The 72,089-nt window shown below is 37.1% G+C and overlaps 2 protein-coding genes across 5 annotated transcripts in view; both read right to left on the bottom strand.

Moving 5' to 3' along the window:
* Positions 1-14,679: 14,679 nt before the first annotated feature.
* NUP35 (nucleoporin 35) lies at positions 14,680-52,801 on the bottom strand. Of its 4 annotated transcripts, none has more exons than XM_059054598.2 (10): positions 52,679-52,778; positions 50,708-50,811; positions 49,431-49,601; positions 47,534-47,661; positions 44,988-45,048; positions 22,987-23,128; positions 20,297-20,366; positions 19,423-19,551; positions 17,991-18,155; positions 16,362-17,021 (listed from the first exon to the last, which is right to left on the bottom strand). In XM_059054598.2, exons 3-10 carry the CDS (start codon positions 49,588-49,590, stop codon positions 16,944-16,946), a joined length of 933 nt encoding a protein of 310 aa, XP_058910581.1. In that variant the 5' UTR covers positions 49,591-49,601; positions 50,708-50,811; positions 52,679-52,778; the 3' UTR covers positions 16,362-16,943. The 4 variants fall into 4 exon arrangements, with proteins under 4 accessions (XP_058910578.1, XP_058910581.1, XP_058910579.1 ...); XM_059054596.2 differs by lacking the exon at positions 52,679-52,778 and adding an exon at positions 52,145-52,510; XM_059054597.2 differs by lacking the exon at positions 52,679-52,778 and adding an exon at positions 52,294-52,504.
* Positions 52,802-67,927: 15,126 nt separating this feature from the next.
* Positions 67,928-72,089, bottom strand: part of DUSP19 (dual specificity phosphatase 19) — a 21,184-nt gene continuing 17,022 nt past the window's right edge. Inside the window, exon 4 of the mRNA XM_059054600.2 lies at positions 67,928-70,897. Within this exon, the coding sequence (XP_058910583.1) occupies positions 70,643-70,897 (255 nt within the window). The 3' untranslated portion in view covers positions 67,928-70,642. The remainder of the gene's footprint in view (positions 70,898-72,089) is intronic.

Below are 72,089 nucleotides of genomic sequence, written 5' to 3'. Positions count from 1 at the left end.
TCAGAGCCTTCTTATATACAGTGGCTAACAGTCTACAACATGTCCCTCTACTAGACCTCAGGGACTTTTTCTCCAACACTACTCAATCTACAGTTGTGGACTGGGGGAGATATGAGAACATTAAATAAAAGTATTTTGGGGCTTCCCTGGTGGTGCAGCGGTTGAGGGTCCGCCTGCCAGTGCTGGGGACACGGGTTCATGCCCCGGTCCAGGAAGATCCCACATGCCGCTCAGCGGCTGGGCCCGTGAGCCATGGCCGCTGAGCCTGCGCGTCCGGAGCCTGTGCTCCGCAACGGGAGAGGCCACAAAAAAAAATAATTTCATTACACTAGTAATATAGGGTGATGAAATACATCCCAATTTTTTTAAATAGAGAGGGGTTATGATACCAGTAATCTAGAAAACTACAAGAAGAATTTGGTTTGTATAAAGTGTGTTTTATTTCATTTACACAAACAGCATGCCCATAAAAAGGAGTTAGATGTAGTGTTAGGAAGTAGGTGTCTGTAGAAGAAATAATGATTTATTCTTTTTTTAAAAAAATAAATTAATATTTTGTATTCCCACCCCTAAATTTTGAGAAATAATTTTTCATCTCCTAGGGAATTCTCGGTGTACATGTCAAGTTTTTAGAGGGAAGAACAATTGCTTTAAAAGGAAATATACTGGATAACCGTAGGTAAGAGGAGATATACTCGTAATCTAAGTATAATGGAGCTTCCGTGAAGCCATGCTTATCGACCAAAAAACAAAAAATAAGTATTGCACGAGCCTTGAAAAATGATATATTTACCAGAGTTTTCCTGAAAGGGGCACTACAGGGTAAGTTTTACCTCGCACATCACACAGAATGTTGCCTAAAATTCTTCTTAACATTTCTCTCTCCTCCTAAAGTGCCACATACATGGCCATTATTAAACTTTCTTCACAGTGTCTGTATGTTTTCAAATTATGACCCTTCTTACCAGCCTCACAGGATAAGAGGTTCATTCCCCAGGATAACTCCTTTTTTAATTTTTTTTAATTTTATTTATTTATTTTTTTTAATTTATTTTTTTGGTACGCGGACCTCTCACTGCCGCGGCCTCTCCCGCTGCGGAGCACCGGCTCCGGACGCGCAGGACCAGCGGCCATGGCCCACGGGCCCAGCTGCTCCGCGGCACGTGGGATCCTCCCGGACCGGGACACAAACCCGCGTCCCCTGCATCGGCAGGCGGACTCCCAACCACTGCGCCACCAGGGACGCCCAACTCCTTTTTTTAAAAGACAAGTCCCCAAGAATTCTGCCGAACAAAATTCTTCTCAAATTTCCAATCTAATGTTTATTACTCATACATCCCAAATGGTTTATAAGGTCTCTGCTCTCCCTCTTAGGCTCTGTCTTAGGGAGCATCTCAGATGTTCTGGGCCCTTCTGTACCTCATCAGATTATAATATTTCTTGCATCCCCCAAATCTGGAGCCAGACCAGAAGTTCCTAAATCTGAGATACTCTATAGTACCTGGGCCATTATAACTGTCACTAGAGTCTACCTCATATGTTTTCCTGTGCTTGTTTTCTCCATCTTCAAGTGCTTTCTGTCTATGAACTCCAAAATCCTTCCAAGATGGACTTTCACTTCTTCAGGAACTAACCATATTAAACAGATTAGGAAGCTAGCATTCCAACATTCTCCTTTCCTATGAATTTGTCACTTGCTTTTGATTTCTTAACTGTGAGACCATTTAAATATTCATTTTTAAATTCTCTAAAGTATTATTTACCATGAAACCATTTATACAGTCTATTGAAAGATAAAAATTAAAACCTTTTTGTGACTCAACTCTAATTAAATAAATACCCTTTTTTGCCTCTGTTTCTCAGAATATGAGATTAATTATAGTTTCTATCCAGCATTGCCCAAAGGAGACTTTATATTTGGAAAACATGACTGAGTGTTGTAACTAGAAATATGTGCCCTATAGAGAAGAGTTCTATATAATCTACATTAAAGAGACCACGGGATTCCCCAACCCTTTTGCTCTGACGCAATTTTATCCCAAAGAGTAGTCAGTGGATTGGAGTTAACTGTATATTAGATAGATAGATTAGATAGATATTAATATAATATAATTTATTATATCGAGGACTTTTTGGTCCTGAAAATTCTGCTTTGCTTAGGTAGTTCAACCTCCAGATGGGTCAGCCATTTCTCAGAACTAATATAGTCTCCTCATTATTGATTTGTTGATATCAGCTTTCCTATAACATCTGATTTTGTAATCTACACAAAAAATACTGAAACAGAAAAACAAGGAAAAAGGGAGGGAAGAGATGAAAGGAAGAAACAACTTCCTATTTATGTTCTTCAGTTGATGTCCCTTTTAAATAATTTTTATCCTTTAATATTGTGTGTGTGTGTGTGTGTGTGTATTCAAATGCTTTTTTGGAAAGGACCAAAGTACAAATATAAACATATATACTTACATAACACAGTTATATTTTCTTCTGACCCTTCACATTCTAATCCCTATAAAAATATTTTTCCCCACTCTGGAATAATCTCTTGTACACAGACTGTGTTTTTTTTTTAAAAAAGAAAAATGTTAAGGCCGCATCTATTAAGCTTAATATAAATGTAAATAACTATTTTAGGAGTCTCAAATATCACTATTCTTAGCAGGATGCAAAGGGCCTTATAGTTAAATGGTAATATAATTAGCATTATGCCCAGCAAAAAACCAAAGTGAAAACTTTAAGGGTGTCTTTAAAGCTACAAGCGTTCGGTTTTTTTTGTACAGTCACAACATTGCTGACCTCAAACTTCTATGGTTCTAAAATCACTCAGGGAAGCCTGCTTTAGAACATTTAACAGAATGCATATTTGTTCTGTGAACTGATCTGTAAATGCTATTACTGTTCTACTGCCTGCTCCGCACTCTCTACCAGCAAGTAAGTCTCAGTAGCATTTTGAGTGCTGTTGATTGGAAATGGAATAAAATATTTCAAGCACATTAAGATTTATCAAACTTACTAAAAAATAATTATTTCTTGAAGACGAACCTCTTTATGAAGTAATGTTTTAAGTGCATAAACTCTGTAATTTCCCACTAATAGGAAGTCTGCACTTTATAAAACTAAGAATAGCTTGCTTAACATTTACTTACATAATACAGTTGACCCTTGAACTACTCTAGGGTTAAGGGCACCAACCTGCCACATAGTAGACCTGGGTATAACTTTTCAGTGGGCCCTCAGTATCCGCAGGTCCACATCCACGAATTTGACCAACCTCAGATGGTGTCCTGCTGTAGTATGTGTCGTATTTAGTGGAAGAAAGTCCATGTATAAGTGGACCCGCAAAGTACAAGCCCTTCTTGTTCAAGAGTCAACTGTAGTTACTACTTGCCATTCGCTATTCTAAGCACTTTATATACATTAATTCATTTTATTTGTTCAACAGCCCCATGTAGTAGACACTAGTACCATCCCGCAAGATCATATAGCTAGTGGGTGGAAGGATCTGTCTCCAGAGTGCACACTCTGAATCATTACACTAAACTGTCTTTCATTTGTCTCTGTTTGGGAAATAGGTATTATTTCTAAAAGCATTACTGAATAGGATATCTTTTTTTATGGATGCAGGTAATCAAATGTGGAATGAGGGAGAGATGTGCCTTTGGGAGGAATCGTGAACTTCTGTCACCACAAAATTTGTGATACTTTGAATATCATTACCTGAGTCCATAACTCTTGTTTTTTAATGTCTATATATGTTTCCATGTAAACATGCTGAGTAAATAAGTTTAGGCTTAGACCATGTGTCAATTATCAGTTATCACAGTAATGCTGCATTTTAATAAACTATCCCCAAACTTAGAATCATAAATAACCATTTATTGTTTCTCCTCTTTGTCGGTAAGCTAGGAAGTCCTGGTTTCAGCTAGCCTCACTCACACCTCTGTCATTAGCTGTGGGTCAGGCAGGCAGTTCTGCTGATCTGGGCCAGGCTTGGGTTGATTCAAAATACCTGGGATGACCCAACTTTGTTCTACCTACTCTCTCATCCTCCACTAGGCTAACCTAGGCTTGCTTTTACAGTGATGGCAGGGTTGTTGCAAGAGAAACAAGACTGCAAGGCTTCTTGATGCCTAGACTTGGGACTTTTACACCATCATTTCCATTGACTCCATTAACCAAAGAAAATGACTACACCATCCCAGACTCAAGGAGCAGAGAAATGGACCCCACTCTGTGATGCAAGAAACTGCAAAGTCACATTGTGGGGAGGTGGGGGGATAAGGTGAATAACTGGGCTCTTTTGTGATCTATCTACCATTGCATACGCCATTTCTTTTGTATTATTCTGAAACATTCTAATATATGGTCTTTTCCCAATTATTTCCAAGTGTATACAGAACATACAACAATATAGATCATCTTCAAGGCCATAAAACAAATAGTATCAAATTTTAAAAGCTAGAAATCATAAAATTACATTTTCAAACCATAACAGAACTAACTAGAAATCAATAACAGAAAGGAGTCTGAAAAACCCTCAAATATGTGGAAAATAAGCAATGCATTTCTAAATAAATAAGTCAAAGAGGAAGTCTCAAGGGAAATTTTTAAATATTTTGAACTGCATGAAAATTAAAATCCAACATTTTAAACTGTAGAATACAGCTAAAGCAATACTTAAAGGAAAATGTATGGTATTAAGTGCCTATATTAGAAAAGAAGAAAGATCTAAAAACAATAACTTAAGCTCTACTTTAAGAAGCCAGGAAAGAAAACCTAAAGCAAATGGAATAAAAAACTAAATATTATGGCAGAAATCAGTACAATTAAAAATACAACTGAGAAAGGCAGCTGACACTAAATAAAGGTGAAATGAGAACTTCCTTGAAATATTATAGTGCATGGTTCTCACACTTAGTCCCAGGACCCCTTTACACTCTTAGAAATTATTGAGAACACCCCTGTCCCCAAGTTTAAAACACAAGCATACACAATCACACATTCCATTAACCTTCATAGAGATATTACCGCCACATATCATGTAGCCTCTGAAAAACTCCACTGCATACTCATTTAAGAATGGAAAAGGCAAATAATGTCTTATTATTAATGAAAATGTTTTGAGTTCATGGATACTAAGCAAGGCTCTCAGCAACCCCCAGGGGTCCCCAGACAACACTTTGGAGAATCTGAAGAGGAAGATCTCCAAAGGCTTAGGTAGATTGGAATGTTAGAGTGAATTTATCATATGAGATAAATATATATCCCCTGGAGGGTCCAGAGGGCACTCCTTTCATTAAGACTGTGCAATATACATTCATGAGGGGAATCCCACCATCCTCAAAGCTCTGTGGTGGCTGTTCTTTGCAAGCCAGGCAAGACAGAGGAAACTGCTGCCACTGAACCACGGTCCTTGAATTCAATAGGGGTAGTGGCAGAGTGACAGGGACTGAGTCGCAACACTGAATTGCCAAAAACAGGTTGATGTGGTTGCCATAAAGGGTTGTAAAGTCAAAGCATTAATCAGAATAATTTGGCATAAATATGTATCTTTGGCATAGGTAATTGATCATGGTGTCCCTAGGACTGAATTAGAAGGGCAACCTACTGAAGTCTTAATTTGTAGGTTTAACTTAAATCTGACAGTTACATTGGAGTTAGGGTTTCAGTAGGAATAGGAACTCACTGCTATAAGAAATTGTATTATGCTAAAGATTCGGTGTGACCAGGCTCTATTGACCCTTAGAGAAGCAAGTGCCTTAATGTTTGGTGCAATGTACAATGCATAAGCAAATCCTAGGTAAAGCAACTTCACCTTTTTTAGTTTAGAAAGCTGTGGAGGGCTTCCCTGGTGGCACAGTGGTTAAGAATCTGCCTGCCAATGCACGGAACACAGGTTCAAGCAGCACTGGTCTGGGAAGACTCCACGTGCCGCGGAGCAACTAAGCTCGTGCGCCATAACTACTGAGCCTGCGCTCTAGAGCCCACGAGCCACAACTACCGAGCCCACATGCCACAACTACTGAAGCCCGTGCACCTAGAGCCCATGCTCCACAATGAAAAGCCCGCACACCACAACGAAGAGTGGCCCCCGCTCACGGCAGCTAGAGAAAGCCCGCCGTGCAGCAAAGAAGACCCAAAGCAGCCAAAAATAAAATAAATGATTTTTTTTTAAAAAAAAGCAAGCTGTGGAAGCAGCACATCTATTGTGCCCAGCACTTTACCACAAAAAAAAAGGATTAAATTCGTTCCTCTCCAGAGAGATGGGAGTTTCTCCCTAAGAATGCTTATGCATTATAGTTCTATCACTTAAAAATAATTTTTTAAAGCTAGTGCCCTTCTAGTGCACAGAGTTGGTCAATTTATTTTGAAACACAAAAGCACAATAGAGGATTAGCTTCCATCAATGTGTATACTATATTGAATACAGATGATTTTGAGGAAACCTCTTTTGAAGAACATTCTATTAGTTTCTGCTAAGTCCCATTTTGGGCCTTGCTGCACGTTGGCTTAGAGGTTTTCCTGTGTCATATTCTCTTAGAACTACAACTTCTTAAAAAAAAAAAAAAAAAAAAAAAAAAAAACCACTATAACTTCTTATCCATAGCTTATGGAGAAGCTCTGTGGTCCCAACCTGAAATGTGATGCCTCAAATGAAGTTAGGTTTTACTGAGCTATTATTCTATACAAATGTAGAAAACAAACAGTTATTTACTTAGGACTGACTCACAAAACTCATGCTGCTTTTGCCTGAGACAGCCAAAATGGAATGCTGTGGAAAATGTACCCAAATTTTAAGAAACATTGAGACAGGAGCTTAAGGACAACCTTAATAGCTTTTTATTCTTCTCTTAATCTTTAGTAACTTTGGTTTTATCAAAAACTTAGTTTATGGGAAGAAAAAAAATGCAAAAAACAGGGAAAAAAGGGAAGGAGAGGATTAAGACTGGCTTTAGAGACAATTCAAGCTTGGCTTTGCTACAGATAATAGGTATCATTTTTCCCTAAATGAATGAAGTAACTTTAAATTCATTTAATTGTTCCAGATCATGTTAATCTGGATTTCCTGGAAAAGAAATATATATTAATGATGAAATTCAGAAAATGTAAAAAGGTTTTTCAAAGCATCAAAATAGTGTCTGAAATCAAGGGTATAAATCACTCAACTTTCAACTATCAAAGTCAAAAGGTGATTACCCTTAGAGAGAGATTAATTGTAAAAACCACTTGTGCTGTCAAGAGAACACAGAAATTTACATAATTAGTAAAAAGGACATAAGTTCTATCATGATACTCCCCTACTAAAAAGTATCCAATTGCTGTTTCACTCAGAGTGTATTAGTTTTCTGTTACTGCCAAACCAAATTTTCACAAACTCAGTGGCTTAAAACAGCGGAAATTTATTACCTTACAGTTCCGATAGGTCAGAAATCCAGTGAGCTCAGATGATCCTCAGTCTTACAACGCCAAAAATCAAGGGATGTGCTCCTTTTGGAAGGTTCTAGGAGAGAATCTGTTTCCTTGCTCATTCATGTTGTTGCCAGAAGTTAGTAGTTGTAGGACTGATGTCTCCATTCCTTTATGGCTGTCAGCTGAGGTTTCCTCTCAGATTCCAGAGGCTCTATCTGGGACTTAGGAGCAGGAGGGGATCCTCTGAGCTTAAAGGCTAATTGATTAGATTGGGCCCACCTGAACCATCAGTTATATTCTTCCCATCTCAAGGTCCACACCCTTTTGTTTGGTTGGTTTCTTTTTTTTTAAATTGAGGTATGATTGACAAATAACATTGTATTAGTTTCAGGTGTATGACATAATGTATTTGTGAAAGATTCACACTAATAAGCCTAGGTGACATCCATCACCACACACAGTTAAACAAAATTATTTTTCTTGTGATAACTTTTAAGATCTACTCTTTCAGCAACTTTCAAATATGCAATACAGTATTAACTGTAGTCTCCATGTCGTACGTTACATCCCCATGACTTATTTATTTTATAACTGGAATTTTGTACCTTTTGACCCTCTTCACCCATTTTGCCCTCCCACATGCAACCTCTGGCAACCACCAATCTGTTCTCTGAATCTATGAGCTTGGTTCTGGTTTTTTATTGTTTTGTTTGTTTGTTTTTACATTCCACATATAAGTGAGATCATACAGTATTTGTCTTCCCCATCTGACTTATTTCACTTAGCATAATGCCCTCAAATTCCATCCATGTTGCCACAAATGGCAAGATTTCATTCTTTTTATGGCTGAATAATATTCCATTATATATATATATATCCCCAGTCATCTGTCAATGGACACTTAGGTTGTTTCCACATCATGGATATTGTAAATAATGCTGCAGGGCTTCCCTGGTGGTGCACTGGTTGAGAGTCCGCCTGCCAATGCAGGGGACATGGGTTCGTGCCCCATTCCGGGAAGATCCCACATGCCGCGGAGCGGCTGGGCCCGTGAGCCATGGCTGCTGAGCCTGCGCATCCGGAGCCTGTGCTCCGCAACGGGAGAGGCCACAACAGTGAGAGGCCCGCGTACCAAAAAAATAATAATAATAATAATAATAATAATGCTGCAATATAGGAGTGCATATATCTCAAGTTAGTGTTTTTGTTTTCTTCAGATAAATACCTGTAAGTGGAATTGCTGGATCATATGGTAGTTCTATTTTTAGTTTTGGACACTACATTTTAGTTTATGGACACTACGTCCATACTGTTTTCCGTAGTGGCTGCACACATTTCCATTTCCATTCCCACCAATGATGCACACGGATTTTGTTTTCTCCACATCCTCACCAACACTTGTAATTTTTTGTCTTTTTGATAATAGCGACTGTAACAGGTGTGAGGTGATATCTCACTGTGGTTTTGATTTGCATTTCCCTGGTGATTAGTGATGTTGAGCATCTTTTCATGTTTACCTGTTGTCAAGGTCCATACCCTTATCACATCTGCATAGTTCCCCTTGCCATGAAATGTAACATAGTCATAGGCTCTGGGGATTAGGACACTGACGTCTTTGGGGACCATTACTGTGTCTACCACAAAGAGGAAAAGGGAAAGTCCTAAAAGGTCTAGAAGATCCTATGTGATCTGAGCCTCTACTACCTCTGATCTCTTTTCCTCCTACACTTCCCTTGCTCACGCAGCCCTGGCTTCCTCCATGCTGTTCCCTGAACACACCAGGCAAATTCCTGCCTTTGTCCTCGTTGTTTCCTCTGCCAGAGGCTCTTCCCCAGATTCCACTCTAAAAATTTCAACCCCATCAAGTCTTTGCTCAGATCTCATCTTCTTAATGAGGCCTACCATCAGTGCCTTGTTTGATACTCCAGTATTTGTTTTTTCCCCATAGCACCTATTACCCTTTAAGTTACACTACAACTTATTTACTATGATTATTTCCTGCTGTATCTTTCTGCTGGAATATTAGGTCCACAAGAGTGTCTTTATTCCTCTGATGTATCCCAAGGCTGTAGTACACATTAGGAGCTCAATAAATATTGCTTGAATTGGTTTTTGAACTAAGTTTTTCAAATATTGACTGATGGATGAGGTTACACATATATGTTCTATGTTTTTTGTAGGTCACGTAAACTGCCATTGAGTGCCTGAAATACTGAATTATCTCCTTGATCCTTACTAATTTCTCCTTTTTAAATCAATGACATTACTCAGTGTTTCCATATTTTAATTCATCAAGATCAATATTCCTTTTATTCTGGCTCAAAAGAAAACTTTGAAAAGAAATGACTTATTTATACCTGTCCATTCCCTCTAAAAAATATTTTTGATCCTTTGTGATAAAAGCAAAGATGTACAGTTGTAAGACTAACACCAAACCTCAAAAAAAGGCAAGAAGAAACAAAGATGTAAAATAGTAGTTGTCTTTATTTCCAAAAGCTTAAATACAGCAATGGCTTTCTATCTCAGATTTTCCAGGTTCTGTTTTTAAAGTTTACTCTAAAACCTTTTCATTTTGGACACTTCTGACAGTCACCACAAGATGGAGGTAGTTTAAGTTAAATATGTTTCTGAAGTATTAGGAACACAAACGATGTTTTCAACAATAAAAAATCTACTTAGGGCTTCCCTGGTGGCGCAGTGGTTGAGAGTTCGCCTGCCGATGCAGGGGTCACGGGTTCGTGCCCTGGTCCGGGAAGATCCCACATGCCGCGGAGCAACTAAGCCCGTGAGCCATGGCCGCTGAGCCTGCGCGTCCGGAGCCTGTGCTCCGCGACGGGAGAGGCCACAGCAGTGAGAGGCCCGCATACAGCAAAAAAAAAAAAAAAAAAAAAAAAAAAAATCTACTTAAATTCCACTTTGAAATTACGCTTCAAAAACTACCTCTGCGGGCTTCCCTGGTGGCGCAGTGGTTGAGAGTCCGCCTGCTGATGCAGGGGACACGGGTTCGTGCCCCGGTCCGGGAAGATCCCACATGCCGCTGAGCGGCTGGGCGCATGAGCCATGACCGCTGGGCCTGCACGTCCGGAGCCTGTGCTCTGCAACGGGAGAGGCCACAGCAGTGAGAGGCCCGTGTACCGCAAAAAACAAACAAAAAAAAACTACCTCTGCAAGACTTATAGCAACTTATAAGAAACAGCCAGGAAGAGACAGATCCCTTAAATTTATAAAATATCTCTACTGCTTAATCAAGAAATAACCTGATAATTTAAGATACGACCCACAGGCTCCAAAGACACCTGTTTCACTGACCCACCTCAGAAAAAAGTTCTAAGTCCCTTCCCAGTGTCAATATCTCTACTCCAGCACACACTGCCCTGTTTCTCACAGATTGCAGAGACTTGGAACTAAAGCATGCATATTGTCCTGGGCCAGAGATGCCTTTTTGTCCCAAGAATTTCCCTACGACTAAACCTAGATTAAGTGCTGGCACAAACAAAATAACTATTTATACGAGGAATTCATCAAACTTTAATTATGTTTAAATATTCACAATTAACAAACATGTGCAGTGATTTATGTTGAGATGATCCTTTGTATATTATAAATTTTTAAGAAACTTTATATGACCAAAAATAACTCATTTGCTTTATGTTGTTTTTAATATTTTCTTTTCAAATATTCTTACACTGTAGATACTTCTAGAGCTGCATTTAGAACGCAGGAGATTCATTTAAAACACTTCTCAACTCCAGTGCATCTTAATTAAATGATTTAAACATCAAATAACCTAAGTTTTAAAGAAAATACACTATAATTCCACAACACTGCACTCTAGAGAATCTGGGTTTCTGTCCAGTTGCTATCAGTATATTTCTATGTGATTTTAGGCAAGACGTGTTCTGTGTTCTTACCTTCTGTTCCAACTGCTCCATAACCTACCTCCCTAAAACTTAGTATTTTGAAACAACCATCATTTATTTTTATATCTCACAATCTTGTGAATCAGGAATTCATACAAGTTTTGGCTGGGTAATTCTGTTCCACGTGTTATGAATGGACTCCCAGTGATATTGAGCTGGCAGCTGGGCTCTGTGGAAGGGTCTGTGACAGCCTCACTCACATACTTGGTGCCTTGGTCAACTAGGCGGCTTAGTTTAGCTAAGTCCTTTTCCCATTCCATGTAGTCTCAGGCCCTTTCCATATTTCTCCCACAGGGTGATGGGTCTGCTTACCTGGCAGATCAGGACTTCAAGAGACCAAGGTGGAAGTTGCTGGTCCTCTTACAGGCTAGTTCTGGAACTGGCATAGCATCACTTCCCCTATACTATATTGGTTAAACACACACACACACAAACAAACACACACCACACACACAAGAAGAAATAGATCCTGCATCTCAATGGGGAGGAATGTCAAAAGTTTGCACCCATCTTTAATCCATGGCATACTCATTTTTTAAATAAGGGTAATTAGCAAACATATTAACTACATGTTTAATGGATGCTTAGTGCATGCCAGACACTATTCTTAGTGATTTATATGTATTCATTCCTTTAATCCTAACAATCCTATAAAGAATATACTATCATTATCACCATTTTATAGATGATGAGGCTGAGACACAAAAAGGTTAAGTAACTTGTCCAAGGTTACACAGTTATCAGACAGACAGGACTTAAAAAGTCTCAGTACAAAATCTATACTTTTAATCTTTATAAAAAGAAAATTCTAAGATTCCAGTAACTTTAACCACTACCTTTTCTTTTAATATATATTTTTTTTAATTTTATTTTTGGCTGCATTGGGTCTTCATTGCTGTGTGTGGGCCTTCTGTAGTTGCGGCGAGCGGGGGCTACCCTTCATTGCAGTGCATGGGCTTCCCATTGCGGTGGCTTCTCCTGTTGCAGAGCAGAGGCTCTAGCTACGCAGGCTTCAGTGGTTGTGGCTCGTGGACTTTAGAGCACAGGCTCAGTGGTTGTGGCGCACAGGCTTAGTTGCACCGTGGCATGTGGAATCTTCCCGGACCAGGGCTCGAACCCACGTCCCCTGCATTGGCAGGCAGATTCTTAACCATTGAGCCATCAGGAAAGCCCCTAACCACTATCTTTTAATCAACCAGTTAGTAGTACAGTAATCTGAACTGCATAGGATATCAGAATGCTTACTGAAATTAATGTAAGGACACTGAGTCAAGAAAATAAGTATCAGATAGATATCCACTTTGGAAATTGATGATGTAATCATCAATTACATCAGAGCGTATGAAATACGTGACCAGAGCTGTCCCTCATAAGCTCGGTACTGTCAGATCCACGAAGCCCTGAGACTGGGCCAGCATAACAGTAACCTATGGCATATTCAGGTTGGGGCACAATGAGGTCCACAGGCTCCCAGTTTCATGACAAGGTGACCCAGAAACCCACGTCACTTACCTCCAAGACACTCAACACCTCTCCCTCAACTCACAATCTATGACTTGAGTTCACTACCATCAGCTGACAGAAGAAAAAAATCCAGGCTTGATTCAGACAGATCGGCTTGATACGTTGCTGTAAGCCAAAACCTGACTGCTGCCATTATTAGATTCAGAGTGGACTTGAATGACAGTGATGAGGGGAAAACCCACTCAATGAGCTGAGCTTCAAGCAAAAAACCTGGTCAGCACTTTGATCTAGTGATGTGATGTCAAAATTAATGCTCACCACAGACTTTATGTCAACATCTTCCTAGTTATTTAGCTTGTCTGAGCACATTCTCCAGTCCACTTCTCAGGAAGTGCTCAAATACGCAAGCTGAATTCTTGCATATTGATATTGCCTGAGCAATAATTTTTACTTAAAAATCAGTTTCATCAGAAACATACATGTAGATGCAGAGAACAGACTGGTGGTTACCACAGAGGAAAGGGGGGCGGGGGAAGAGGAAATGTGTAAATGGGGTCAATTGCATGAAAACTAGACTTTTGGTGGTGAGCATGCTGTAATGCATACAGAAGTCGTTACAATGTCGTACACATAAAACACAGATTATAAACCACTGCTACCTCAATTTTTTAAAAGATCAGTTTTCTTAGATATAAAATCTGCTCACATTTTTTTCCTGCAAATATCTTAAATGTATCATTTTCTCCCGGCACAGTACTGTATTTAATTAAGTCTTGCTTTTCTAAGTCACTGTTTTCATCTAGATAGCCAAACCCAGTTTATAACTGGGAAAATATTCTTAGGTAGACAAGATGTTCTTCCAGTATATAGCTCCAAATAGTCTTTCTCAGCAAAGTATTCTTCATACAGTTTTGTTCAGTATATATTTTTTAATCTCTAAAATGTCACTTTTCTATAAATCCTTTCTATACCTTTTCTTTCTGATTTCTAAAGCCATCCTTTACATTGTATTTCCATAAGGCATTATCTGTTGTTTATCTACTTTTGTGTGTATTCTCGTTTAGTCTTCATTTCTAAATTTTTTTCCTTTATTTCTAATATTTTCCCAAGTTCTTCAAATTCTGATTTTTAGTATCCTTTCATATTTTGCAGCATTTCCAAAATATCTTAGAAACTTTTTAAATAACAGGTCATAATTTTGATCGATTTTATGTGCATGCCTTTCTGGTGTGCTTTCAATGTCTATGGGAAATTTTGTTCATTATCCTCTTTATTTTTTTAAACAACTTTGCATGACTACGCTTTTTTTTTTTAGTTTTGGCTGCATTGGGTCTTTGTTGCTGCACGCGGGCTTTCTCTACTTGCGGCGAGTGGGGGCTACTCTTGGTTGCGGTGCATGGGCTTCTCGTGGCGGTGGCTCTCGTTGCGGAGCACAGGCTCTAGGCACGTGAGCTTCAGTAGTTGTGGCACGTGGTCTCAGTAGTTGTGGCTCACAGGCTCTAGAGCACAGGCTCAGTAGTTGTGGCACATGTGCTTAGTTGCTCTGCAGCATGTGGGATCCTCCCAGACCAGGGCTCAAACCCATGTCCCCTGCACTGGCAGGCAGATTCCTAACCACTGTGCTACCACAGGGAAGTCCCATGACTACAGTTTTATGTTACTTATTTTTGTGTGAAATCAGCTTTTCTGAACTTTAAAATGAGGCTTGTTTCAAGGTAACTTTTCCAGCTTCACAGATTCTACTGTCTTTGTATAGTACTGGAAAATGTGGCAGTTTCCTCAGATTTTCCTGGCTTTTAACTTTTGTTTTGTATTTTTGTTGGTTTTATTGTACTTTTTAAGTTGAGATACAACTGACATATAACATTGTATAAGTCTGAGGTATACAAAGTGTTAGTTTGATATATTTATGTATTTCCTGGATCTTTTTAAATAAAGGATGTGATGGATACAAAGACAGGTAAGATACAATATTGGGTAAAAATAACCAGCCCAAACATAGTGAACAAATATTTTTAGCCAGAAAGCAAACTTCATGCTCCACAGAGGTTTACGGAAATAAAATGCCCTCTCAAAAATAAAACCCACAAACCTTTTACAAAAATGTGTATAACTCAAATGCAAATCCAACAGTTTAATAGGAAAATTATCCAGATCTACCTTGAATAATTGAGCTCTGTGTGTAAGGAAACAGGATATAAAATATACTATTTTACAGTAGAAAAGACTTTAAAAGTTTCAGATGAAAAATACTCTATAAATGTAATGATAAATGGATTTTTATCCATGCCAGTACATTCCTTAGTTTCACTTCATCTCAGAGAACTAAGAACTAAACAAGTCTTCAATGGTAGTTTGCTGTGATTTAAAAAGGATATCAAAACCTTCTATACAATGTGTTACTTTAGTTATTCTTTATAGATATGTATTAAAGATAAAGAAAGATGCAGATTACCTAGATACATGTATTATGGTGAAATATCATGTCAATTAAAACCTCCTTTTCATACAAGTGCCAGCTTGATGAGGTTCTCACTGGCCAAGGAGGATAATTTGAATAAAAGAGTGATGACTGCAAGTGACTGAAATAGTGAAATAAAAAAAGAAAAGAAAAAAAGCCATAAGTGCATAGTGATACCAAAGGAAACAAAATTTTAACTCAGGACAGCAGTGGAGGTTGTCAGGGCACCAAAAATAACTCTGAAAACCAATAAAGGAAACAAATTAAATATTTATCCTGCTATCCTGGTGTGAATGTATTCCATGATAACCAAATAGCCCTAATGGATGGATGGAACAAGCTTCTTCAACATGAAAGAATTCCAACTAATAAATGCAACAGGAATGATAGGTTTGGAAAATCCTCATTTTGCAAATCATAATGAAATAACGGATTCAGGCAAGTATCATTAATGCATGCTTTTAAATACATTATGTAAAAAGTTTATGGGGAACTTTCCAATGATAGTGTTTGGCTTTTGCCCACAAGCCCAATGAACAACCTGAGGACCATTAAAAGTGGATAAACCAGAACTAAATGCCTCATGGTTTAACATAAAGTACACTATACTACTATCAAGTATTCTTGCTCAAAAAAATGAGACTGCTGATTTAATTAACCTTCTCTAGATATAACTTCTAGGATATGGGACAAATGACAGAACTAGTTAAACAAGAAACCTATTCTTGTTTAGATCAAATTCAGTCTGTGGTACACTCTGTAGGCAACTCACATGGTTCCTTCAACAAATCATGGTGGACTGAACAGTGGGGAAGACCAGGGGAACTCTAATTTAAACTTCAAGACACCCCAAAGACAAAACCAAATACACTGTGTAGACCTAGTCTCAACAGAGACTCAAACAAACCAAACATAAAATTCAACAAATTTTTGGAAACAATTGGGAAATTTTTAAAAGGACTGGATATTAGAAATTAAGAAAATAGTGATGGTTATATGGTTATTAAAGCTGGATTACAGGTGGATGGAGGTTTATGACATACTTTCTCTATTTCTGCAAAGACTTCAAACTTCTTATACTAATTAATAAATCACCCTTTCAAAATCTGCTCAATACATATAATTGACAAGTTTATTATCAAGAAACTTCAGTAGGTTTTTTAAAAGATTGTGTTGGTTTTACAAGACTGAAAGATGACAATCCATGACAGGACAAATATAAACAAGGATAATTAAAATATTAAATATCATCTAAATTAAAAGACCATAATTCAAATTGTTAATTATAATCCTTGTGTCTTGTTAGAATCAGTTGTACAGTTACCCTTCATGAAATTCACCTCACCAACTCATGAAGACTATAAAGCCTCACTACAAACTCAATTACATAATTTACAATAATCAATGAGTTTTTTGCACTTAAGCATGCACTATCACAGAAAGCACAAAATCTTATATACAGGGATTTTTTGTTTCTTTAAAATGTATCTCAAACATCGTTTAAAGTGCGAGCTACAAATATGCTGTATCCTTTAAGAAAAAGGCTTCTAAAGGAAGTATGAGACAGCTATACGATACTGTCAAGAGTGGTTATATAACTAACCGAAGGAAACCCAGCAGTACCCTGCTAAGTCTGTTTTATTGTGGCAACCTTCTCCTTTGTAGTTGAGTTCTTAGCTCTTACTATATTACCAGCCAAACATGTATTCCATTGCTTTGGATACAAGACTTTCATCTTTTTTTGGCGTTTGTCTGTCAGAAATAACCTATTAAAAAAAACACACACAATTGTAAGGTTATGGTTTCTTTAGTATCAGTCAATTCTTCAGTTAATGGCTAATTTAAAAGTGCCAAACACTAAAGTGGATTTGCAGCAATAAACTGTATATTTAAAAATTAAAATATAGGCTTGCTTAGAACATCCTTATGCTTTTAAGAATAACAAAACTGTATTCCTTTGGCAAGACAAATTACATCTGCTCCTTAAATTAGTAAACTGAACAAACAACACAAAAGCTAAAAGAGATAAGGACTTTAAAATACTGGTTTAAAGGAAAAAAAAAAAATTAAAGGGAAAAATTAAACCAGTTCTAGAATAATCCCCAAATTTCAAGGGAAGTCAAACTGCCCTACTAAAGTGTTTTATTTGCTATCTCAGGACCTGTGTCTGCAGCTAGGCAAGTTCAGAACTCCTGGCTAATTAAGCAGGCGACAATAACATACTGAATGACAGTCATAATACTTCTAGCATTCTTCAATGAATATAATGAACTTTTCCTTTAAGCTTTTTTGAAATAAGAAGTTTTGAAATGGGGACTGGTCAATGTTTTCTTTTGATAACCAAAGCTACTTCCAACCTGAAAGTTCTTCATTTGTGACATCATCAAATTTAGTTATCAATTTAATAGGGATTTAACATTCCCTCATGCCAGTGATGTCCACAAGAGAAACTTTTTATGTATGCAACATACCTTAGAAAAAACTAAACTAATTAACTCTCAAAATGTTTTTTAAAATGGCAAAGAATTTTTTTAAATTCAAGATAAATTTCCAACTGGCTAAAATTCTAATTTTTAAAATAGGAAATTTAAAAATGCAAAGTTTATAGGTTTCATCAAGCCAATCAACTTCAGTAGGAAATATTTAATGGCATACAAATCAATCCAATGAAAAAGTTAAACATGCTAAGCACTGCAGCCCTTAAAGTATATTCTTTTATCCAATCTTTAAAATACCTGATAGTCACTAGTAGAAGCTTTGTATGCTGTAGCAAGAGGTCTCATGGTAGAAATCCTAGGAGTACTTCCAGGTTGGGTAGGTGTACCTAAGGTTTTGATTGGTGGTGTAAAGGCAACAGATGGAGATGATAAAGCACACCTGTCACTGTTTTCCATAACGCTCTAGAGAAATAAAGACAAAAAACTTCTCTGTTTATTAACATAATACATATCATCCACTATTATGTCCTACTTACAAAGAAAACTTCATTAAAAGTAGCGTACTTTATTTCATCTAATTAAACTTTCAAATAACTTTAGGATTGATAAAACAATATGTGCTTCCTAGCTAGCATATGAGACCTAATGCTCAACCAGAAATATCACTTGAATGACCTCAAATATCCTCAAGAAAACTACAGACTCTCAAGAGTAAGAATCTCCTAACAAACACTACGGAAAATCAGTAAGAAAAAAAAAAGAATTCTTAGGGAAGCTGAGGGGTGTGGGGCATCAAAGTCCAGTGCTTTTTCGTATCCAGTAACCCCAAATTTTCCTCTAGCCTCTGCAAACATCTGCTACAGCACAACATAATAATTACACAACTACTCAGTGATCCTAGATTATGATAACAGGAGCCATGTCTGCTTCGTGAACTAGTGTGTATATGTAAGTCCCAAGCACAGTGCCTGGTAGGTAGCAGAAGTTCACATATATTTACTTAAAGAATGATCATGGGGCTTCCCTGGTGGCGCAGTGGTTGAGAGTCCGCCTGCCGATGCAGGGGACATGGGTTCATGCCCCGGTCCAAGAAGATCCCACATGCCGTGGAGCGGCTGAGCCCGTGAGCCATGGTCACTGAGCCTGTGCTCCGGAACGGGAGAGGCCACAACAGTGAGAGGCCCGCGTACCAAAAAAGAAAAAACGAATGATCGTGATTTTACAAGTCACGAAGTTTAAATTGTGCCCAGTATTAATGTATTGTATACAAATATATAATAATATTTAAATATTTTAAAGTAGAAATGACTAATAAAAAGCTTCAGCTTTTGAAACTTAACCCTCAGTTACCATTCATATGAAATATTTCATTCTGAAATAGCACCACTCCTTTGAGGTAAAGAATTTGATGTTGCTTTGCACAAAAAAGGAAATGGGTTAAAAGTTATAAGACCTAAAATGCAGGCTTCACCTTAACAACTCTGGGTTAAGTTACCTAAGTCCTCTTGGCCTCCTAATCTGTAGAGTGAAGGGGTTGGGATGTATTACCTCTAAAGTCTTGTGACTAAATATCTTTGACTTACCATAAAAGAGTGCTGTAACATCATCCATCACATTTTAAAAAATAAGAGGCACAGTGAAGCAAACTGACATAACCACCAATGTTAGTACTTAGACTTGTGCACTGCATATAAATTAAACTGCTTTTCTTACATCAGCAATAACTTACTTTATCTATACATGGTTTTACACCAATCATGATGGACTCTCCAAAAATTCTCCCATCTTTGCTTAAAGCTTTCCGGGCCTGCAGTTTAGATTGATAACGAATATGCATCCAATTTCCTGTGTTAGACATCTGCAAAAAATGAAGTTTTCTCTTAAATTAAAATACAAAGTATATAACATTTAAACTTAATGAGTTCTATTAGAAAACAGAAACATATGAAATAAATCTGCTTCCACTTTTTATTTGATGCCCTGTAAAAAGCTGTATACTAGGATTCAACAAAAATCCTATTAAACAATTTCAATACATCTCAATAGTTCTCAAATCTCTTATATAAAGAATATGTGACAAATATTCTCTGAAAGCAAAATAATTCTCAAAAGATAATGTTTTTTATAAAAAGGTTTTATAAACACTTGCTATGAAATTTTTTAAAAACTGTATTCATCAATCTGGTTTTGCGTAGGAGTTAAGTCAATTTCTAGTAATAGAAAAAAGATTTGTTATTTATAACTTGCCAGCTAAAAGAGCTCTAAGAACTTTAAGTTAGAAACATCTCCCTTTTCCTTTATCCCCAATAAAACAAGCTCAAATTGGAAAACTTGAAGACACTGTGAACTATTTTTAAAAGAGGGAAGCCTGAAACTCTCACTCTCTTATCTTCTCTCTTTATCCCTTTTTACCAAATACTATGCAACTACCAGCCTTCCAAACTCCAATAGATAGGTACATCCTATGAAAACTTAAAAAAAAAAAAAGAAAAATTTTTAAGTTTGGAAAAAAAAAAGACTACATTCAGCAGCAAAGTTTTCCCTCAATTCACAGGTTATCTTTCCTCAGCCTAAATCTTGAAATGAAAAGAATTAAGACTTACCACATGTTTTAAGATATTTCCATACTGTGCAAATTGTAATAATATATAGGAAGCAGATGCTTGAGGAAACCTGGGGTTGCGGGGGACAAAAAGTTGCCCGAACAGTCAACTTCGATAATACAAATGCAAATTACCTTATAAGTGTTTCACGATAAACTCCCCCAACTGTCTAGTACATTAATAAGAGACCCTGATCATCCTATTTTCCCCTATATTACCTAAATCTATTCATTTGCCCATCACCCCAAAGCAAATTATGTTAAAATTAGTTTTGACTCAGCCACTTTTCTCCAGCCCCAAATTCCACCTTCTACTCTCACTGTCATTATCATAATCCTTAGAAAAGTACTATGAAGTTACAGTTCTGTAAATAACTTACTTTACATGGGTGGGTGTGGGTGTGTGCATGCGTGTGTGCACATGCATGAGAGAGAGAGAAAGGGAAATGTTGCGATATACTACTATGGTTATTAAAGCTGAAAGAACTTTAAATTATATAGAATCATATCAATATATATTGAGCACTACCTGAAAGTTCAGAAATGTATTCCTGAAACAAAAATAGTCAGAACCAGTATCAATGGTAAACAATCAATTAAAAGGATTGCTACCAAAATTTTAATAGCCATATCTCTGTATGGGAAAATTTTAAGTGATTTTTACTTTCTTCTTTATAAAGTTCTGTATGCTTTGAATATTATAATGAGATATAACTTTTATAGTACAAATAATAAAGCTATTTTCAGCTTGAAAATCTGGAGTTTCCTTAACCAGTAACTTCAGTTATCTGGAGCTTGGATTAGAACCCTAAAGGAAAAAAATGTAAGTCACAAAAATAAATGAGAAACTCCACACATTAAAATCTATGTGACTAAAATACTCACTGCATTCAGGATTGGAAATTTATTTTGTTATATAAATATGGATATAAGATTTCTAATCCCAAAGAAAAACAACAAATGAGTCAGGGTGCATACAAAGCAGAACTTAAAAAAAATGAAAACGAAAGGGAGAAACAATGGTTGCAAGTGATGCAGGCACTTGAGAAATAAAACATAATTCCAAGAGTCTAGGACCATTCTGAGTAGAAGCAGTCCAATATCCTGTCAAAGAATCACCCTACAACAATAAATTATATTTCATGATGACCCTGAGTCAGCAGGAAAAAGTTAAATTATCAAAGGAAGAAGATATATTATGTATTTTAGATGTACTTCCCTATAAATAATCAAAATAAAATATTTTATCCCTTAGAAGAAAATGTTTCTGTTCTTGCAATTAAACTTATATGCAGGGTTACTGAAACATAAAACCAACAGAAAATAAATAGCTGGGAAAGTGTACATCTTAAAAATGAAGGGCTAACAGAAGTACTTCAAGTCATTTATCCAATTACTGAGGAATCTTAAAAGTGACAGCATTACTACTGAACCTGAAAAACACTTGAGAGTGGACAGACACATTCAAAAACATACAGCCACTTACTTCACAAAAGAATACAAAAATTTAAACACATAAAAGGGAAGAAAAAAAAAGAAGCAGCAGCAGTCAGCCCAACTGATATGGACATATGGCTGAGCATGGGCTTTCTGGAGAGCAAGGGAAAGCAATGACCCTGCTTATTACCTAAACAGAATCAATGACAAAGAATCTCTCTGAAAGGTTACACAAAAAACAGGTGGCAATTACTGCCTTATAAGGGAGAAAAACAATCTGGGGGGAAAAAGTGGGAAGGAAAACTTATCACCATATTCTTACACATTCTTCTGAATTTTAAATAAATTGAATATATAAAGTCCACTAATATTTACTGTGCATTCTTCTTCCATCAAGGAGCTCATATGTTTTTATATTTTTTTAAACCGCAAAACTAAATATAGTAAGGTCCAGTAACAGTATGGCATCACACTTTCAGAAACCAACCTTATGTAGTACAGTATAAACAATCACAGTCTGAAAATAAAAGACCTGGGTTTTCAATGAAGCTTTACTAATAACTAGATGTAAGCCTCTGAGTAAATCACTTAATCTGGCTATACCTCAGGTTTCTCATATGTAAATGATGCAATATGATCTCTAAGATGCTTTAAAGTACTTTATTAGATCTAAAACTCTGTTCAAATGCATCTAGGACTATTAATTCAATTAATATTCTATTAATATTCAATATTCTGTAGCTAGAAAGTATCAACCCTGTGACATAGTATACATATATATATATATATATATACAAATGAAATTCAATCTGTTAGTTCAAAACTGGTTAAGTCCAATATAAGCATAGACACAGTCACAACAAAGAGGAAGGAGCTTCCTAAGTCTAAAGGGACAACCCTCTTCCAATATCCAGCAAATATGCTGAAGAGAAGATAATCTGAGAAAAGGCATACAGATAAATGATGGAAAAACTATTAAAAATCAAACATTACTTAATATACATGCTGAAATGTCAAGGTGGTATGTACTGATGTCTGCAACTTACTCTGAAGTATACCAACAACAAAAAAGATGAATTAATGGTAGATAAAACAAATGTAGCTAACTGTTAACAACTGCAGAATCTAGGTGGTGGGTACATATGGGTGTTCGCTGTGCAATTGTTTTAGTTTTTTTTATATGTTTGATAATACTCATTAGAAAATGTTAGGGCTTTTTTTCTTTTTTAAAAGTAAATAATCTAGAAACCTTACCCGAACACAGTCACCCAAGTGTCATCGAGGTGATCTTCAGATGTCAAAGAATCTCCTTGAGTATAAAAAGGATCCATCTGGGCAGGAGATAATGTTGTCTTTCGTGGTTGACCAATGTTTGCTGGACTAAACATACTTTGCCCTATATTAGTATATTTAGTAAGTTAGTTACCAATATAAACATCTTCATTTAAAATATCAAAGCTTTAGTTTTAAATGGAAAAGTACATTAAAAGTTGGCAATTCAGCGGAGCAGCTAGGCCCGTGAGCATGGCCGCTGAGCCTGCGCATCCAGAGTCTGTGCTCCGCAACGGGAGAGGCCACAACAGTGAGAGGCCTGCGTACCGCAAAAAAAAAAAAAAAAAAAGTTGGCAATTCCATAAATAATTCAAAATACACACTATAATCAAATGATAATTATATACTACCACACAATTTGAGAGGAAGTCATTAAAATTTGAGCATAATTTATGATTTTGCAAATGTTTTATTATTTATTATAAATTTGCTAAATGTTTTATTAATTTCCAGTTAAGCCTACAGCAGAAGGATCTCCAGTCAACCTCAAGGACTTCTGTTGGACTCATATTCCAAACCTACCACTTTCATTATGACACCTCTACCTTAAAAAGATTCAGTAACTCCTCATTACACACAAAACAAAATCCAAATGTCTTGGTTGTTCTCCACAATATAGTTCCAACCTTATTTTTTCAATATACCCCTAAACAGTATCTACCCTAGTCCCTAAGATGTGAACGCAGTTTTCTTTTATTCAGGTCATTTCTATCTGAAATGTCTGATTCTGTTCTTTCTTTTCTTATTCTTCAACAATAATTACCAATTAATGAGTACTTCACATCCAACACGTCAAGCTAAACACTTTACATGTTCATTTTATCTCAGAGGCTCTGTCCTACTAAGACCACACATTTCTGAGAAGCAGAGACTATTTCTTTTCATCTTTGGAGTAGTAATAATGATTCACATACAAGAAATATTTTTTCAGCACTTAAATGTACACCAAGCATTATTCTAGGTACAGTAATGAACAAGTTAGACCAAAGGGGGAAAAAAATCTCTAATACAGCTTAAATTCTAGTGGAAGAAAGACAAGTAAATACCTAGTATGTTAGAAAACAGAAAATCTTACAGGAAAAAAATAATAACAAAGCAGAGAAGGGTGAAAAGGAACATGCATATACATAAGGGTTAATATCCAAAATATATAAGAAACTCACAGAATTCAATAGCAAAAAAACAAAAACAAAATCAATCCAATAAAAAATTGGGCAGAGGAACTAAATACACTTTTTTCCAAAGACATACAAATGGCCAACACGTACCAAAAAAAGTGCTCAGTATCACTAATCATCAGGAAAATGCAAATCAAAACCAAAATGAGATATCACCTCATCAACAGCTATCATCAAAAAAAAAGGAAGAGGGCTTCCCTGGTGGCCCAGTGGTTGAGAATCTGCCGCTAATGCAGGGGACACGGGTTCAAGCCCTGGTCTGGGAGGATCCCACATGCCGCAGAGCAACTGGGCCCATGAGCCACAACTACTGAGTCTGCGTGTCTGAAGCCTGTGCTCCGCAACAAGAGAGGCCGCGATAGTGAGAGTCCCGTGCACCGCAATGAAGAGTGGCCCCCACTTGCCACAACTAGAGAAAGCCCTCGCACAGAAACAAAGACCCAACACAGCCAAAAATAAGTAAATAAATAAACTCCTACCCCCAACATCTTCTTTAAAAAAAAAAAAAGGAAGAGATAAATGTTGGTGAGGATTTGGAGAAAAAGGAATCCTTGTGCACTGTTGGTGGGACAATAAAGTTGTTGCACTGTTGGAAAACAGTATAGAGTTTCCTCAAAAACATTAAAAATAGAGCTACCATATGATCCAGCAATCCCACTTCTGAGCATATATCCAAAGAAAATGAAAACAAGATCTGAGATATCTGCACTCCCATATTCAAGGCAGCACTATTCACAAGAGCCAAGATATGGATACAATCTAAAGGTCTATTAATAGATGAATGGATAAGAAGATGTGGCATGTATATACAATGGAATGTTATTCAGCCATGAAAAAGAAGGAAGTCCTGCCATTTCCTACAGTATGGATGGATGTTGAGGGCATGATGTTCATGATGATAAGTGAAAGAAGTCAGAGAAGACAAATACTCTATCACCTCACTTATATCTGGAATGTAAAAAAGGCAGAACTCACAGAAGGAGTAGACTTGTGGCTACCAGAGGCCAGAGGCTGGGGGATATGGGGAGTTGTTGGTCAAAGGGTACAAACGTCCAATCATAAGATGAGTAAGTTCTGGGGATCTAAAGTACAGCATGGTGATTACCTCTAATAATACTGTATTATATACTTAAAAGCTGCTAAGAGAGTAGATCTAAAGGTTCTCACCACAAAAAAAGAAATGGTAATTAAGTGACATGATGAAAAATGTCAGCTAAGACACTATGGTCATTTTGTAATATCAAAATGACCACAGTGTGTATCAAATCAACACACTGTATACTTTAAACTTACACAACAATGTCACAATGTCAATTATATCTCATTAACTCTACTAAATGTTAGTTTCCCTTTATTATATCCATAAATTAACCTGTAACAGAAGACTTATATGTTACTCCAAGAATCAAATGAAACTTTAGGTAGACAAGAACTCACAAAAGTTAACTGTTTTAACAATATATAACTTCAATACTATAAATGATGCACTTGGTACAATTATTCTTTTGCATCAACAGCACAAATATATTCAGTCAAACCTAAAATAAAAGATTTCCAGGAATGATGTCCATTCTCTTGCCTCGGAACAGTACTAAACCAAAACTATACCCTCAACAGAATTAAAAGCCAAAGACATCAATCAAGTAAAAATTACAATGCAACAATGTGATTCTAATTAAAGAGGAAAAATATGGTCATCTAAGGATTTCAAAATTCGTAATTCTTTATGCCATACAACTTGAATCCCTTTACTTCATCTGGAGTCAAATTTAGAGACCACAATCTAATTTAACCCATTAATGTAGCCTGTCCTTAAGGAAAAAAAAAAAACATTTCCAATCACCTCAGATCTACTAGGCTTATTAAGGAATCTATTTAATTCAGAACACTATCCTAGACCCTACTAGAAAACAAAGATGCTCAAAACTGACTGCTTAAGTTCAGCTGTTGAGTAACCAGGCAAAAAAGAATTTAGCAATGAGAAACAAATATTCAAATATTTTTACAATAGTAATCAAGCAAAAGAAAGTATGTAACAGTTATTACCTCTAGAGAAAACAAAAAGATACACAAGAAGGACATGGAATCCTAGTACATTAACATGGCTCAGTCTTATAGATTTATCTAATTTTAAAATTGAGTTCATGCTTAAAAGAGAAAATACAAAATAAATAACTGAAAAGAATGTTAAACTGCATACATGCTATAATACATCTAGCAATTTTTTTTTTTCCTAGCAATTTCTCTTTTCCTCATCACCACGGATGCATTTAATAGGTACAAAACATTTCTAAAATGAGGCTGATTTAAAATGAAACACCCCACTTTGACAAGTGTCTGCTAATCAACCAACTTATCAACTACCCCTTTAGGAAATAAAGAGAAGCACGCAAAAGATAAGCTTAAATAAGTTTAGTTCTTACTACAAAGACATGCCTTTAACACACACAAAAAGATGGTAAAAGGCATTCTAGTATAAAACCTAAAGCCAATTCAAAATTTTTATGTCCTGCATTACCATCAAGAAGGTACAATTTACTTCTGCTATAACATGTAATAACCTTCAAGCAAGAAATTAAATGGAAGTCCCGAAATGAGACTACCATTATGACTTTTAAAAATAAAACAAATCAAAACTAAGTCTCAAACGAATAAGCAATCTAATTTTTGCCCTGTCAACTACTCTGAAAAACATAATTACTTATACATAATCTAAAACTATTTACATAACTTTAGCATAATTGCCCCCCACCTTGTTAGTGTTTTATTGCTCCACTGATTTTACTTCCTTTCAATCAGACTTCTGGTACTCACATGCAATGCTTTATAAAATGAAAATAAAGTGTGCCTAGCAAACCACATCAAACTGAACTGTAATGTGTCTCCCTTTGTAAATCACTACTCAGTCTTCTTAAGATCAGACTGAAGTGGAGGGCAAAAGAACTTATTACCCTTTATGAAAATGTCTTCAATTAAAGACCAGATTCAATTATTTCAAAATAGACAACTAACCTAAATGAAAATAAAAAAAGAGTAGGAATTTTGAACAGATACATGGCATATGAAACTTGGGAGAAAAAGAGGTTCCTGGCAGTGTTGTTACCTTCTTACCATGAAACAACGTAGCACAATGTATAATAAAGAATTTGGCCTCAGCCCAGAGAGATGTCTGGCCTTTGTCAGCTTCCTGGGAGACAACCTCTAAAACCTAGGAATTTCCCCAGCGACAGGAATGTTTTCATTACTCGTGGCAGGCCCCTCAACCTCAAGAGCACCTGATAGCTTATGATAACAAGGTGACTCCTGGTGAGGGTAGGTCACACCATAAAGACCAACCATGAAGACCATCCATGTTATAAAAAAGGTCACCTCTGGGCAGAAGGGATGGAAGACTGAGTTTAGCCACTTGATCAGTGATTCAATCAGTCATTTGTATGTAATGAAACATCAATGAAAACTCAGGACATGGAGGCTCCAGTGAGCTCCCTACTTGCCAATACTCTGTACATAGTGCCATATATCAATGCCAGGAGGGTAACATGTCACGGAAGTTCTTGTTTTCAGCCTACGCATCTCTTTCTTTAGGTGGTTCTAATTTGTCTGCTTTCTCTATAATAAAACTAACCGTAAGTATAGCACTTTCAGTGGGTCCTGAGTCTTTCCAGTGAATTATCCAACCTTAGAGTGAGCTTGGGAAAGCTTGAATTTGCAGCCAGCAGGTATGAAGTGAGGGTGGTCCCGGGGACCCCCAAACTTGCAGCTGGCACCTGAAGAGAGAGCAATCTTGTAGGGACTGTTTCCTTAGACTCTTCAGTTTGACAAACTCTTTGTACCCAGAATAATACTGAACAATGAATACAACAATAACCAAAACAATATGGCGAACTGAACACTTGTATTCATCTCTAATCCCTGTCAGACACCTAATGACAGTCAATCTAGAAAGTCCCAGGTTTTGGAGACCACAGAAACTGTGAAAGGTGTGAAAGAGGCTCCTTGTTGAAATCAAGGAAAACTAGTTTAAGAGTGTATAATACAGGATGAAATGGCCCTTCCTCATCTTACCCAGACACTCCACCCCCAAGAGACCAAGGCTTTAGTCCCTGAGGAAAAGGAATCTCAATGGCTCAGGACTCAGTGGGTCCCAGACACAGTGGAGAAAAACTATGTAAGACAGTAAGTGAAAATCTGCATATTGAAAAGAAGACCTCCTAGAGTGTGGAAAAAAGGGAACCCTCCTACACTGTTGGTGGGAATGTAAACTGGTACAGCCACTATGGAGAAAAGTATGAAGGTTCCTTAAAAAACTAAAAATAGAGTTACCATATGACCCAGCAATTCCACCCTTAGGCATATATCCAGAGAAAACCAGAATTCTAAAGGATTCATGCACCCCAATGTTCCTTGCAGCACTATTTACAATAGCCAAGACACGGAAATAACCTAAATGCCCATTAACAGAGGAATGGATAAAAAAGATGTGGTAGATATATACAGTGGAATATTATGCAGCTATAAAAAGGAATGAAATAGTGCCATTTACAGAGATATGGATGGACCCAGAGATTGTCATAAAGAGTGAAGTCAGAAAGAGGAAAATAAATATTGTATAATATCACTTACATTTACAATCTAGAAAAATGGTACAGATGAACTTATTTGCAAAGCAGAAATAGAGTCACAGATGTAGAGAACAAACTTATGGTTACCAAGGGGAAAATGCGGGGAGTGGTAATGAATTGGAAGATTGGGAATGACATATATACACTACTATGTATAAAATAGATAACTAACGAGAACCGACTATATAGCACAGGGAACTCTACTCAGTGCTCTGTGGTGACCTAAATGCAAAAGAAATTTTAAAAAGAATGGATATATGTATACGTATAACTGATTCACTTTGCTGCACAGCAGAAGCTAATACAACATTGTAAAGCAACTATACTCCAATAAAGATTAAAAACATTTTTTTAATTTTAAAAATTTTAAAAATTAAAAGAAAGAAAAGAAAAGAAGACTTCTCCCTTTCTATATTCAGGACACCAGCTTAGACATTAAGATTGAATATTACAGAATTCTTCTTTGGGAAACTTAAGAGAAAGACCTATATATGCTAAAATCAGAGATTTTCCAAACAAAAATCTACATAACTGTCCAATCCTCCTACAGTGAAGCCCAGAAAGAGATGAAACAGCCTCTCTCCACCAATTTCCCCCTTCTTACCATTGTTAATACACATACACACACGGATTCCAAGTAGCTTTTTAGTGCCTCATTTCACCAAGAAAGGCAGAAGAGGTGAAAAAGAAAGAGAGAAAAAAAAAGAACTAGAAAGAAACAGACAATATGAGCAGGAATAAAAGACCAACATGAATCTCACTGATAAGTTATTTTACCCATGAAACAAGAAAAGGATGCTACATTTTAAGTACATTGAGAGAAACAACAAAAAGAAAGGTTACTGGAAATTAAAATAAAATTAAAAATTATTAGATGTGTTGGAAATTGAGATTGTAGACATCTTTCAGAAAGTAGAATACAGATATAAAAGGCACTCTCACAGAGAAAAAGTAGAAATTTAGAAATCTCTGTAGTGCTCACAAACAGAAGAAATTCCAGAAAGAGGGAACAGACAAAACAGAGGGAAAGCTATTATCAAATACAGGGAAGTGTCCCAGAACTCAGAGTAAGTGTCTTACTTTAAAGGATCCACCAATTCCCCAGAAATATAAATGGAAGTCCCAGACGAAGGTACATTTGTGAAACTGAAAACACTAACCCTACAGAGATCTTAAATTTTTTGAAACCAATCCCCATACAACAACTCAGGAATCATCACTACAAATAACTTCTGCAGAACACTAGAAGCTAGAAGGCAAAGAAATAATGCCTCCAAAATTCCAACCTAGAATTCTATACTTGGTTAAACTAGCAATCCATTTTAAGGGAGATAAAAAGCATTTCAAACTTAAGGTCTTAAATTTAATTTCCCATGCAAGCTTTCTTAGAAAGCTACTCATATATGTTCTTCACCAAAATTAGGAAATAAACTAAGAAGAAAACATGTTAACTAGGAAAAATAGCTCAACTCTAGAAACTTGCTAAGGCAAGTCCTAAGATGATAGTAGCTGTACATCACGATGATATAGGAAATAGCCAAAAAAGAAGCTGAGAATGAGAAGTTCTCAGTTTAAAACAAAACAAAGATGTGTTTGAAACTATGTTTGAGCATTTTTTAAAAGATAGGTATGTATCATAGCAGCAGAATATTTGCTTAAAATATGAGCAAATGGCACATAGACAAATTAGACAAATGGAAAAAAGAAACAATTATTAACTAATGAAAAATTAACATTTTACAGGAAGAATAAATTATAATAATACTACTTGGTGCAAAACTAAACAGTGCTTACATAATCATAATAATACACTGACAAAGGAATAAAGTGTGATATACTTTAATTATATTCAGATAAGGTAATTTGAAGATAATTATATCTTATCTCCCCTACATTAAGATAAATATAGCAATATTAAAAATGAAAATAAAAAATTAGCGATAGGACTTCCCTGGTGGCTCAGTGGTTAAGAATCCGCCTGCCAATGCAAGGGACACGGGTTCAAGCCCTGGTCCAGGAAGATCCCACATGCCGCAGGGCCACTAAGCCTGTGTGCCACAACTACTGAGCCTGTGCTCTAGAGCCTGTGAGCCACAACTACTGAGCCCACATGCCACAACTACTGTAGCTCAGGTGCCCAGAGCCCGTGCTCCGCAACAAGAGAAGCCACCGCAATGAGAAGACTTCGCATCACAATGAAGATGAAGAGTAGCCCCCATCACCACAACTAGAGAAAGCCCATGTGCAGCAACGAAGACCCAACGCAACCAAAAATAAATAATTTTTTTTTAAAACACCAAACAAACAAAAAAAAAAAGAATTAGCAATATAATCATATACAGCTGACTAAGTAATGGCCCTCCAAGATGACTACATTCTAATCCCTGGAACCTATGAACGTTACCTTATATAGCAAAAGAGATTTTGCATTTATGATTAAGGATCTTGAGATGGGAAGATAAACCAGGATTATTCAGGTGGACCCCCAAGATATCCACTACTGTCCTTACGAGAGAGGTGATGTGATGATGGAAAGAGACTGGAGTGATACAATATACTTTGAAGATGAAAGAAGAGGCCACAAACCAAAGAATATAGGTAACCACTAGGAACTGGAAAAAAACAAAACAAAAAACAGCAGGAAAACGGATTCTCTCTAGGGCCTCCAGAAGGAACCAGACTTATCAACACCTGACTTCAGCCCAGTGAAACTGATTTTGGACTTCTGACTTTTAGAACTATAAGAGAATAAATCCGAGTTGTTTTAAGCCACTAAATTCATGTTATTATGTCACAGTGACAACAGAAAGCTAATACAGCATCTCATTTAGTTAAGCGGAGGTAAATTCCAAAAGGAATAGCTCTAAGATCTGGACTGGCTAGTTGTGAGGAATAAAGCTAAAGACTGCTGCATTTCATTATAAGTATTTAAGTACTATTTGACATTTTAAAACAATCTGCATTTATTCTTTTGACTAAAATATAAAATATTATCCCACCAAAATTAGAGACCAATAAATGGCACTATGGCTAGTCTGGCATGAAACTAAATAAGTTTTGGTGACTAATTTTAAAAACTTTATGTGGGGGGCTTCCCTGGTGGCGCAGTGGTTGAGAGTCCGCCTGCCGATGCAGGGGTCACGGGTTCGTGCCCTGGTCCGGGAGGATCCCACGTGCCGCGGAGCGGCTGGGCCCGTGAGCCGTGGCCGCTGGGCCTGCGCGTCCGGAGCCTGTGCTCCGCAGCGGGAGAGGCCACAGCAGTGAGAGGCCCGCATACCACAAAAAAAAAAAAAAAAAAAAAAAAAAAGAAAAACAAACTTTATGTGGTAGGCAGAAAATGGTCCCCGAAAGATGTCCATGTCCTAATACCCAGAAGCTGTGAATACGTTACATTACATGGTAAAGAAGAATTAAGGATGCTATGGAATTAAGCCTGCTAATCATCTCATCTTAAACAAGAAGATTATGCTGGATTAACAGAGTGAACCCAACACAATCACAAGGATCCATAAATGGGGAGGGAAAAGAATGATGTGAAATAAAGACTCAACTAGCCATCACAGGCATTGAAGATGGTAGGGAGCCAGGAGCCAAAAAATATGGGCAGCTTCTAGAAGCTGGAAAAGAGGGAAAAAACCCAAGATTCTCCCCTAGAGCCTCCAGAAAAGAATGAAGCCCTACTAATACCTTGATTTTAGCCCACTGAGACCCATTCCAGACTTCTGGCTTCCAGAATTTTAAGATAATAAATTTGAGTTGTTTTAAGCCACTATAATCTGTGATAATTTGTTTCAGCAGCAATAAGAAACCAACATAATCTAGATTAAGGCTAGAGGTGACTCAATATTATCAAAGAAAAACTAGACCATGCCAAGTTGGACACAAATATTCCAATCATCATTTGGTTTTGGGATGTCATTGCCTCAAAACACAATATACATACATGAATTTCCTTTGTTGTGACAAACTACCACAAAATGGGTGGCTTAAAACAACAAATTTATTCTCCCACAGTTCTGGAGGCCAGAAGTCCAAGAATAAGTTTTCAGCAGAGTCAAACGCCTGTTGAAGGTGCCCCGTAGCTTCTGGTGACACTGGTTAAGTTTTAGTGTTCATTGGCTTATGGCTACAACACCAAAGTTTGCCTCACTTCATATCAACTTCTCCTCTGTGTCTTTCCTGTTTGTGTCTAATTTTCCTGTGCCTCTAAGAACACTTGTGATTGGATTTAGGGCCCATCCAGGTAATTACCAGGATTATCTTCCCCTTTTTTCCTCTCTCCTTAACTTACTAAAGTGTCCTTGAGAGCTACCCCTCTCAAGATCCTTAACTTAATCATGTTTTGGCCACATAAGCAATATTCAAGGTTCCAGGAGTTAGAATGTGAACATATCATTTTGGGGGCCACCATTCAACTCACAACTTACATTCATCAATCTGTTCAGTCAACCAACATTTACTGAGGTCCCTTTATACCCAGCTCTGTCACAGGTAAACAATGAAGATATACAGAAGGCATCTCTGCCCTTTAGATCATAACCCAGTAAAGGAGAAAGATAAGAACCTAGCAGAGACAGCTTTATAGGAGCACATACAAGGAACAGCTAACCCAGATCAGAAAAAGAAGTGTCAGGGAAAGGTTCCTCACAGATAAATTAGTCCTTTATCCGCCTTCTGGGAACACTATCAGAATTCTGAGTTCCTGGCATCAACAAAAGCAACCAAAAACTGCTATAATCTAAATATCACACTTACCCCATTAATAATATGCTAACACAAATCAGGATTCTAGTTCACTACATATAAGTGGTATACCACCTGAGAAGAGAGCTGATAGATAAATGAAAGAACTTCTCAAGGAAAAAAAACTTTTTAATTAAAAATAGGATGAAAGGTGGACCTTTAAGATGGCAGAGGAGTAAGATGTGGAGATCACCTTCCTCCCCACAAATACTTCAGAAATACTTCTACATGTGGAACAACTCCTACGGAACACCTACTGAACGCTGGCAGAAGACCTCATACCTCCCAAAAGGCAAGAAACTCCCCACGTACCTGGGTAGGGCAAAAGAAAAAAGAAAAAAGAGACAAAAGAATAGGGATGGGACCTGCACCTCAGGGAGGGAGCTGTGAAAGAGGAAAAGTTTCCACACACGAGGAAGCTCCTTCACTGGTGGAGACTGCGGGGGAGGGGGGCTTCAGAGCCACGGAGAGGAGCACAGCAACAGGGGTGCAGAGGGCAAAGTGGAGAGGTTCCCACACAGAAGATCGGTGCAGACCAGCCCGAGAGGCTTGTCTGCTCACCAGCCAGGGTGAGTAGGGGCTGGGAGCTGAGGCTCGGACTTCCATCGGATGCCGGGAGAGGACTGGGGTTGGCTGCATGAACACAGTCTGAAGGGGAACAGTGAGCCACAGCTAGCCAGGAGAGAGTTCGGGAAAAAGTGTGGAACTGCCTAAGAGGCAAAAGACCATTGTTATAGAGTGTACAAGGAGACGGGATTCAGAGCACCGCCTAAACGAGCTCCAGAAACTGCATGAGCCGCAGCTATCAGAGCAGACACCAGAGACGGGCATGAAATGCTAGCGCTGCTGCTGCAGCCACCAAGAAGCCTGTGTGCAAGCACAGGTCACTACCCGCACCCCCTCCAGGGCATGTGCAGCCTGCCACTGCCAGGGTCCCATGATCCAGGGACAACTTCCCCGGGAGAACACACGTCACGCCTCAGGCTGTGGCAATGTGGCTGTGGCCTCTGTCACTAACTACCTTACCCCTACACTCCCCACCCTGGCCTGAATGAGCAAGAGCCCCCTAATCAGCCCCTGCTTTAACCCTGTCCTGTCTGAGCAGGAACAGAAGCCCGAGGGCAACCTACGTGCACTTGTGGGGCGAAAACCAAAGCTGAAGCCCAGGAGCTGTGCAAACGCAGAAGAGAAAGGGAAATTTCTCCCAGCAGCCTCAGGAGCAGCAGATTAAATCCCCACAATCAACATGAGGTACCCTGCATCTGGGGAATACCTGAAGAGGCAACGAATCAACCCAAAATTGAGGTGGTGGACTTCGGGAGCAGCTGCACCCTTGGGGTTTGCTGTCTGAGACTGACTTGTTTCTGATATTTATGTTTATCTTAGTATAGTTTTTACTTCTTGTTACCATTCGTGGATTTGTTTATTGCTTTGATTGCTCTCTTCTTTTTTTTAATTACTTTTTTATTTTAATATGTTTTCAAAAATTTTTTATTTTAATTACTTTATTTTATTTATTTATTCATTTATTTTCTTCCTCTTTTTCTCCCTTTCCTTCTGAGCCATGTGGCTGACAGGGTCTCGGTGCTCCAGCCTGGTGTCAGGCCTGAGCCTCTGAGGTGGGAGAGCTAAGTTCAGGATACTGGACCACCAGAGACCTCCCGGCCCCATATAATATTAGTCTGTGAGAGCTCTCCCAGAGATCCCCATCTCAACACTAAGACCCAGCTCAACCCAATGGCCAGCAAGCTCCAGTGCTGGACACCCCATGCCAAACAACTAGCAAAACAGGAACACAACCCTCCACCCACTAGCAGAGAGGCTGCCTAAAATCATAATAAGGTCACAGACATCCCAAAATACACCACCAGATGCAGTCCTGCCCACCAGAAAGACAACATCCAGCCCCACCCACCAGAACACAGGCACCAGTCCCCTCTACCAGGAAGCCTACACAAGCCATTGAACCAACCTTACCCACTGGGGGCATACACCAGAAACGACGGTAACTACAAAACTACAGCCTGCGAAAAGGAGACCCCAAACACAGTAAGTTAAGCAAAATGGGAAGACAGAAATGTGCGGCAGATTAAGGAGCAAGGTAAAAACCCACTAGACCAAACAAATAAACAGGAAATTGGCAGTCTACCTGGAAAAGAATTCAGAGTAAAGATAGAAAAGATGATCCAAAATCTTGGAAACAGAATGGAGAAATTACAAGAAACGTTTAACAAGGACCTAGAAGAAATAAAGAGCAAACAAACAATGAACAACACAATAAATGAAATTTAAAATTCTCTACAAGGAAGCAATAGCAGAATAACTGAGGCAGAAGAACGGGTAAGTGACCTGGAAGATAAAATAGTGGAAATAACTACAGCAGAGCAGAATAAAGAAAAGAGAATGAAAATAATTGAGGACTGGGCTTCCCTGGTGGCGCAGTGGTTGAGAGTCCGCCTGCCGATGCAGGGGACAGGGGTTAGTGCCCCGGTCCGGGAGGATCCCACAGGCCGCAGAGCGGCTGGGCCTGTGAGCCATGGCCGCTGAGCCTGCACGTCCGGATGCTGTGCTCCGCAACGGGACAGGCCACAACAGTGAGAGGCCCGTGTACCACAAAAAAAAAAAAGAATTGAGTACTGTCTCAGAGATCTCTGGGACAACATTAAACGCACCAACATTTGAATTATAGGGGTCCCAGAAGAAGAATAGAAAAAACAAAGGGACTGAGAAAATATTTGAAGAGATTATAATTGAAAACTTCCCTAACATGGGGAAAGAAATAGTCAATCAACTCCAGGAAGTGCAGAGAGTCCCATACAGGATAAATCCAAGGAGAAACATGCCAAGACACATATTAATCAAACTATCAAAAATTAAATAAAAAGAAAAAATACTAAAAGCAGCAAGGGAAAAGGAACAAATAACATACAAGGGAATCCCCATAAGGTTAACAGCTGATCTTTCAGCCGAAACTCTGCAAGCCAGAAGGGAGTGGCAGGACATATTTAAAGTGATGAAAGGGAAAAACTTACAACCAAGATTACTCTACCCAGCAAGGATCTCATTCAGATTCCATGGAGAAATTAAAACCTTTACAGACAAGCAAAAGCTAAGAGAATTCAGCACCACAAAATCAGCTTTACAAAAAATGCTAAACAAACTTCTCTAGGCAGGAAACACAAGAGAAGGAAAAGACCTACAATAACAAACCCAAAACAATTAAGAAAATGGTAATAGGAACACACATACCAATAATTACCTTAAATGTAAATGGATTAAATGCTCCAACCAAAAGACACAGACTGGCTGAATGGTACAAAAACAGGACCTGTATATATGCTGTCTACAAGAGACCCACTTCAGACCCAGGGACACAGACAGACCGAAAGTGAGGGAACGGAAAAAGATATTGCATGCAAATGGAAATCAAAACAAAGCTGGAGTCGCAATTCTCATATTAGACAAAATAGACTTTAAAATAAAGATTATTACAAGAGACAAAGAAGGGTACTACATAATGACCAAGGGACCAATTAAAGAAGATATTATAATCATAAATATTTATGCACCCAACATAGGAGCACCACAATACATAAGGCAAATGCTAACAGCCAAAAAAGGGGAAATTGACAGTAACACAATCGTACTAGGGGACTTTAACACCCCACTTTCGCCAATGGACATATCATCCAAAATGAAAATAAATAAGGAAACACAAGTTTTAAATGATACATTAAACAAGATGGACTTAACTGATATTTATAGGACATTCCATCTAAAAACAACAGAATACACTTTCTTCTCAAGTGCTCATGGAACATTCTCCAGGATAGATCATATCTTGGTCACAAATCAAGCCTAGGTAAATTCAAGAAAATTGAAATCGTATCAAGTATCTTTTCTGACCACAACACTATAAGACTAGATATCAATTACAGGAAAAAACTGTAAAAAATACAAACACATGGAGACTAAACAAGAGATCACTAACCAAGAGATCACTGAAGAAATCAAAGAGGAAATCAAAAAATACCAAGAAACAAATGACAATGAAAACACAACAACCCAAAACCTATGGGATGCAGCAAAAGCAGTTCTAAAAGGGAAATTTACAGCAATACAATCCTACCTCAAGAAACAAGAGACATCTCAAATAAAAAACCTAACTTTACACTTAAAGCAATTAGAGAAAGAAGAACAAAAAAAACCCAAAGTCAGCAGGAGGAAAGAAATCATAAAGATAAGACTAGAAATAAATGAAAAAGAAACAAAGGAAACAATAGCAAAGATCAATAAAACTAAAAGCTGGTTCTTTGAGAAGATACACAAAATTGATAAACCACTAGCCAGACTCATCAAGAAAAAAAAAAGAGAAGACTCAAATAGATTCAACAGAATTAGAAATGAAAAAGTAGAAGTAACAACTGACACTGCAGAAATACAAAGGATCATGAGAGATTACAAGCAACTATATGCCAATAAAGTGGACAACCTGGAAGAAATGGACAAATTCTTAGAAAAGCACAACTTTGCGAGACTGAACCTGGAAGAAACAGAAAATATAAACAGACCAATCACAAGCACTGAAATGGAAACTGATTAAAAATCTTCCCACAAACAAAAGGTCAGGACCAGATGGCTTCACAGGCAAATTCTATCACACATTTAAAGAGCTAACACTTATCCTTCTGAAACTCTTAAAAAATACAGCAAAAGGAGGAACACTCCCAAACTCATTCTATGAGGACACCATCACCCTGATACCAAAACCACTACAGACCAGTATCATTGATGAACACAGATGCAAAAACCCTCAACAAAATACTAGCAAACAGAATCCAACACCACATTAAAAAGATCATACACCATGATCAAGTGGAGTTTATCCTAGGACTGCAAGCATTCTTCAATATACATAAATCAATCAATGTGATACACCATATTAACAAACTGAAAGATAAACCATATGATAATCTCAATAGATGCAGAAAAAGCTTTCAACAAAATTCAACACCCATTTATGATAAAAACTCTCCAGAAAGTAGGCACATAGAGTACTTACCTCAACATAATAAAAGCCATATATATGAGACCCACAGCCAGCATGGTTCTCAATGGTGAAAAACTGAAACCATTTCCTCTATAATCAGGAACAAGTCATGGATGTCCACTCTCACCCCTATTATTCAACATAGTTTTGGAAGTTTTAGGCACAGCAATCAGAGAAGAAAAAGAAATAAAAGGAGTCCAAATCAGAAAAGAAGTAAAGCTGTCACTGTTTGCAGGTGACATGATACTATACATAGAGAATCCTAAAGATGCTACTGGAAAACTACTAGAGCTAATCAATGAATTTGGTAAAGTTGCAGGAAACAAAATCAATGCACAGAAATCTCTTACATTCCTATACACTAATGATGAAAAATCTGAAAGAGAAATTAAGGAAACACTCCCATCTACCATTGCAAGAAAAAGAATAAAATACCTAGGAATAACCCTACCTAAGGAGACAAAAGATCTGTTTGCAGAAATCTATAAGACACTGATGAAAGAAATTAAAGATGATACAAAGAGATGGAGAGATATACCATGTCTTGGATTGGAAGAATCAACACTGTGAAAATGACTATACTACCAAAGCAATCTACAGATTCAGGGCAATCCCTATCAAACTACCAATGGCATTTTTTACAGAACTAGAACAAAAAATTCACAATTTGTATGGAAACACAAAAGACCCCGAATAGCCAAAGCAATCTTGAGAAAGAAAAACGGAGCTGGAGGAATCAGGCTCCCAGACTTCAGACTATACTACAAAGTTACAGTAATCAAGCAGTATGGTACTGGCACAAAAACAGAAATACAGATCAATGGAACAGGATAGAAAGCCCAGAGATAAACCCACACACATGTGGTCACCTTATCTTTGATAAAGAAGGCAAGAATATACAATGGAGAAAAGACAGCCTCTTCAATAAGTGGTGCTGGGAAAACTGGACAGCTACATGTAAAAGAATGAAATTAGAACACGCCCTAACACCACACACAAAAATAAACGCAAAGTGGATTAAAGACCTAAATGTAAGGCCAGACACGTACAACGCTTAGAGGAAAACATAGGAAGAACACTCGGACATAAATCACAGCAAGATCCTTTTTGCCCACCTCCTAGAGAAATGGAAATAAAAACAAAAATAAACAAATGGGACTTAATGAAACTTAAAAGCTTTTGCAGAGCAAAGGAAACTAAAAAGAAGACAAAAAGACAACCCTCAGAATGGGAAAAAATGTTTGCCAATGAAGCAACTGAAAAAGGATTAATCTCCAAAATTTACAAGCAGCTCATGCAGCTCAATATCAAAAAAACAAACAACCCAGTCCAAAGATGGGCAGAAGATCTAAATAGACTTTTCTCCAAAGTAAATATACAGATTGCCAACAAACACATGAAAGGATGCTCAACATCACTAATCATTAGAGAAATGCAAATCAAAACTACAATGAGGTATCACCTCACACCAGTCAGAATGGCCATCATCAAAAAATCTGCAAACAATAAATGCTGGAGTGGGTGTGGAGAAAAGGGAACCCTCCTGCACTGTTGGTGGGAATGTAAATTGATACAGCCACTATGGAGAACAGCATGGAGGTTCCTTAAAAAACTAAAAATAGAACTACCATATGCCCCAGCAATCCCACTACTGGGCATATACCTTGAGAAAACCATAATTCAAAATGAGACATGTACCACAATGTTCATTGAAGCACTATTTACAACAGCCAAGACACGGAAGCAACCTAAGTGTCCATCAACAGATGAGTGGATAAAGAAGATATGGCACATATGTACGATGGAATATTACTCAGCCATAAAAAGAAACAAAATTGAGTTATTTGTAGTGAGGTGGATGGGCCTAGAGTCTGTCATACAGAGTGAAGTAAATCAGAAAGAGAAAAACAAATACCGTATGCTAACACATATATATGGAATCTACACACACAAGAAAAATGTTTCTGATGAACCTAGGGGCAGGACTGGAATAGAGATGCAGACATAGAGAACGGATTTGACGACACGGGGGTGGGGGAGGGTAAGCTGGGATGAAGTGAGAGAGTGGCACTGACATATATACACTACCAAGTGTAAAATACATAGCTAGTGGGAAGCAGCTGCATCGCACGGGGAGATCGGCTCAGTGCTTTGTGACCACCTAGTGGGGTGGTATAGAGAGGAAGGGAGGGAGACGCAAGAGGGAGGGATATGGCGATATATGTAAACGTATAGCTGATTCACTTTGTTATACAGCAGAAACTAACACAACATTGTAAAGCAATTATACTCCAGTAAAGATGTTTAAAAAAAAAAAACCTAAAGAAAAAAATAAAAATATTTTTTTTAATAAAAATAGGATGAAAAGTAGAGGAATATTTAAATAGTAGCTGAAGAAAATTGAGGGGTGAGGATGGGGAAAGAGAGGGCAAACATTCAGTATTGTTTATCAGAGGCAATAATGGTTGAAAAAAGTTTTTGAAATTCTTTAATCTAGATTTCCCACTTTGTTATATGACCAAGGTTTTTCTACACCAGAAATAAGATTCTAAAAGAGATTTTTAATCTCAGTTTCAGAATTATAAACTAACCAAAGTCACCTTTGGATACAAAGACCTAAGCATAAAATAGCAATTCATGCCATTAAATCCTGTGATGTCTCTTTATAAAAGGTGCCAATCTCAGAAAGTTAAAATTTACTAATCATACAAGAAATTTTCATTTATTTAACACTAAAATAAGAGTTTTAAAAATAGCTCTAGGGCTTCCCTGGTGGTGCATTGGTTGAGAATCTGCCTGCCGATGCAGGGGACACAGGTTCGAGCCCTGGTCTGGGAAAATCCCACATGCCACGGAGCAACTAGGCCCATGAGCCACAACTACTGAGCCTGCGCGTCTGGAGCTTGTGCTCCACAACAAGAGAGGCCGCGACAGTGAGAGGCCCGCGCACTGCGGTGAAGAATGGCCCCCACTCACAACTAGAGAAAGCCCTCGCACAAAAACGAAGACCCAACACAGCCATAAATAAATAAATAAATAAATAAATAAATAAATTTAATTAACTTTTTAAAATAGCTCTAAGTGAAAAGTCTTCATTTTCCACCTCAATTTTCTCAACTCCTTTTTTCCATGTCTTCCTTAGTATTGACCATGCATGACAGTACTCTTGTCTATCACATCTTTTCAAAAGTATTCTTTAAAAAAAGAAAAGTATTCTTTTTCGCGTATGCCCTATTAAGACCCTACATAAATTCCTTAAACTCAAATAAGAAGCAGCAGTGGCTCCCAGTGGCCAATTTATGACAGGTATCTTTTCCTATCATAGTTCTTATATTTTCACATATGATTTCTAAAATTACAAGAACCTCACAGAAGTTACAGAATTAGAAAAAATAAATTAACAAAAGGAGGTTTAGTTAACGTTAATCCTGTACTCTTCCACCTGACAGCAATCACAATATTACAATGCATGCTTTTCAGGCAACTAAGAGATCCTTTAAAGCATAAAATACATTACTTAACATTATGTGCTTTTGCATATTCAGTGTCTCTGGGATCACTTACTGACTCAACCAAATAGTCAATATTATAACAAACAGTCACGTAGCAAAGCATTATCACATAACAAAGCACTGTCATCTGCCTATTTGATCAAATTAGGATTGTTAAAACCTGAACTAATTCCCCTAGGACATTTCACCTCAAGTATGTAACTGAGACAGAGGTGACATCCTAGATTTTTCACCATTATATATATATGGCAGACAGAAATCTAAAGACATCACCCCAAATCTTCTGTCCCCTGGTTTGATTGATTGGTAATTCAATCAAACTCTAATCCAGGTATTGCTGTGAAGGGACTTTACAGACAGAATTAGGTTATTTATCAGCTGATCTTAAAAGAATTACCCTGGATTATTCCAGTGAGTCCAAAGTAATCAAATGAGCTCTTAACAGCGCAGATAGCAGAAAAGTCAAATCAGAGATACAACAGAAGAGAGAGATCAGAGAGATTCAAATCACAGAAAAGGACTTGATTTGCCACTGTTGTCTTTGAAGACAGAAGGGGAACCATAAGCCAAGGAATGGGGGCAGCCTCTAGAAGCTGAAAACAACCTTCAGGTGACAGCCAGCGAAGAAACAGAGACCTCATTCCTACAACATGGAACTGAATTTGGCTAACGACCTGGATGCAGATTCATTCACAGAGCTTCCAGAAAAGAACAGAGCCCTGCTAACACCTGACCTCTAAAGCAAAGAACCAAGCTGTGCCCAGACATTTAACCTTTAAAAACTATGATGTAATAAATGTGTGTTGTTTTAAGACACTAAGTTTGTGGTAATTTGTTATGGCAACAATTTAAAACTAATACAGATCTTGGTACCAAAAGGGCTGTAACAAATACCTAAAAGTGTGGAAATGACTTTCGAATAGGGCAGTGGGTGGAGGCTGGAAGAAACTTGAGGAACATAATAGAAATAGCCTTGAACAAACCAGTAGTAGAAATCTAGACTTTAAGAACACTGCCATGATGACTCAGACTGCTTGAAGAAATCAAGATTTGGAGGATACAAAGATCTAACTTGTCATTGGATATTACTTTTGTTACCATCTTGCCTTTAAACAAGAGTGTTTAGCACATTTCGTTTTATATAATTGTCCATTTGGTTCATTTAAACCTACTGTCTTGCTATTGTTTCTTTTGTTCCATCTGTTTTTGCTGCTGTTCCTCCTTTCCTGCCTTCCTTTATGTCTAAGCCACCACCATCTCTCACCTGAACTAATGCAGTAGCCAACTGTATGGTCTCCTTGCTTCCACCCTGTTCCTTATTTCAAAGTCTATTCACATCACAGGATCAGTCTCATCCTATTTTTTTCCACCTTTTCTGGGTAAAGACCGACTGTTACGATGACCTACAAGGCCTTGTTGCATCAGCCCACATTACCTCTCTGACCTAATCTCCTATTATTCGCCCCCTCACTCACTCCATTTCACAGTAACTTCTTTATACTTGTTTGAACACCCCAGACACAATCCCACCTCAGTGCCTTTGTACTTGCTATTTCCTCTGTTTAGCAAACTTGCCCTAAATGTTTTTAAGCAAATGTTACTTTTCCTATAACTATTTGTAGTAAGCAGAATAATGCTTCCCCTCACCCCCAGATGTCCATGTCCTTATCCCTGGAAACTGGGAGTGTTACATTACATGGCAAAGGAGAATTAACGTTGCAGATGTTAAAATTGCTAATCAGCTGACCTTAAAATAGAGAGATTATCCTGGATTATCCAGAAGGGCTCCAAGTATTCACAAGAGTCCTTAAAAGAGAGAGAGGGAGACTTGACTGCAGAAGAATGGTCAGAGATACAATGTTGCTGGCTTTAAAGATGGAGGAAGGGGACCACAAACAAATGTGGGCAGCCTCTAGAAGATGGAAAAGGCAGAAAACAGATTCTTCCCTAGAGCCTCCATAAATTAAGACAGCCTACCAATGCCCTGATTTTAGCCCATTGAGACCCAGTTCAGATTTCTCACCTCCAGAACTGTAAAACAGTACACTGAACTGTTTAAACCACTTTTAAGTTTGTGGTAATATGTTACGGCAGCAAAAGAAAACTAAGATACTACCTTAGTTAATATAAACCCTCACTCCCTACTTCCCTTTGCTGCTTAATTTTCCTCCATAAAATACATTACCTTCTAACAAACTATTTTACTTATAAATGTGAATTCTATAAATAAATGTAAGCTCCATAAAGGCAAAGATTATCTATTTTGTTCAGTTTCCCAAGGCCTGATACTTGGTTACATGCTCAAATATTTACTGAATGAACATTTGATAGATTATAAATATATAAATATGTTAGAAGAGCTGTGCTTATGATGATGCTAACCATGATTTAAAAAACCATTAATCTTAAAGAAAAATGATATATAATCAGTGGCTGTTTGTAGTCAATGACATTTAGATTTATAGCTATGCACTAATATCTCTCAAAACATCTTTATTATTCAGTCTCTGTATTCTTCTTCTCAATTGCAACTACTTTTTTTAAAATTACTGTTTTTAACAATTCAGGAGACACTATTAAATACATAATTTTTAAAAGTTTTAACATTTTTCAGTAAAATATCACATCTTATCTATAAGTTCAGAAAAGAATAATACACAAATAAATATTTCCTTGCTGAAGGAAGTTACTGACATTTGAGAAAGTCTCCAAGTTTGAAATATAAAAGACAAAATTTTGGCAATGACCAACAAAGGTCTTATATTATCTTTATTCAAAGAGTAAAGAATAGTCATTGGTGTTAAAAGGCATTGCTTACCTGTTCCAGGAGTAGTTGTCGTAACTCCGACAAGAGGACTCTGCATTACTGAAATGTTTGCCTACGTGAAAACAGAAGCAAGTGTTAAAGTAAAAATGCAAAGTTCTAACCATAACACAAACACAATAAGTGTTAAAAAAACTACATTCAACAGACAACTGAATGTCTACCAGGTATTGGAAATGCCTATTAGCTCACAATTGAAGAGTACTCTCTAAGTTTTTTTTTTTTTTTAAGCTGAACAGTATTAATCTAAAATGCCAGACTTGTTAGCATATTATATGTTTAATATAAGAAAAGTTGCATTAAATAAGAAGACATTATTTTTAGTACACAGTAACACTGCTATTTGTTTTTAGTTCCTAAGATACAATATTTGAAATAACAGAGATAATGGTGATTCCTCAAATCATCAAGTTCACACTGAAAAACAGAAAGATGGCAAATCTATATTTCTAAATTGACATTTACAAACCATGAAATACTATAGATTCAAATCAGTCTACACAGTAAAAGACAGTGTATCTCTGCCTTTACTAGTAGAAAGTAACAAAGACTAACCCCTTTAAATGTGAGAAAATTAGAGATTAAAGTAGTTAAAAGTCCTTCTTGGAGAAACAGACTCTTTCTCTAGAAGTAAACATATATAGAGAGATCTTTTTAACAGATTCTGACTAAACTAAGAAAATCTAAAATCTGGCTATTATCCAGCAACCAGACCAAATGCTGAGATTGTTAGGAGCAATACAAAATGCATTGTTCAGTTCTTAATGATAACTTCTTTCCTGATTAGAGAGAGGTTGACCAAAGTGTCAGGCAGCAAAACTAATTTGGACTTTAATAATATTCTTAACAACTTTCAAATCAAAAACTTTCTCTACAAATTATGACCCACAAGATTTTTAAACATTTTGAACATAGCAATAACTATAAACTACCTTTCTTTTCATGTATTATGAGAGAAGTAATGAAAACTGGCATAAACTTATAAGCCAGAGATCCTCATATCAAACTAAACATCAGATTTATCTATCAACCTTTAGAAAAATACTCCAGACCAGAATATTCTGGACATAATTAAGTTTATAACACCACTGTCCACATATAACACAAGCCACACAAGTAGTTGTTAATTTTATAGTATGCATGTATATCTCAATTCAGTATAGGACTAGCCATATGTCAAGTGTCAACAGCCACACTTGGCTAGTAGCTACTACACTCAACAGGAGGGCACGTGTAGAAGTGTTGGAAAAAGAAAGTAATCTGTTTAACACAATGAATTAATTTTGCCTTGCTTGACAAACAGGCCTAGTATGCCATGCATATCAAGCCTATAATCAAAATTTACTGAAAGATTTTTCTACTTTTCTTAAACTTGCCAACAAAGATGCTATATTTGATTTAGGGAAAGGCCATAAAATATTTATCCAAATCAAAGAGCAGAAATGTTATACAAAGAACTTACCAGTTTAGCTGATACACTTTGTTTACATATCCTTCTAGGCATAATAGTAATAGAGAAAACTTTTGACTATAAAAGCTACTAAACTTCCTACTTAAAAGAAAAATCCACACTACCTTTCAACTGACAATCAAGAGTAATCACAGTAGTATGTATTAGCAGAACACTGCTCTTGTAAACACTGGCTCTAGATTCAAGATTGCTAAATTTAAAATCTGGCTCTGCTAGACTAGCTGCCTTACCCTTGACAAATTACTTAGGCTTTCGGTGTCCTAGTTTCCTCAATGATAAAATAAAGCTCGTAAGGGCTACCTCACAGATTCACTGTGAGGATTAAATGAGACAATACATGAGAAGTTATAAGATCAGGCCATGTGCACTGTAGGTACTTCATAAGTATTACATACTTTTTTGTGCTATCAGTACCATTAAAACAGAGAATCTCTACCTTGTATAATATGACTGAAAATAACACCATCAGAACACCTATATCTACACCAACCAAAACTTAACATCACCATCAGAACACCAACACCAGGAACACACTAAACCATCAGTTCATAAACATGCAGGAGGAAGCGTTTTCAGTAAAATAAGTAAACAGTGAACACAGCTCTAAAAGGATATTGGTCTTATATTAATAAAACCATCCCTAAAATAAAGACCTCAAATCATTACAAGGTGCCTTAGATCTGGATAAACCCTGAATCTTCAATTGTTCTTTCACAAAATTATGTATAAATATTGAACTTTTTAAACAATGAACAATTTAAATGATAATCATTTCTACATGTTTATTAAGGAGGTTGGGGGCATGGACAGGTGAATAGGCACACCTTTAAAAACCACAGAATTATCTATATGAGAAAATTATCTAAGTTCTATTACATTTTTAAGTACATTTCATGATAAACACAATTTAATTAGACTCTAGGATAACTGTCCCTAATGCTTGTTCTGTGCATAGAGTTACACTAAAACAGATCTCAGGCAAACACTTCAAATTACTGACCCTCCCTGTATAACCACATAAAAACATGAAAAAGATATGTATGGTTATGAATGAGGATATGTATATCACCTGTCTTCTTGAAGTTAAAGGTGTTGATCCAAGTCCTGGGCTGGAAATGTCATCATATATACTTCTAACTGGTGGAGCTCCACTTTTATCTTTATGAGCTGGTACAACTGGCTGTGGTGGTGACCCACCTAACAATGTACAAAAAATATGGACAGGTGAGAACATAAAGAAATCCTCCATCTTTCTGGTAAGATCTTTTAAATTAATATTTTTAAAATAATGACTTAAACTCCTGTCTCCCAGCACTTCTCAAATCTTAATACACAGAAGAAACACCTGGGCATCTTGTTAAAATTCAGGTTATGTCTCAGATCATGTGAGATGGAGCCTGAGACTATGAATTTCTAACAAGCTCCCAGTGATGCCAATGTTGGTGATCCATTGACTGCACTTTGAATAAAAGGTTCCAGAATAAGTAAATAGAAATTTTAGTTTTTAGTAAACACATGCAACTTTTGTTTTCTCTATAAGATGCTTAACATTTCAATACAAAACTTGATCCTATTTCTCACTTGAAAGTAAGTATTGAACAGCTCCAGTTTGTATACACTTGAATATAATCTCCTAATGTGGAATTTGACTGTCAAATTCCTATTCATGTTTCTCACATAATAAAGTACATAATAAACATACAGGAAAAGGATCAACTTTGGGGATACAAAGGGATCTTCGTTAAGTCAGAGAATCAACAACGCCAAGTAGCGAAGCAGTCCAGGCCCTCTTAAGACTAATGTCTGAGCCTAGACAGTACGGCATAAGGTATTTAGATTAGAGCACAGGCTATAGAACAAGACTGACCTGGGCTTTAACCTCCTGCTGTCACTAACCAGTGAGCTTCAGCAAGTTCTATACTGCATTTAGCCTCAGTTTCCTCTTTTGGAGGATACTACTAACTACCCTTTAAGACTGATAAAAGGATGAAAATAACATATAAAATGCTTAGCATACTGCCTGGCTCATAAACACTCAATATATGGTAGCTACAGTAATAAAATAATACACTGGAAATATGTAAAAAAACAAAAATCTGTCCAGAGTAACGTTCTTAAGTGAATCACTTCAAATATAACTTATAATTCTCCCTGATCAATCCTAAAAAAAAAAAAAAAAAAAAGATAATAAACCACCACTTTAACCGAAATAATACCTTAAGGACAATTAAAGTAAGAAGAATTTTCATTTCAACATCTATTAAAAGGATATTAGCTCACATTTGGAATTCAACCATTTTTGTAGCTCTCACTACTCACAGTCAAAACTTCCAAGTTATCTTTTACAATATTTGTTTGCTAAAAGAGTCCTGTAAAAGATATGTTTCCTTTACATAACATTTTGTGCTGGCAACTGCAAATCATAGTTTGTGGAGTAAGTCCTTTCACTAAACACACTATAAGTGAGACTCTTAATTCACCATGACTAGAAGTAGAATTCATATCTACAGATTTTCAAATTACACTTCTTTTGACTATTTGCTATTATTATATTTAAGATGAATTATTTAAATTGAATTCAGCTGAAGTTAAACGACCATCTTCCCCTCCCCCACACTTTAACATCTCTAAAACAGGGATAATTTACAAAAATTGGCAAATGGTGTTCTATCATATTTAGTGTTTTCTTTCTTAGTGGTACTTAAAATAATGGTGAGTTCTACAATCAATGGCATCTTAGATTGAATAAAATGTAGTATGCATATTTTTAGTGAGTGGTTCTTGGAATTATAGTAACTTATATTGCTTACACCTCTATTCCAATAATCTTAAAATAAAAAATAGAGATACTGCTTAATTTTTTTAAATAAATGTGGTTTGAGGGTGAACACTGCACCACTACACTTTTTAAAATTCTTGTACATGTATTGATAGTACTATAAAACTATTTTAAGCAATTTACCTACCTGCAAGTAAAGGTGATCTCATTTCCATTACTCCTACTGAAGGGCCACTAATTGATCGAGGTTGTGGAGTCACTGGAGCTGGCAAATCCCCCATTAAAAATCCAGGTAGGAACTGGGCATTAACCCCTGGCTTTGGAGACGTGGGTGAACCCAGCATCATTGGTTCAGATCCTAAATGAATCAGAAAATAAAATAATACAAAGAAAGGACTTTAATGTAACAATATCTAACAAAAAGATGCAAGAATCCAGCATAAACAATTTTGAGAATTTAATCAAAACTGTTAAGTATTACAGAACCATAGTTAATTTTATTATTTTAAAAACCAATAAAAATTATTTCTAGAAAAATGTGAAACATTTTGTATTAACCATATAATATTTGACAGCTGTTTTTGTTTATATTAGTTCATAGATTTAAGAATCAACACTTACTTTTAAATTTTTAAAATTTAGATTATCTAAAAAAAAATCCCTAATATATACAGAATAACTTCTTTCCATTTCTGGATCAGCGTCTACTGTGTAACAACCAAAAACAAGGACAAGGTGCACTAGTTACACAAAGTCTAAGCAAATCAAACACAATAGGTTTAGCGTGCTGTATGTCCCATTTTTCTTTTCCCATAAACAACTGTCAGTCATTTTTGTAATAAAAGTGTAATCATGCACACATTAAAGCACATATGAAATAATGTGATGATTAGCATACCAATTAAGAATTATATTGAAAAGATTTGGAAAGGTTATGTTTTGGGTCATTTTTAAAACCATTCATTTTAAAGTTAGGAATAACCAATAACCCTAACATAAAACCAATTTAAGAACTGATACTTCACAATCATCAATTCAAAATTATTTTTCACAATTTATAGCGTAGGTATTATTATTACTCCAACTATGAAAATAAGGAAGCTATAACTTCCTCTAATTTCAGAACAAAATAGCCCAGTAAGGAAAACATGGGCTCTGGAGTTAAGAGACCTCGGTTCCAGCCTCAGCAAAATGGACATAACTGTAGCACCCACCCACAGAACTTTGATTAGACTTACAGCAAGTAAAGCACTTATCTCAAATGCTTAATATACAGTAATATTCACCAAATATTCGTTATTATTCTAATAGTATCTTACAATAGCCAAAACTGAGGGACTGATGTGTACATGTAGAATTTGCAATTTCTGCTTATGAAAATTTAATTTTTCAACTATCTGACAAGCCTGAATGTGATTAATGGCACTCAGAAAGGTCAAACATTTGGTATGTTATTTATATTACCTTTATTAACTATTCCTTAACTTCTAAACAGCCTCAAAAATGTTTCTTGCTATCCAAATGCTGTCAATTATTTACTCTTCCTCTTATTTCTAATCATAGTAGACCTAGATATTAACAATGCAAACACATAAAAAAGGAAAAAGGAAAAGAAATTCAGGAAAAGAATAAAGCAAATACTGAAATAAGGTGTGAAGAGCTATATTACATTGTAATTACTTCAAACTGCTAGTTACAATGTTACCACAGTACTATTACATATTTCCAAAGAACATACCACTAAAATCAAACCAAAAGTCTTAACAAAAGCATATTATGAACATATATTTATAAACCCATAGTAATAAGTGTATTACAAAGCTTTAGGTACCACCAACTACCTTCACTCTCCCAGCCCCAAAAGAAAAAAATACATATATGGCAAGTATAGTAATAATGAAGTCAAGAAAATTTCTGACACATCCGAATGTATATAGTGATACAGTAGAAAGCAACAGAGTGAGGAGGGCACAAAGGGCTCTTAACTGAACTGTCACTAACCACCCAACCCTTTCACTTAGAGAGCTATACCAATGGATCTGGCAAGTCTTAAATTCCATTTCAGTCTCGTACTCCTAACATGTTAAGTACGGTGTCTTACTCAGCTAGCATTGTTTGTTGAAGTAACCATTAGTTTTACTGTACCATTAGGTGCTGGGAAAATGTTTATTCCTCGTCTGGAATATCTGCAATATGTGGACTTGAACAATTAATACAACTAATGTCAGATTTCTGACCAGAGGTTTATTCATATTTGTAACCAAAAAAAACATACACCCCAAAATGTTTTTGTTGAGTAGGAAACTTTGGAACTGGAAATGAAAAGTTTTTTGACCTCTAAAATAATACAAGACATAATACCTAGACCAACTTTAAATGTAGCTGAGTATCTCTGTTGATATTATGCATTTAGTTTTTTATAACTAATGCTAAAACAAGTTACTCTATTCTCAAAAGAAACTTATTTTGCACAAAACATAAGCATTATATATCCTTCAACTCTAATAAAACTCATTCTACAAATACATATCCTGCTTGCTCTCCTTTCAAACTCAGAAAGTTGTAACAGAACTTTCAAATACATCCCTATGACAGTAGACGATTTATTTTCTGTTCTAAGATATTCAACGGTTCTCACAAATCCCAAAACTCAGCAGACACACACACACACACACAAAATCGACATCCTGCTAACTTGGCAAGATTTTCTGAAGACAACACATCTCAGCAATGACACCTCATTAAATAATAGTAATGAATTTTTTTTAAAAAATCATGATGTGACCGATTAGAGGAAAAGACCTCCTACAATACTTAGTCATTTTCCCAAGATAAAGGCGGGGGAAATCGAGCGAACTCCTGGCTTCCTATTAAGGCTAATACCTCAATGGCTGCCATCACCTGGTTAATTAAATGTCGCACGATTCAAGCTTCCATTAAAAACAGATTTCTTCTGCAAAGCCCGGGAGAAAGAAGGAATCAAACAGGAACTAGAAGCCTAGGTGACCAAACAGCGGTGAAAGGTAACCACACTCCAGGGAACTGCCCACCCAGGTGTTCACAGGTGAGTTCCTTCCCAACAACGCTTCCCCGGATCCCGGAACCTAGCATCGAGTCGCCCGCGCTGGCGGAGTCCCAGGTATGGATTGGTCTGGCTCCGGCGTATGGGGGCACAAAACAGCTTAGTCACCACAAGACCGCCGTTTCTTCGCCCTCCTCGGGGCCCGCATTTTCCCGAAGCCGCCTTGGTAGCGGCTGGGTGGAGACTCCTCGAGTAGGGGGCGGACTAAGAAGTTGGGTGCGAGCCAGAGGCTGCCCCTCTGCGACTGAAATTAGCAGACGAGAGCCCTATGACTACTGCCTTTCAGGCTTGCCCGCTTCCAAGATTACGGTGTGCATCGCAGTGCTAGGGAGGAAAAGCAGTTTTTTACTCACCTAACGTGGGCACCTGGGGTTCCACGGCAAACGCTGCCATCGCAGCAGCGGAGACACTTAGCCAGGAACCTCCCCGATTTTCAAAAATGGCGGAAATTCTCCCCACGGGTGAGGGCGCGCTGCCTTGTGGGTTTGCGTAACTTCCGGACATGCGCTATACCTAAGTTGTGGCGCCGGAGCCGCCATTTTGGAATGGGAAAACAGTCTTTTCCGAGACGCAACATTTCCGAGAGGGTTTTTACTGGTAGGGTGATAAAACAATGTGGAAAGTGCTGTTCTGGGAATTCTTATGCTCACCTTGTGAGCCTCCTGATTTTTTGGTGCTTGAGTTTTATAGAAGCACAAGTTATTTTACTCGTGATTTCATAATTAGCGTGAGTTTACCCAGTGCTCTGTCATCCGTCAGCTTTTCCAAGTACCACCTGGAAAAGTTGGCCTGAAGAAACAGATGGTGCTGCTTTCCAATGCAGATTTCCGGCCTTAGTTGCATGAAACTCAGTTCTCAAAACATATTTTCTACCATCTCTGTGCCATTTTTAAAATTTTGTGTTATATAGGCACAATTTTACATTAAAGCGTAACTCATACTTGCTGTTTTATTATATATTAATATACGCAAAAGGTATTAAATAATGAAGGCTAATAATAAACACCCGTGAACTCACCACACTGCAGAATCCTCTGTGTTCCTCCCTATGCCATCCCTGCTGTCCTCCCCCTACTTTGCTGCTTTTCTTTAGAGCGTATTCAAATATCACACACATATTCTATATATGTGTGTGTGAAAATGTTATTTCACCATTTGCAGCAACATGGATGGACCTGAAGATTATCATACTAGGAGAAGTAAATAAGACAGAGAAAGACAAGTATCATATGATATCGCTTATATGAGGAATCAAAAAAAAAAAAAAAAAAATGGGGCTTCCCTTGTGGCGCAGTGGTTGAGAGTCCGCCTGCCGATGCAGGGGACACGGGCTCGTGCCCCAGTCCGAGAAGATCCCACATGCCGCGGAGCGGCTGGGCCCGTGAGCCATGGCCGCTGATCCTGCGCGTCCGGAGCCTGTGCTCCGCAACGGGAGAGGCCACAACAGTGAGAGGCCCGCGTACCGAAAAAATTAAAAAAATATAAATAAATAAATAAATAAATAAATAAAAATGAACTTATTTAAAAGACAGAAACAGGCTTAGAGAACAAATTTATGGTTACCGGGGGGGGGGGGAGGGATAGATTGGGAATTTTGGATTGACATGTACACACTGCTATATTTAAAATAGGGAATTACCGAGCTGTCCAGTGGTTAGGACTCTGTGCCTTCACCGCGGAGGGCATAGGTTCAATCCCTGGTCGGGCGGTTAAGCTCCCACAAGTTGTGTGGGGCGGCCAAAAATAAAAATAAAACAAAATAGATAACCAACAAGGACCTACTGTATAGCACAGGGAACTCTGCTCAATACTCTGTAATAACCTAAATGGGAAAATAATTTGAAAAAGAATTGATACATGTATATGTATAACTGAATCACTTTGCTGTACACCTGAAACTAACACAACATTATTAATCAACAATACTACAATATAGAATAAAAATCTTAAACAAGAATAAATGAATGGAAAAAATATGTTGTTTTGTTTTGCTCTCTAATTTTATAAAAGTGATGTGCTACATGTATATATTCTGAGACATTCTCTGATCCATACCAAACTCATTATCCTCAAAATACCCACCCATCATCCCTATTCCCTCTGGGATTTCCTGAAATCCCAAATCCAGCCAAGAATTTTGTAATTTCTGTGAGGCAATAATAATTCCAGCATTAAATGACAAGTTCCCAGAAATCAAAATGTAAAACCACTTACAGATGAATTGACTTTTTTTTAACAGGTGTATGGGTTGAACTGTGTCCCCCCAAATATATGTTAAAATGTCCTAACCTCCAATACATATGAATATGACCTTATTTGGAAATAGGGTCTTTGCAGATGTAATCAAGTTCAGATGAAGTCATACTAAATTACTACAAAATTTGTGGCTTAAACCAACACAAATTTATCTTTTATAGCTCTGGTGGCCAGAAATCTGAAATGAGTATTATAGGACTAAAATCAAGGTTTCAGCAAGGCTGGTTTCTTCAGGAGGCTCCGGGGAGAATCTGTTTCCTTGCCTTTTCTAACTTCCGAAGGCTAACTATATTACTTGGCGTTTGGCCTTTTCCTCCTGCTTCAAAGCCAGTGGCATAGTATCTTCTATCTCTCTGACACTGCTTCTCTCTGCTTCTGTCATTACATGGCCTTTTTCTTCTATAGTAAAATCTCCCTCTGCCTCCCTCTTATAAGGACATTTGTAATTACATTTAGGTCCTACACAAATAATCCAGGATAATCTCCCCATTGCAATATCCAGTGGCAGTGATTAAGTTAATAATCACATCTGCAAAGTAACATTCATAGATTCCTGAGATTAGAGTGTGGATATCTTTGGAGGCTCCATTCAGCCCACCACACCCAGTAACCCGCTTTCTAGAAATAATGTACCAAAAAATGTTCATCAATGAAGGGATTTTGATATAAATTATGGTCTAGCCAAACAAAAGAACATTATGCACCTGTTAAGAAGAATAAGATGGATTTGATATGTGACCGTGTGTATTGACCTAGAAAAACCTCCATGGTTGATATGAAAGAAGCAATTTGAAAACATTATACAGCATCATTTTATTTTAATTTAACAAACAGTGTACTTTTGGGAACAGATGCAAAGAGAAAGGCAGATGCTTGTTTAAATAAAGGAAAAACCTAGAATATCTTTCTGCCAAACTATTAACAGGGAAGGTAAAATAGGAGAGGGGTTTGTAAATTAGAGGACTTAAGAAGGGCCTTCAATTTACCTTATATAATTTTTAGTGGTTGATTATAGGAGTTACTTACTATTTTTAGTATTCTTCAAATTAAAACTTTTTTTCCTTTAAGAAAGTCATTTTCCTTTCTTCACTTGCCTTTCAAACTTCTACTCTTTCAATTATCTCTTTCTTTACTGAGTTATAAAGATGCCCAGTTTTCCCTATCAAAAAACCTTCCCTAGACACTGCTCTTTTTTCTAGCGACCATACACTAATTCCTCTAACATTTTCTCTCTTTTTCTCAAGATCTCAAAATAAGAGACTACAGACTTTAGTAGATGATCTATTTCCCTAACTTCACCATCTTATTGTTTAATTCATTACACACTGGCTCCTGTGTGAATCCTCTTGTGAAACTACTGACCCCAACTATTTTTCCCCTAATGGCTAGATTAAGCCTGTCTCCTTGACATCTGCAGTATTCAACAGCTTTAACAATCTTTTCCTCTCTACAGTGTTTTCCTTGTTTTTGGTGGTACTACACTTCCTGTTTCACCTCATAACTTTCTATTCTTTTTCTGGCTTTTCTATACCTGATCCTACTTCATTCTAACCTGGACACATTAATTATTAGTAGTCAAGCCTTTGTCCTCTCTCTCTTCTTCAATTCTTTATAGTCTCTCTTGGAGTCCTCATCAATTGTCACATCTATGAAAAAAATCCCCAATATTGTATGCCCCAGCTCTCTCTAAGCCAAATGATACTTTTCCAGATGCTTGATGAACAATCTACCAGCACATCAAACCTCAAAAACAAACTCATCTTATCCCTAAAATCAGCCCCATTCCAGTTGTCCCTTTTTCTATTAGTCTCAGAAATCCAAAATTTAAAGCACAGTATGTTAGAGCAGAATCTAAAGTAGGACGGACCTGAATTCGAAGCCTACCTTTCCCACTTAAATCCTGTATTACTTCAATCTGTATTACATCTCTATAGATTTTATTTTGTGTAAAATAGAAACAATACCTACTTTGAAAGGTGGTTATTCTTAGTACAGTGCCTGGTCCACTTTGCTTTTTCTGGCTTCCACCTTCCCTTCCATCAAACATTCAAATACCAAGTGCTATTCTTTCTCTCTCCTCAATGCCTAGACAATTGCAGTCAACTCTTAACATCTGCCTGCCTTCAGTCTCTCCCACCAAATCCCACACCACTAGCCAATGCTCCCCTCCTTGTACCCATTAGTCAGCTGTCCAAAACCGTCACTGACTTCCTCTTCCCTACAGCAGCCTCATTTTCTTCAACGCCACAAACTTCATGTGTGCAGTACATGCCAACCAATAGTGTACTCCATTACACTATATACGTTCTCACCCAGGCAGCAATGGAAGAGGAAAATCAGAATCTCTTGGGGGTGGATATGGGAGGACTTCCCCGGTGGTCCAGTGATAAAGAATCTGCCTTCCAAAGCAGGGGATGCAAGTTCAATCCCTGATGGGGGAACTAAGATCCCACATGCCGCGCACCGGGCAACTGGGCTGGCACGCCACAACTACTGAACTCGCGTGCCTCAACGAGAGAGCCTGAGTGCTACAAACTACAGAGCCCAGGCTCCCTGGAGCCCGCACAACACATATAGAGAAAGAAAAACCTACACACCACAACCAGAGAGAAGGCCGGGCGCTGCAACCAAGAGCCCACATGCTGCAATGATAGATCCTCCATGCCTCAATGAAGATCCCACGTGCCACACTAAGACTGGCTGCAGCCAAAAAAAAAAAATTTTTTTTTTTAAATAAAGAACCTCTTGCGGTGGAAAGTGCTATAGACTGAATATTTGTGTCCCCCAAAGTTCATAGGTTGGAAATCCTAACCCCCAGTATGATGTTATTTGGGGATGGGGACTTTGGGAAGTGGTTAGGTCATGAGGGTAGAGTCCTCATGAATGATATTAGTGTCCTTATAAAAGAGCCACCATTGGCTTCCCTGGTGGCACAGTGGTTAAGAATCTGCCTGCCAATGGAAGGAACACAGGTTCAAGCCCTGGCCCGGGAAGATCCCACATGCCGCGGAGCAACTAACTGAGCTTGCGCCCTAGACCCCATAAGCCACACTATTGAGCCCGCATCATAACTACTGAAGCCCAGACGGCTAGAGCCCATGCTCCACAACAAGAGAAGCCACCGCAATGAGAAGCCCGTGCACCACAACGAAGAGCAGCCCCCGCTCGCCACAACCAGAGAAAGCCTGCGTGCAGCAACAAAAAACCAACGCAGCGAAAAATAAATAAATTTATATTTTTAAAAAAAGATTTCTCAGAGAGCTCCTCATCCCCTTTGGCCATGTGAGGTTATAGCAACAAGATGCTGTCTGTAAGCCAGGAAGCAGGCTCTCACCAGACACCAAATCTGCTGGTGCCTTGATCTTGAACTTCCCAGCTTCCAGAACTGTGAAGGAATAAATTTCTGTTGTTTATAAGTCCCCCAGTCTACGGTATTGTTATTACAGCCCAAACAAACTGAGACAGGAAGGTAGGAGCATCTTTTTTAATGATTTCAATAGGTACCCTAAAAGGAATATACATTGTCACCCTGCCTTCACCAAGGGAGGTTGAGAACCATGGCTTTGAAAATAGTCTCTTCACCCTGTCACCCTAACCTTCTGCTCCAATCAATTCTCCCATCATTCCCCCTTGCAAGCCTTCAGCCTCTTGTGAAAGATCTTCACACTGTATTCCTTGCTCACAGCAATCTCCCTGCCTAGCATCCCTTTGCTTTTCACCACAACTTGCAACTCCCTGTCCTTCTCACAAGTAGCAGCTCTCTTCCACCACGAAACTTAGCCCAGCCCTGCCAGCCCTCAATCATCATTTCATTACAAAATGTACAACACGTTTCTGCAACTCATTTGCTCCAAGATATTTGTTTTGTAAGTTTTCTTTTCAGCCCCGTTAGATGAATTTTCTTGAGGACAGGATCATAGCTTTTTCTATTCTGTATTTCTATCACTTTACGATAAATCTATGTTGAAAAAGTAAATAAATGAACAAATTAATGATAAGCTCTAAATAAATAATAAACATTGAATAAAATGTAATTATCTGATAGAACATATTTGATGTAATGTTGCATGTTTTCAGATGTTTAAAATAATAATTTTGCACATTAATTCTATTAGAGGGGCTTATTATATATATTATACAATGAAGACCTATTTGTAGTTCTGTTTATCCTTTTTCTGGTAAAATGAGATTTTTATAACTTGGATCATCTTGACTGAGTAACATTGTATGGCACCATTTTACTTTTATGTGTTTCTTGTTAAACTGCAATCTTTAGAAATACTGCACGTTCATCATAGTCTTCTATACATGAATATTATTATCTTAACTGCAATACTTGTTTTCCTACTTTCTTTACTGAACATAGTAAATAAAATGTCTCATAAAGTGGAACACCTGTTCCCTGTTTCTATTCTGGATTTGTGGTTCCCTGAATGCTGCCTTCCAGTGACATATGATTCCATCAAAGTGCTATTTTTGTAGACCACTGATTTTCAAGCTTAGATGGAGAACGCTTTCACTTAACAAGGTATTGCGCAGATACTTAATACATACAACAGAACCACTCTGGTTAGGGAAAAAAGAAAAACAGGAAAAATACAAGCCCCACTAACTAAGTGTTCTTACCCCCAAACTGTCTACTGTCGCCTCCAAGTAACCCCTGAAACACGTGGGTAAAGTACCTAGGGCTATAGAGAGTCCAACCTGAAAATTAGCTCTGGGCTATATATATCTCAACTTTCTTCTAAACACAAAACAAATTTTTTAAAAGTGAGAAATATGTGAAATCTCAAAATGTATTTATTTTCAATATATTTGAAATTTTCAGTCAAACTGCTGTGTATCTATCAAACATACTGAATACTCATCAACCTATTTATAAATGTCTATTTTTAATATGCAGTATTTGTATATAAACCTAAATTCTTAAATCCCACTCCTAGACTATCTTAAAAACAAAAACAAAGAATTTTTTTTTTTTTTTTTTTTTTTGTGGTACGCGGGCCTCTCGCTGCTGTGGCCTTTCCCGTTGCGGAGCACAGGCTCCAGACGCGCAGGCCCAGCGGCCACGGCTCACGGGCCCAGCCGCTCCGCGGCACGTGGGATCCTCCCGGACCGGGGCACGAACCCGAGTCCCCTGCATCGGCAGGCGGACTCTCAACCACTGCGCCACCAGGAAAGCCCCAAAGAATATTATTAATTGAAGTGAAGAAAAACGGTATCCACCTTTGGTAAGAATTTAGAGAAAGAATAGAGTTTGTCACCTTTGTAAAGAGAGCAAGGAGAGGCAACATCTTCTCACTCTTTTTCAGATCATTTCAGCCTTTGGCAGCTGGTGTAGCATGGGCTGTCCGTCATGTAGACTGTGATGTCACATAAAGCACACAGAGGAACCATGATTTCCTAGGGCCCATGGACAACTGATCTCCAAAAGAGCTTCGTGGTGTTTAAGATGTAGGGATTATACCCAGAAAAATACAAATCCATTATTTATTATTAGCATTATCTCACCGCTAAAAGTAGTGATGACCAAAGCTGTCTTTATAATTTAAAATAAATAATACATTTGGAAACTTACGAGTTTTTTCTGATCATTTCATTACAATAAACAGCTGGCAGAAAGGGTGTATGAAACATCAAAAGATACATTAGTTTAAGAATCCGCCTATCAATGGGACACGGGTTTGATCCCTGGTCTGGGAAGATCCCACATGCCGCGGAGTATGTGCGCCACAACTACTGAGCCTGTGCTCTACAGCCCGCGCACCACAACTACTGAAGGCCACGCGTCCTAAAGCCCGTGCACTGCGAATACTGAGCCCGCGTGCTGCAACTATGGAAGCCCCGCACTTAGAGCCCATGCTCCACAAGAGAAGCCCCCAATCGCCGCAACTAGAGAAAGGCCGCAAGCAGCAATGAAGACCCAACACAGCCAAAAAATAATAAAAAATAAAATAAAATAAGGTATGGAAACAATTTTCTAAAAACAAAACAAAACAAGCAAAAAAACCCCATTCCGATAGGTATGTAGTGATATCTGGTTGTGATTTTAACTTTCACTTCTCTGATGGCTAACGATGTTGAACATCTTATCCTGTGCTTATTTGCCATATGTGTATCCTTTTCTGTAAAATATCTCTTCATGTCTTTTGTCCATTTTCTAATTAAATGGATTTTTAACTATTGAGTTTTGAGAGGTTTTTAATATGCTCTATATACTAGTCTTTTTTTGGATGTGTGGTTTGCAAATATTTTCTTCCACTCTGTAGCTTATCTTTTCATCCTCTTAACACGGGCTTTCATAGAGCAGAATTTTTAATTTTGATTAAGTCCAATTTATAAGTTTTTCCTTTTATGGATCATGAGTTTGGTGTCAAGTCTAAGAACTTTTTGCCTAGCCCTGGAGCCCAAACATGTTCTCCTATTTTTTTCTAGACGTTTTCTACTTTTACATTTAAGGGTATACTCCATTTTGAGTTAATTTTTGTTGAAGGTATGAGACTACATCAAGGTTCTTTTTTTTTTCTTTCCCTACAGAAATCCAGATGTCCAATTGCTCCAGCAGCATTTGTTGAAAGGCTATCTTTCCTCCATTGAATTGCTTTTGAACTTGTGTTAAAAATTAGAGTGTTTGCGTGAGTATAGTACTGGGTTCTCTATCTGTTCCATTGATCAATGTGTTTATCTCTGCCAATATTACACAGTCTTGATCACTGTAGCTGTATAATGTCTTTTAGCTATGCCATAAATACTACTATAGCTAGTACTTTATATAAAGTATACTTTATTCATCTTTTTCAAAATTGTTGTAGCTATTCTTGTTCTTTGCCTTTCCATATACATTTTAGAATAATCTTATCTATATCTATAAAAATTCTTGCTGGAGTTTTGATAGGAATTGCATTAAACTTGTATATTAACTTGGGAACAATTGACATCTTTACTATGGTGAGTTTTCAATTCACGAAGACAGTATATTTCTCCATTTATTTAGATCTTTGATTTCTTTCATCAGCATTCTATAGTTTTTGGCATATAAGTCCTATACATGTTTTGTTACATTTACAACTAAGTATTTCTCCTCTATCACCTTCCCTCTCTCTCTCTTTCCCTCTCTCTCTCTCGCTCTCTCTCTCTCTCTCTCTCTCTCCCCACCCTGGAGTGATTGTAACTAATATTGTATTTTTAATTTTGGTGACCAAGTGTTCATTGCTAGTATGTAGAAAAATAATTGACTTTACTATATGTGTCTGGTATCCTGCAACCTCCCTGAACTCACTTATTAATTATAGATTTTTGTAGATTCCTAGGAACTTTCTATGTAGACAATAGTGCTGTCTGCAAAAGGAACACTTTTATTTCTTCCTCTCTGATCTGTATACCTTTAATTTCCTTGTTTTGATTTATTGCTCTGGCTAGAAATTGCAGCAATATGTTGAAGAAATAGTGAGAATGCACATCCTTGCCTTGTTACCAATCTTAGCAGGAAAGCATTTAGTCCTTCACCATTAAGTATAATGTTAGCCATAGGGGATTTTTTTTTATGGCTGCTCTTTATCAAGTTGAGAACGTTTTCTCTTTTTCTTATTTTTCTGGTAGTATGCTAAATGGGTGTTAAATTTTGTCATAATTTACCATTTCATGAACAATAAATTTTGTCAAAATTTACCATTTCAAATGAACTATAGAAACCTTTATGTCTTGGCTCAACATTTGAAAATCAATCAGTAAAGTCCACCATTTTATCAGGCGAAAGTAGCTAATATTATCCTCACCCATTTATAATATAATTGTTTTAAATTGTTTCTCTACATATATTTAGAAGCATATCAGATTTTGATATAATTTTGTCTTCGACCATGAAATATAATGTAGAAACTCAAGAGGAGAAGGAAAGTTTATTGTATTCACTCATATTTTTATCATATTCTTTTTTCCTGAGGTTTCTTCTTTTATCATTTTGTTTCTGTTCAGATAAATTATTTTAAGCCAATCTTTTAGGGTAGTTCAGTTGGCCCAAAATTCTTGGTTTTCCTTCATCTGAGAATGTCTTGATTTTCTCTTAATTCCTAGAGGATGTTTTTGGTGGGTATGAGATTTGAGGTTGACAGTTTTTCTCTTTCAGCTTTTGAAAAATATGATGCCATGTCCTTCTGGCCTCCATGACTTGTGAAAGAGAAATCTGTTATCATTCAAATTGCTTTTCTTTTATAGCGAAGATGTTTTCTCTGTCTGCTTTTTTTCAGAAAATTAATTATGATGTGTCCTAGTGTGTATTTCTTTCAGTTTATCCTACTTGAGATCCATTCAAATAGTATGCATGTAGTACTAAGCATAACCCAATAGTCCTAAGAAGCCCAATATTTATTAAGAGCATTTGTTAAGAGCATTAGTTCTAAGTCTACTTTGGGTTGCATTGTATGAGGTTCTATAAATTACAAGAGAAAGTAAAATTCTAACTCTAATAACAAAAAACTTTTTTGTTGTTTGGAATATCTGCATGTTCATTAACTATGAATTATATTATACAATTTAACACTTTATTATTTAAAGTAAAGATAGGGGCTTCACTGGTGGCGCAGTGGTTGAGAGTCCGCATGCCGATGCAGGGGACACGGGTTCGTGCCGGGGTCCAGGAAGATCCCACATGCCGCGGAGCGGCTGGGCCCGTGAGCCATGGCCGCTGAGCCTGCGCGTCCGGAGCCTGTGCTCCGCAACGGGAGAGGCCACAATAGTGAGAGGCCCGCGTATCACAAAAATAAAAAAATTAAAAATTAAAAAAAAAATAAAGATAATTCAAGAGACTATCCTATAGACTGGGGGAGGATTAGAATACTCCATGCTATAGACTGAGGGAAGACTGATACACCCTGTGCTATGGGCTAGGAGAGACCTAGTTCACTCTGTGCTACAGAATCAGGAGAGGCTGGTACATTCTGTGTTACAGGGGAGGACTAACACATCCTGTGCTGTCAACATATATTTTACAAAAGCAGAGAAGTTTCCGAAGTATGTACAGAATGACTAAAAGGTTTTTCCTGACCAATTTAGAATAACAAAATAATAATATTATTAGTATGGCACTTTACAGTTTTAGAAAACACATTTTCATACAATTCAGTTGTAGAGCCATTGATTAGGGGAGATGATATCAAGTTAACAGATAATAAAAGAGAATGACTTTAATTGCTCCAGGTTCTTCTGACCAAAGTATTACAATGGGAAGACCAATCGTTGACTGGTCTGAGTGGAGTTGAGCCTCAACTTGACCATGAATTTGCAATGTCAAGGAGCCATACACTTGTGGCATTTGGCCAGCTTGTTGTATTATTTGTGAACAAGGTCCACAGCTGTCCATCCTTGCTGAATGGAAAGAGATCACAGAATTGAATTCTAGTGATTTCCCAATTTCTTAACTCTACTGAAAAGGAAATTTACTTCTTAAGTAAAGTTTCAATGAATGCTTCTTTTGTCTGGAATTAATGAGAATTGTAGAATATATTAGTACTTACTGAAAAAAAAAGAGTCTTCTTGAAATACAAATAGGTGCTTAACCTATTCCAGGGATATGGACTATACAGTGAGAAAATTTCATTCCTAAGCTACTCATCATTTGGAAATGTACATCAATTTTTTATTTAAATCAAGTGCCCACTACTAAGCTAGGTGTTATCACTGTAACTTCTTCAATATTTGCAACTTAATCCTATTGTAATAATAATTGCAACAACTTTCAAAGAAAAAAAAGTTTATAAACATTCAATTGCTAATTCTTTCAACTTTCTTGTGAGGACAGTTAACAGTTTACCCATACAGATACGGTCATCCAAGGACTCTATACCTTGACAAAACAGAAAAAAAGTATCAATTATTTCCTTAAATGTCAGCTTGATTAATATTTTTAAAGTATAAAGGTCTTTTGGGACTTCCCTGGTGGTCCAGTGGTTAAGACTCTGTGCTTTCAGTGCAGGGGGTGCAGGTTCAATCCCTGGTTGGGGAACTAAGATCCCACATGCTGCGTGGCACAGCCAAAAAAAAAAGAATAAAGGTCTTTTGAAAAAATCACTTATAAAAGGAATGTGTGTGTGTGTGTGTGTGTGTGTGTAGTTTGATGAAAACTAAAAAAATAGGCTGCATGTTGGGGAAGGAAGTTTTTAAAATATGATTTTAGGGCTCTGTCTTATAACAAAAAGAATACACAATTGGTATCTGCAGACAACTTTTTTTCTAGTGACTTCTAGGAAATTGTTTTCTTTAAACTTTGGTATTTATTGTTAATGTTATCATTGTAGGTAGATGCTAGTGAGGAGTTTTTGTACTTCTTCTTACAGCTGCTATTTACTTCAGTAGGACCAGGAGCAGTCGTGTTGGGAGATCCTTAGAAAACTCTGCCCTTGGTCATTTGCCCACCTCTCCTAAGAAAGACCTCCGTGGCTCAGACATTTTAAAACAGGGGAAATCTAACCAGCAGAAGACTGAGAGAGCAATGCAGATATGTCTGGTTATTACACGGTGGTGTTACTTTGAATGCAGGATCCATGGGGGCAGGGATTTTTGACTGTTTTGCTTATCATCATATCCCCAGCACCTAGCACAGTGTCTGACATGTAGTAGATGATCAATAAATAGTTGTTGCATATTTGTGACCACCTAGAGGTGTGGGATAGGGACGGTGGGAGGGAGAAGCAAGAGGGAGGAGATATGGGGATGTACGTATATGTATAGCTGATTCACTTTGTTATACAGCAGAAACTAACACAACACTGTCAAGCAGTTATACTCCAATAAAGATGATAAAAAAAAGTTGTTGCATAAAAAAGTAGAGTCTTCAGGGGAGCCCCTGAGTGTGAAAAAAAGTTCTTTTTATGCATTGAAGAAATACTGAGAAAAAATGCTAATGATATCCCCAAAGCAAGATCAGTCGTATTTAAGACATGCTGTTAGAGTGTCATAAAACTGAAGATAGGCAATTATTATACCAGATTTTTTTAAGGGGAAAGGGAGAATGCTATAAATTATACACAGCAAGCTGTATGCCAATCCTGGGGAAAATATAGGGAACTTTTTGTTTGTGATCACTTACAAAAGCTTGCATTTGCTTTTATAAAAGGTATATATAAACAAATCTCTAGTGGTGAGACATTAGCTGTCTTCGTTTACCAGCCCCGCTCCCCCCGGTTTCATGAAGTTGCATTAGCAGCAATTACAACTATTATTAAGTAGATTCACAAATTTAGTAGAATAACTGAACTGTGGAAAGAGGGGAGTGGGAACTCCTTGCAAGCAATGAAAGCAATTTCCTCTCCCGCTGGTATGATATACAAATGGGAAGAGTGGGTGAAAACATAAGAACAATAGCAAATTGCACTATTTGTGTGCTTTTTTTTTTTAACTTTGAAGAATTCATCACTCTGTAGACAAGAAGCATTAACAAAATCAGGTCATTGTGTTTATATTTTACACTGAACACTTTATATTGATAGAATTAGACTCTCAAAAAACTACCGACATTAGTTGCCATTTCAGCTTTTATTACATAATCTGCATGGTTGTAATATAGCTTGACCTGCTATCAGAAACACTCCGTAAGGACAATTATTTAAAAATTTGACTGTAAATTATAGGCTAGACAGTCTGGGTCCATCAGGAGAGATAAAGCACACAATAACTTGGGCCAGAAAAGCTTGATATAAAGGTTTATTAACCATAATAGGAATGGAGTAATGAGGGATTGGTAAGAAAGGAAGAAGTAAACAGCATAAGAATAGCAGATATAAAGAGCAGCCACCACCCCTGGGGACAGAGTTTTCAAGGAAGAAGACTCCCAGGGTTGAAATCTGGATCTTGTTGCAGAGTGAAGCTATGGCTCACTGAATGGCAGAGATATGGAAGAACTTGCTGGAAATCCACCCTCTAGGATGCCAGGCAAAACTGTTGACAGGGAGGTGTCTCACCATAGGCACTCTGCTATAAAACCACCCCAGGGCATTATCCAAGAAAGCTGCTCCCACTGGGTGCTATAGGAGCCAAGTGCTGAAGAAGCCTGGCTCCCAGGACTAGGTGGTGGAGAAGCTGTGAGCACTGTAGGAGGCTGTCTGAACTGCAGGAGCCTGCCTCCAAGCACACCAAGCCGGTGGAAATGCTCCTTCCTCCTGAAAGGGCTCTCCAACACACAGCGCCTTCTACTGACAAAGCTCAACATCACACCGGCTGTTGAAGGAAAGATATTTAACTGGCCCATCTTCCTTTTCGTAGACACAATGAAGAGTGGATTTGAAGCTGAGACAATGAATGGATCATTGGCACATAAGCCATTATTCTTTCATATCTGAGTAAAAGCAAAATATCATATACACAATACTCTTGCTGGTTGTTTGATCAGCGTTTTTTGAAATAATTCTGGTAGAAAATTATTCAGAGGGACTTCCCTAGTGGTGCAGTGGTTAGGACTCCACGCTTCCACTGCCAGGGGCACAGGTTCAATCCCTAGTCGGGGAACTAAGATCCTGCAAGCTGTGCGGTGTTGCAAAAAAAAAAAAAAAAGAAAGAAAGAAGGAAAGGAAGGAAGGAAGGAAGAAAATTATTCAGAAATTAAAAAGGGTACTCATGTTTTCTGCTGCATAGGGTCCTATGTGGATCCTGATTCAGACCTAATATTCCCTGCTGTCCCCCTCATGCACTGTCAGACATGGCTACAGATGTACATTGTGGTTCATTTGCTGGAGCATGAACTGTGATCTGCAGTAGGTACCATTAAGCTGGCACAACAACATGCATCAATGTTTTTCCCTTCCTTCCCCCCTCCCTCCCTTCCTTCTAACAAGCAATTTTTGAATGCCTGTTATGGGGTACACACTAGTATAGATAAACAACATAGTAAAAATCTCTGCCTTCATGGGGAGCCCAAGTTTTGATGGGAAAAGCAACAAAATAAATAAAATATATAATTTTGGTGATAATTAGGATGATATGCAGTAAATAAAACAGGAAAGGTAGATATAAGTGTTAGGGATGGGAGCAATTTGAAATAAGGTGGTCAGGGAAGGCTTTACTAAGATAGTAAATCTCAATTTAATCTGAGAGTAATTCAGTAGCTCTTGACTTAAACTACTAGAATATTCTATTGAATTTTCACTGCCAATTTATCCACAGTAATGCCAATTACAAGATCTGACTTTAGCTTTTCACTTCTTGAGGTGGCTGGAGGATCAAATCTCCACAGACCTTAAACTAATTTATATTCCAAAATGTATAATTTTGTGTTTTGCCAACAGATATGCTTAATCCAGGATTTGACAGCAAATAATTGTTAAGTCTTTTAAAACAAACTCAGAGTTAAAGATATTAATGGGAGAAATAGTAAATTTATTAATTTTATTAAAGTATATCAATACCTAGAAACAATAAGGGGCACGTTATAAGTATGGATACAAAACTGTAAGTCAAAGTTTCACTTGATGTAGAAAAGCTTAACTATAAGCTTTTTTAAAAGTATATCAAAGGAAACAAACCATAAATGTGTTAATCATAAAATGCCATTGTATGTATCACAAGAATATAAAACTTTAAAATCTTCTGGTTTAAATTCTTAACTACAGGGTGACTAAATATGTTCAGGATGCTTTGGGCAGCAAAAGCAACTAGTTAAGGTCACCCAGCAAAATCAATTAATTCACTGTGCTACATTTGTTTGTTTGTTTTTTTAATGTATTGTGGTTTTGCTTATAAAGGTGTTAATTCATTGAGTTAATTCACTGGGTAAGGTTTTAAGACAATACTCTGATTTATAATTGTTATGTTCCAGAATCTTTGGAGAAATTACCTTTGAGGGGGACTTTCTAAAATAGGAAAATCTATTTTAAAATAGAGGCCAAAAATCCTTGAAATACTTTTTCCACTCCCTTGAAACAGATGTATATTTGAGATCTGTTTATAATGTGACAGAGAATCATAAAGTTCCTTTTAATAAATAACTAGGTATGACACAGTGACATATCCATGAGAAGCCCAATAAACATGCTCCATGTATGACCCATCATTGCCTTACATAGTACCCCTAACTTAAAAGACAATTACCTTTACTGATTTGTTTTACATACAGCAAACTATTATCATTTAAGAGAAAACAAAATTGATGCTCAAAGCACTTCTGTAGATGATACAGAAGATACGTTTGTACCGTAACCAGATCACTACAGGAAAAAACTACGCAAACTACAGACAAAAATAATAAACTATCCATAAGGAATAAGTTCAATTTAAGGCTTCATATTCACAACATTAAATGGCTGAAAACTAAATAGCAATAACAAAGGAAAATGTATTTAAATAAATGCTTCCATGTGAATGGAAAAGGTTCACCCAGCAAACCCTCAGCAATATTGACCATAAAGACAGTATTATACACCAGTCTCATATTTAAGAGGATTCTGTCTGCCTTGTTAGGCTTCAAACAGCTCACAGAAGGTTGATTACATTTATGCTGCTTCTTAATAGAAGCAAAGTTCATAGCTTTGCATATGATGGCATCTTGTCAGGCTATAAGCAATCTTGAAATATAATTTGCATTTATCACCTCTACTTTTTGCTCCTGGCAGCATAAGAAAGCCTGCTTTCTCAAATGCATAGATGTGCTCAGTGTGCACTTCCCAAATTATGTATAGGAAAATGCTTGCTCTCTAATGTGTAATTAAGAAGAGCTCAGGACTTTCTTAATAAAATCTAGAGGGCAATGATATTTTCTAAGTCTTGAAAGTCTACTTGAAAGCTATTAAATAAATTCTATCTTAATTATTATAAATTTTAAGTACATTTTATTTTGAATAATTAAAGAATATCTTTAAGCAAATTTATAACATACAGAGTTCAGCCTTGCTAATATGGAGACTTAATAAAAAAAACTAATCAAAGCCTCTGGCCAGAAATAAAATTGTAAATGATTTTGAGCTTTTTAAAAATGTATGTAAAATTTCTTACAAAACCATAACTGTTCTTTCCTTAAAAATATGTTCCCTAGTAGAATACTGAACTAGAAAACAGATCATTAATCAAACCACATTTTAAAAATGAGTTTTTAGTATAAAACACTTTCCCACAGATCCAAGGAGATCAGAAAATTATGACGTCAGACCCAAAAACAGAATGTTAGGGACCCAGAATAAAAAGCATACAATGTAAGAGACTAGATCACTTAATAAAAGAACCATAAGCTCACAATAAAGTAAGAGAGAATAGCTATACAAAAAACTTTAAAAATAAACACAGGGAATACAGTTAAATTAAAAGAATCAAAATGAAAAGTGGGTACATTTTCATAAAAGGACATAAAAATTTTGTGAATATCATTAACTACTACATAAATATTGTGTAAACCTTCAGATTTTGGTTACCTCTTTTGGGAGGTTTAAGGTATTGTTTGTTTTTTTGCGGTACGCGGGCCTCTCACTGTTGTGGCCTCTCTCGTTGCGGAGCACAGGCTCCGGACGCGCAGGCTCAGCAGCCATGGCTCATGGGCCCAGCCGCTCCGCAGCATGTGGGATCTTCCCCGACCGGGGCACGAACCTGTGTCCCCTACATCGGCAGGTGGACTCTCAACCACTGCGCTACCAGGGAAGACCCCTAAGGTATTGTTTTTTAATTTTAAATTCTTCACAAAGAAATTTACCTCTCTCTGAAATAGTAAGTCAAGTACACTTAAAGATTTTCCTTCATGGAAACAGTTGCTGGAATAGAAAACTACCAAAAGTTTTAATCAACTAATTTAATCTTTCATGCTTTAATATAGATTTTAAATTTAAACCTTTTCTTTCTACAGAAATCAATTATTGGTAATACACTGTTATTTTCCCTTAGCAAATCAAAGAAGCATTTAATCACACATTATAATACTAAAGAAAACATGATATAATTTAAAAAATTTATTTATACCCTAACTTAGGACAATCAGTTGACCTCTATTTCCACTTGAAAAAAGCATGAGAAAAGGAAGTTTCTAATAGTTTACTCTCAAAAAGGGGAAAGGTGGCTCTAGAGACCAACTCAGAAATTACAGTTGTCCATCATCAGCTAGAATGTAACTCAGGAACTGTTGTTTCTTCTAATTCCTGTATTTTGTCACACTTATTGCTTTCTTTGCCCTCTTGATATGTACGAAGCTGCTCCACAAAACCAGCATTTGGACATATGGAAGGTCTTGCATTTTTCACCAAAGAAAAAGCACTGGTAAATGAGATTTCTTCAGAATTCATTAGGAAGCCTATTATAATTGCAGCAGCCCTGGAAACTCCTGCATTACAGTGAACAAGAACCACTCCATCCTATAATAAAACCAAACAAAAATATTCATTATTCATTTAAGAGAGACTATAATATAATCTTATACTACTTAAAATTATAAAATAAAAATATTCACTTTATCGATTTATTTGACTCAATCTATTCAATCATCAAAATACAATTCATTGTAGGGAATGAATGGGAAAAATCCATCAATTAACCAACACCTTCTCTTCCCACCTCCCAGCGTTGAAATGCTTTGATGATGTATTTGGAATTCTGAAACTAGCTTTTATTAAACTGAAGTAATCTAGTAAAGTACACATAAAAGCCTAGTAACTTAGTAGCCACAACTCTATAAATAAGAGAAAAATCACAGGAAATTCATGTGGAAATATAAATAAAACCATAATTATAAACTAAACAGAAAGCTCAAGACATTCCAGGTACACATAGTGCTCCCATGAAGAAACTAGTATCACTGGCTTAGAAATCTATGTGTAAAATGATCAGTAAAGAAAAAATTTTCTTCCCTTGGATATATTTTATTCTGGAGGGAAGTGACTTAAAAAATAGTTAAACTTATGAGGTAGTAAAATGATGACACAAATAGCTCAGGACAATGTGAAGTGGAAAAGGTAATTAGACACCAGCATGAGGTCAATAAATGAAAAACGTTTCAGGTAACTTGCAAATGATACTTCACAAGTGAAAAGGGACACAGTGCAAGGCCAATGCTGATGGGGGTAATATTGCATTAATAATGAATGTGATAGATCTGATGGATCAGCATTGATACAGGTTAGCTTATCTCAGGCCTTTAAAAAGTTAATGATCTAAATGAAATGTAGAGAACAGTGAGCACACCCAACAGAACCGGACATTTTAATTACTTCATTTCTTGATTCTGCTTTTCTTACAACACAAGAAAGATGGGAACAGGGAAAGGGGGGAAAAAACCTTACAACTGAAAATTCTCTGTCCAAAGCACACATTAACAATGCTATGTTTATGGCTTATTGGATTATTTTACTTTTACAAGGCAGTTTTCTTAGATGCATAAATCTATTGCAAAATTCCTTTTCTAGGTCTATTGTAACAAATTTGCAAGTGTAACTCATTTCAAGAAACACAGATGATTCACAAGAAAATTAGTTAATATTTTAAATCCTCATATCAAAAAGACAATTTCAATTGTTTTCATATATTGTATTTTTCTTTTTTCCTTTTTTT

Source organism: Kogia breviceps, chromosome 2, assembly GCF_026419965.1.
Source record: "Kogia breviceps isolate mKogBre1 chromosome 2, mKogBre1 haplotype 1, whole genome shotgun sequence".
Lineage (NCBI taxonomy): Eukaryota > Metazoa > Chordata > Mammalia > Artiodactyla > Physeteridae > Kogia > Kogia breviceps.
The sequence above is the reverse complement of the archived record's forward strand: the minus strand, read 5'-3'. Positions and strand labels throughout refer to the sequence as shown.

What these genes read in the sequence shown, in the direction of transcription:
- NUP35 (XM_059054595.2), bottom strand. Translation starts at nt 52,718, where the DNA reads ATGGCAGCGTTTGCCGTGGAACCCCAGGTGCCCACGTTAG. An exon ending in GAAATATCTTAAAACATGTG is followed by an intron (nt 19,552 to 20,296) that starts GTAAGTCTTAAT and finishes CATTTTTTGCAG; the next exon opens with ATGTCTAACACAGGAAATTG. An exon ending in TAAAACCATGTATAGATAAA is followed by an intron (nt 18,156 to 19,422) that starts GTAAGTTATTGC and finishes TTATTTCTCTAG; the next exon opens with AGCGTTATGGAAAACAGTGA.